The following is a 72,089-nucleotide window of genomic DNA, read 5'->3' on the forward strand; positions in this document are numbered from 1 at the left end:
TTTCTGGCTCACTTCACTCTGTATAATCGCCTCCAGTTTCATCCATCTCATCAGAACTGATTCAAATGTATTCTTTTTAATGGCTGTATCTTTTTTAATTTCATGGCTTCAGTCACCATCTGCAGTGATTTTGGAGGCCAAAAAAAAAAAAAAGTCTGTCACTATTGCCATTGTTTCCCCATCTATTAGCTTTGAAGTGATGGCACTGGATGCTATGACATTTGTGCTTTAAGTGTTGAGTTTTAAGCCAATTTTTCCACTCTCTTCTTTTACCTTCATCAAGAGGCTCTTTAGTTCTTCGCTTTCTGCCATAAGGGTGGTGTCATCTGCATATATGAGGTTATTGATATTTCTACCAGCAATCTTGATTCCGGCTTGTGTTTCATCCAGCCTGGCATTTTGCATGATGTACTCTGCATATAAGTTAAATCAGCAGGGTGACAATATGTAGCCTTGATGTATTCCTTTCCCAATTTGAAACCAATCCGTTGTTCCAAGTCTGGTTCTAACAGTTGCTTCTTGACCTGCATACAGGTTTCTTAGGAGGCACGTCAAGTGGTCCGGTATTCCCATCTCTTTCAAAATTTTCCACAGTTTGTTGTAATCCACACAGTCAAAGGCTTTAGCTTAGTCAGTGAAGCAGGAGTAAATGTTTTTCTGGAACTCTCTAGCTTTTTTGATGATCCAGTGGATATTGGCAATTTGATCTCTGGCTCCTCTGCCTTTGCTAAATCCAGCTTGAACATTGGGTAGTTTTCGGTTCACGTACTGTTGAAGCTTGGCTTGGAGAATTTTGAGCATTACTTTACTAGCATATGAAATGGGTGCAATTTTGCAGTAGTTTGAACATTCTTTGGAATTGCCCTTCTTTGAGATTGGAATGAAAATGGACTTTTCCAGTCCTGTGACCACTGCTGAGTTTTCCAAATTTGCTGGCATATTGAGTGTAGCACTTTCACAGCATCATCTTTTAGGATCTGAAATAGCTCAATTGGAATTCCATCACCTCCATTAGCTTTGTTTATAGTGATGCTTCCTAAGGCCCACTTGACTTCATACTCCAGGATGTTTGACTCTAGGTGAATGATCACACCATTGTGGCTATCTGGGTCATTAAGATCTTTTTTGTACAGTTCTTCTGTGTATTCTTGCCACCTCTTAATATCTTCTGCTTCTGTCAGGTCCATACCGTTTCTGTCCTTTATGGTGCCCATCTTTGCATGAATTGCATGGTCTTGTATTAACAGTGTGGAAGGATCCTAATAACAAAGGAAAGATACGTTTCTTGGAGACCATGTTTAATTTTACTCAAATAGACACACACAGTCAAGAAGGTAAACTCTGATCTTACCCATTCTGGTCATCTTTTCCTGTTTGAGGAGGATTATTGGGCTTCCCTGGTGGCTCAGATGGTAAAGAATCTGCCTGCAATGTGAGAGACCTGGGTCCAATCCCTGGGTAGGGACGATTCCCTGGAGAAAGGAATGGCTACTCACTCCAGTATTCTTGCCTGAAGAATTCCATGCACAAGAGAAGCCTGGTGGGCTACTGCCTGTGGGGTCACAAGAGTAAGACATGACTGAGGGACCTACACTTTCACTTTCACTTTTGATTGTAGGAGAAGAGCTATCAAATCAAGAATGATACCCTAAAAAAAGAGAGAGAGAGCTTGAGACTTCCCTGAAGGTCCAGTGGTTAAGACTCCACGTTGTCAATGCAGGGAGTGAGGGTTCAACTCTTGGTTGGTGAATTAAGATCCCACATTTCATGTGGTGTGACCAAAAGGTTAAAAAAAAAAAGTCAAGAAAAGCTTGAAACAATAATCTTCAAAGCAGGGTGTATAGACTTTCCCAGGGCTACATGGCTATAAATAATTTTAAGTGAATCAATTTCAGTTAATAATATCTATATATGCTATCTTACCCCGTAGGGCCTGGATTGTTTCCCCTTGCCCACTTCTCTCTTTTCCCATACTTCCAAAAAGAAAAGCTTACTACCTATCTGAAATTTCACAAGGTTCACTGCCTTAAATTTATACCTGCAAATACCAAACATGTCTCTACTGGACAATTCCTTAAACCAAGTCTTCACAAGCAACCCACTTTCATTTATTAAAAGACAAACTTACAATAAAATTTTACTTCTTAGAATTACTGTTGATTAACAATTTATAATATATTTTTGAAGTTTTGATTAATTGTTTATCAATAACAAAAATAAAAGCAATTAAACCTAGGAGAAATATTTTAACTGTATGCATTACATATGATAGAATTATCAGTATAATCATATAAGCATATTATTTTAACTTGAGTGCAATGGTCACAAGAAAATGTTTTAAAACTAAATTGCACAATGCATGCATGCATGCTAAGTCACTTCAGTAGTATCCGACTCTATGCAACCCTATGTTCAACAGCCCACCAGGCTCCTCTATCTACAGGATTCTCTAGGCAAGAATAGTGGAGTGGGTTGCCATTTCATATATATATATACACACACACATATTTATATATATATGAAATTGCAGAGAATTATGATAAGGCAATCAATAAAAGACTTTAAAGCATAAAATGTATGTTTATTATAACATTATATAGGAGAAGTGGGATGAAAATACTATTTCAAGAGAAAAAGTTATAACAAAATTTTCAACCTTTTTAAATGGGTAATTATGGGTCTAAAATTGTTATGGTATTTATATTTCATTAAAATATATAAGTAATGGAATATTTTTAAAATGTCAATATTTATATATGCCAGAAGTGACATGTTTTGCAATTAATTAATCATATGAAAAATATTGTATATCAAAAATGTTCTAGGGTGTGCATAATTAAACAAAAATCATTTGGCAACATTGGAATAAAATATTTGCGAGACTCTCTTCTAAACGATAGTCTCTGATTGGTAGTGAATTCATTTCTTCTAATATTTAAAAAAAAACTGGCTCTAGTAATATACAGTGGTAATCTCAGAATAAAATAAAGTTCCTATCGTGAAATATTTGAGCAGGTCCACAACTGGTCTATGCCTGTATTCAATGATTTGAGAAAATAATTCATCATGGGTTTGGAGGATACAGATTTGGTTTTTTTAGTTTTCTATTTGCTTTCCATCCTGTAATTTTAGCAGGAATTTATAAACTATTTACTTTCTAAATGCAGATCTATCTTGCTAGTTCTTGCTAGTTATGGATTGCTAGTTGCTAGTTTCCAATCGCCACTTTTAGAGTGATAATCTTGCTCAGTTTATCAATGGCAACAATATCCCTTTTGGGATTTAAATGGCAGGCACTGTGCACAAGCCTGAAAGCGAGGTGGTTTTGGAGTCAGGCCATGAGCTAGAAAAAGTAATTTTCCAAATCTTTATACAGAAAACAAAAGTCATTATCAACCTGCTGTCGAACATCTGATTATGGCAATTTGTAGAAACAAATGAAACATCATGGAAACTTGCTAAGAGGAAAATCGACAATAAATAACACCTAAAAAACAATTGGTATATGTGTTTACACATACATATATACTTCCTTCTTAGCCATCTTGGACAAGAATAATTTTAAAGCTTCAGAAGATGAATTAAAATTCATGATGTTATGCAAAATGTTATGAAATAAATGGATAATCTTTGAAGATTAACAACACTCTTTAAAGTTCAAGGGGAAAAAATTCTACCTCAGCATTAACGGTAGAGATTGGATTGCCTGAGTTAACATTTCCCATAGAATGGGCTTCTGTAATCACTCAGCTGGATAGAATCTGCCTGCAATGCAGGAAACCCAAGTTCATTTCCTGGGTCAGGACGATCCCCTGGGGAAGGGAATGGCTACCCACTCCAGAACAGAGGGTAGGAGAATTCCATGGACAGAGGAGCGTGGCAGGTTACAGTCCATGGGGTGGCAAAGAGTTGGACACAACACTTTCACTTTTTTCATAGAATGCAACATCCAGATATACTGCTGAAAAGAAAAGTTTCTGGAGCAGAGAATGATATGATGTACTTTTTCTGAATCTTGATTTACCTACAACTAAAAACATTCAGAATTTTGTTTGGAAATGTGAAGGTGACACCAGGTGAAAAACTGAAAATTGTTAAATACTTTAAAAGAAATGAAGAGGTCTTATTGTTGACAGAATACAATAAGTTGATTATGCTGCAAAAAACTGGGCTAACTGTAAGATAGAGAGTGGGCTGGAAGGGGCAACAGAAGAAACAAGAAGACCATCTGGGAGGCACTGCTATAGTCCAGGAAAAAGGGGACCATATGGTGGTGATAGTGGAAAATGAGAAGAATTGAAAAGTTCCGGAGTTACTTGGGAGATAAAATTGAAGGAATTTGATGAAAAGGTAAAAGGGTATGGGAGGAAGGATGCACCAGAAGTCATTCCTATAATTTTGACTTGAGTATCTCTAAAACATTTGATGATGTTTAAAAAAATTATTTTCCTATAGGTAGGTAGCCAAAACATTCTTGAAGACATGGGTAAATAACTAGGTGTATTTTTTTGGCTTTGGGGCATGTGGGAGCTTGGTTCTCTGAATAGGGGTCAAATATGTACCCCTTGTAGAGGAAGCATAGAGTCCTGAACACTGCACCAGCAGGGGAGTCTATTAGGTGTTAGGAATGTTCTTTTTGAATAAAGATAACTTCAGGGAGCATGCATCTAAATTTTTGCAAATTATGTCACATTCCCTTAATAGGTGGTTTTGCAGTATAGAGCTCTAAAAGGCAATAATAATAAAATAGAAAAGTGATGTAATTGTGAAATTTAAAACTGCAAGTTGCAGACTAGTTTCTATGGTATACCACCTTTAAATTAAACCCTAAAGCTCTATATTTGTGTATAAACATTGATAATGCCTATTACTGAATAGAGAAGTTCTTATAGGAGACTCCAAGTGTTAAGGGTGATTATATTAGGGAGGAGAGAGGGATGGGAGTTAATGACCAATTTTTATCTTTGTAGCTCTATATTGTTTGAATTTTTAATAATGAAAACAAGTATATCTGTAGTCAAGAAAAGAAGATGGATGATAAAATGGATGTTAATTGAATGTACTGTGGTCATCATTTCACAATATATGTAAATCAAACCATCATACTGCACATGTTAATCTTATAGAGTGATGTGGGCCAATTATTTCTCAATAAAACTGGAAAAATAGTTAGGTAAAGCTGTCATTACTTTTGATGAAAGACATTATGCTAAAGGTCTTGGGTAACTAGTAGAACTAAGTACCCATGTACATTGGTAATGTCAGAGGAGGTGTGCAGTCATCTCATTCCTTGTTATCAGTGACCTTGGGTAGTGGGAAAAGATCTGTACTCAGATGGCAGACATGGATGCTTAATATCACAGGATTTGGGGCAGTCAGCTTATCCCCCCAGTCCTCAGTTTCTCATCTGTATCAATCAGGGCTTAGGCTAAATCAGAGATGGCAAGGAATTAACTTGTAGCTCTTATTCTCCAAACTCTCCATTTTGGTTGGTGTTTTTTTAGTTCACCATGGATTGTTTTTTTTTTTTTTTTTGCTGTTGTTGTGTATGTTGTTGTTTGTTTGTTTGGTATTATTTTTGCTGAGACCAGATCTATTACCAATAAGAGCTAGCACCGAAGAAGAAAGGTATCATCACAAATTACCTGGAGAGACATTCAGTTCACTTCAGTTTAGTTCACTCAGTCATGTTAGAATCTTTGCGATCGCATGGACTGCAGCATGCCAGGCCTCCCTGTCCATTACCAACTCCCAGAGTTCACCCAAACCCGTGTCCATTGAGTCAGTGATGCCATCCAACCATATCATCCTCTGTCGTACCTTCTCCTCCTGCCCTCAATCTTTCCCAGCAACAGGGTCTTTTCAAATGAGTCAGTTCTTTGCATCAGGTGGCCAAAGTATTGGAGTTTCAGTTTTAGCATCAGTCCTTCCAGTGAATATTCAGGACTGATTTCCTTTAGGATGGATTGGTTGGATCTCCTTGCATTCCAAGGGACTCTCAAGAGTCTTCTCCAACACCACAGTTCAAAAGCATCAATTCTTTGGTGCTCAGCTTTCTTTATAGTCCAACATACATGACTACTGGAAAAACCATAGCTTTGACTACACAGACATTTGTTGGCAGAGTAATGTCTCTGCTTCTTAATATGCTGTCTAGGTTGGTCATAAGTTTTCTTCCAAGAAGCAATCATCTTTTAATTTCATGGCTGCAGCCACCATCTGCAGTGATTTTGGAGCCCCCCAAAATAAAGTCTGTCACTGTTTCCACTGTTTCCCCATCTATTTGCCAGGAAGTGATGGAACCAGATGCCATGAGCCTTGTTTTCTGATTGCTGAGTTTTAAGCCAACTTTTTCACTCTCCTCTTTTACTTTCAGCAAGAGGCTCTTTAGTTCTTCTTCACTTTCTGCCATAAGGGTGGTGTCATCTGCATATCTGGGGTTATTGATATTTCTTCAGGCAGTCTTGATTCCAGCTTCTGCTTCATCTCATGATGTACTCTCCTGCTGCTAAGTTGCTTCAGTCGTGTCTGACTCTGTGCGACCCCATAGACGGCAGCCCACCAGGCTCCCCTGACCCTGGGATTCTCCAGGCAAGAACACTGGAATGGGTTGCCATTTCCTTCTCCAATGCATGAAAATGAAAAGTGAAAGTGAAGTCGCTTAGTCGTGTCCGACTCTTCGTGACCCCATGGACTGCAGCTTACCAGGCTCTTTTGTCCATGGGATTTTCCAGGACATTTTCCAGATGTACTCTACGTATAAGTTAAATCAGCAGGGTGACAAGATACAGCCATGATGTATTCCTTTCCTGATTTGGTACCAATCTGTTGTTCCATATCCAGTTCTAACTGTTGCTTCTTGACCTGCATACAGATTACTTAGGAGGCAGTTCAGGTTGTCTGTTATTCCCATCTCTTTCAGAATTTTCCACAGTTTGTTGTGATCCATACAGTCAAAGGCTTTGGCATAGTTAATAAAGCAGAAGTGGATGCTTTCCTGGAACTCTCTTGCTTTTTTGATGATCTAGCAGATGTTGGCAATTTGATCTCTGGTTCCTCTGTCTTTTCTAAATCCAGCTAGAACATCTGGAAGTTCATGGTTCACATACTGTTGAAGCCTGGCTTGGAGAATTTTGAGCATTACTTTACTAGCATATGAGATGAGTCCAATTGTGTGGTAGTTTGAGCATTCTTTGGCATTGCCTTTCTTTGAGATTGGGATGAAACTCTATTTTCCAGTCCTGTGGCCACTGCTGAGTTTTCCAAATGAAATTGAAGAAAGTGGAGAAAACCACTAGGCCATGCAGGTCTGACCTAAATCAAATCCCTTATGATTATACAGTGGAAGTGACAAATAGATTTAAGGAACTAGATCTCATAGACATAGTGCCTGATGAACTATGGATGGAGGTTTGTGACGTTGTACAGTAGGCAGGAATCAAGACCATCTTCAAGAAAAAGAAATACAAAAAAAGCAAAATGGCTGTCTCTGGAGGACTTACAAATAGCTGTGAAAAGAAGGGACGCGAAAAGCAAAGGAGAAAAGGAAAAATATACCCATTTGAATGCAAAGTTTAAAGAATAACAAGGAGAGATAAGAAGGCCTTTCTCAGTGATCAATGCAAAAAATATAGAGGAAAACAATAGAATGGGAAAGACTAGAGATCTCTTCAAGAAGATTAGAGATATTAAGGGAACATTTCATGCAAAAATGGGCACAATAAAGGACAGAAATGGTAGGGACCTAACAGAAGCCGAAGATATTAAGAAGAGGTGGCAAGAAAACACAGAAGAACTGTACAAAAAAGATCTTCATGACCCAGATAATCACGATGGTCTGATCACTCACCAAGAGCCAGACATCCTGGAATGTGAAGTCAAGTGAGTCTTAGGAAGTATCATTATGAACAAAGCTTGTAGAGTGATGGAATTCCAGTTGAGCTATTTCAAATCCTGAAAGATGATGCTGAGAAAGTGCTACACTCAATATGCCAGCAAATTTGGAAAACTCAGCAGTGGCCACAGGACTGGAAAAGGTCAGTTTTCATTCCAATCCCAAAGAAAGGCAATGCCAAAGAATGCTCAAACTACCGCACAATTGCACTCATCTCACATGCTAGTAAAGTAATGGTCAAAATTCTCCAAGCCAGGCTTCAGCAATACGTGAACCGTGAACTTCCAGATGTTCAAGCTGGTTTTAGAAAAAGCAGAGGAACCAGAGATCAAATTGCCAACATCTGATGGATCATGGAAAAAGCAAGAGAGTTCCAGAAAATCATCTATTTTTGCTTTATTGACTATGCCAAAGCCTTTGACTGTGTGGATCACAACAAACTGTGGAAAACTCTAAAAAAGATGAGAATACCAGACTACCTGACCTGCCTCTTGAGAAACCTGTATGCAGGTCAGAAAGCAACAGTTAGAACTGGACATGGATCAACAGACTGGTTCCAAATAGGAGAAAGAGTACGTCAAGGCTGTACATTGTCACCCTGCTTATTTAACTTATATGCAGAATACATCATGAGAAATGCTGGGCTGGAGGAAGCATAAGCTGGAATCAAGACTGCCTGAAGAAATATCAATAACACCAGATACACAGATGACACCACCCTTATGCAGAAAGTGAAGAAGAACTAAAGAGCCTCTTGCTGAAAGTAAAAGAGGAGAGTGAAAAAGTCAGTTTAATGCTCAACATTCAGAAAACTAAGATCATGGCATCCGGGCCCATCACTTCATGGCAAATAGATGGGGAGAAAACGGAAACAGTGGCTGACTTTATTTTTCTGGGCTCCAGAATCACTGCAGATGGTGATTGCAGCCATGAAATTAAAAGATCAGAGAAGGCAATGGCACCCCACTCCAGTACTCCTGCCTGGAAAATCCCATGGATGGTGGAGCTGGGTAGGCTGCAGTCCATGTGCTCGCTGAGGGTCGGACACAACTGAGCAACTTCACTTTCACGCATTGGAGAAGGAAGTGGCAACCTACTCCAGTGTTCTTGCCTCGAGAATCCCAGGGATGGGAGAGCCTGGTGGGCTGCTATCTATGGGGTCACACAGAGTCGGACACAACTGAAGTGACTCAGCAGCAGCAGCTCCTTAGCAGGAAAGTTATGACCAACCTAGACAGCATATTGAAAAGCAGAGACATTTCTTTTTCAACAAAGATCCTTCTAGTCAAGGCTATGGTTTTTCCAGTGGTCATGTATGGATGTGAGAATTGGACTGTGAAGAAAGCTGAACACCAATTGATGCTTTTTAAACTGTGGTGTTGGAGAAGACTCTTGAGAGTCCCTTGGACTACAAGGAGATCCAAACAATCCATCCTAAAGGAGATCAGTCCTGAATATTCATTGGAAGGACTGATGCTGAAGCTGAAACTCCAATACTTTGGCCACCTGATACGAAGAACTGACTCATTTGAAAAGACCCTGTTGTTGGGAAAGATTGAGGGCAGGAGGAGAAGGGACGACAGAGGATGATATGGTTGGATGGCATCACTGACTCAATGGACATGGGTTTGGGTGAACTCCAGGTGTTGGTGATAGACAGGGAGGCCTGGGTACTGTGGTTCACGAGGTTGTAAAGAGTCAGACATGACTGAGTGGCTGAACTGGAACTGGAACTGGCATATTGAGTGCAGCACTTTCGCAGCATCATCTTTTAGGATTTGAAATAGCTCAACTGGAATTCCATCACTCCACTAACTTTGTTTGCAGTAATGCTTCCTAAGGCCCACTTGACTTCACATTCCAGGATGTTTGGCTCTAGATGAGTGATTACATCATCGTGATTATCTGGGTCGTGAAGATCTTTTTTGTATAGTTCTTCTGTGTATTCTTGCCACCTCTTCTTAATATCTTCTGCTTCTCTTAGGTCCATACCATTTCTGTCTTTTATTGTGCCCATCTTTGCATGAAATATTCCCTTGGTATCTCTAATTTTCTTGAAGATATCTCTAGTCCTCCCTATTCTATTGTTTTCCTCTATTTCTTTGCATTGATCACTGAGGAAGGCTTTCTTATCTCTCCTTGCTTTCTTTGGAACTCTGCATTCAAATGGGTATATCTTTCCTTTTCTTCTTTGCTTTTCACATCTCTTCTTTTCTCAGCTATATGTAAGGCCTCCTCAGACAACTCTTTTGCCTTTTTACATTTCTTTTTCTTGGGGATGGTCTTGATCCTTGCCTCCTGTACAATGTCACGAACCATAGATCTTTAGGCACTCTGTGAGCTGGAGAAGGGATCACATCTAATCCCTTGAATATATTTGTCACTTCCACTGTATAATCATAAGGGATTTGATTTAGGTCATACTTGAATGGTCTTGGTTTTCCCTACTTTCTTCAATTTAAGCCTGAATTCGACAATAAGGAGTTCATGATCTGAGCCATAGTCAGCTCCCAGTTTTGTTTTTGTTGACCGTATAGAGTTTCTCCATCTTTGGCTGCAAAAAATATAATCAATCTGATTTCAGTGTTGACCATCTGGTGATGTCCAAGTGTAGAGTCTTCTCTTGTGTTGTTGGAAGAGGGTGTTTGCTATGAGCAGTACATTCTCTTGGCTAAACTCTAATTAGCTTTTTCCCTGTTTCATTCTGTACTCCAAGGCCAAATTTGCCTCTTACGCCAGATATTTCTTGACTGCCTACTTTTGCATTCCAGTACCCTATAATGAAAAGAACATCTTTTTTTTTTTTGGTGTCAGTTCTAGAAGGTCTTGTAGGTCTTCATAGAACTGTTCAACTTCAGCTTCTTCAGCATTACTGATTGGGGCATAGACTTATGATATTGAATGGTTTGCCTTGGAAATGAACAGAGACCATTCTGTCATTTTTGAGATTGCATCCAAGTACATTACATACTGTTAGAAAGATCCCTGGACATTCCTTGGAGCCATGGGCCTGGAAGACAGATGAAATGGGGTTAAATCTCAGCATTATCATTAAGCTGAGTCAAGTGAGGCAAACAAGTTAATCTCTCTGAGCTTCAGTTCCTTCCTCTGTAAAATGAGGACAACTCCTACACCACACCCCTTGCCAGCCCAGAGTCAGCATGCAATCTTAGTCATTCCTCTAATGTTACACCTTCAGAATTATGCTTTTAACTTCAGAATCATAGCACCAAATAACTGTTGCTTTTGAACTGTAGTGTTGGAGAAGAGTCTTAAGAGTCCCTTAGACTGAAAGATCAAACCAGTCGATCCTAAAGGAAATCAGTCCTGAACATTCATTGGAAAGACTGATGCTGGAGCTGAAGCTCCAATATTTTGGCCACCTGATGCAAAGAGCTGACTTATTAGAAAAGACCCTAATGCTGAGAAAGATTGAAGGCAGGAGGAGAAGGGGACGACAGAGGATGAGGTGGTTGGATGGCATCATTGACTCGATGGAGGAGTTTGAGCAAGCTCAGGGAGCTGTTGATGAAAGGGAGTCCTGGCATGCTGCAGTCCATAGGGTCGCAAAGAGTCAGACATGACTGAGCCACTGAACTCAACTGGACTGAGCCACTGAACTGAACTGAACTGAACTCGAGAATAAATGATGAGAAACCTCACCCTGATATGCATATAGCTGTTTATCTCTCCATTGTTGTTGTCTTCCATGTTAGTAGCTACCTCTTGTCAACTCTCTATACGTTCAGCTGCAGCAGAGCCTAGAGTATTCTATGGATGGAGGAGCCTGGCAGGTTACAGTCCATGGGGTTGCAAAGAATGAGACTTGGACTGCAGCGATTTACCTCGCACGCATCAGCATATCAAGGTCATACGCAAAGCCTGTGCACAGACTTTATAAATACTTCATCTCAGTTCGAAGTCAGCCCCCCACAAAATTTAACTACTCCAAGTCAATCTTCAGCCATGAATGGGCGTGGCCTTTTGCAGAAATCCAGAACCTGATGGAGAGGCTGAGTCTGGTCCCCACACCTCTCCAATAACCCTGCAAGCATGACTATGTGGCTTGTATGATGTAATTTGATTTGTTAGAGTGTGAGTGGTTTATAACCATCATTTGCGAGTAAATTACTTAGCTGTATTCTTCTTTATGACCAACTGAAGAAACTTACTTGATGGTATAATATAATTTATTCCTGTTAAGAAGTGAGTGACCTTCACATCTCAGTCTGTCTCCTTTGACTTACGAGCCTCTTTACACGCAGGGAAATGGACTGTGTTTTACCACTGCCCACCATTTTTTGCCTTCTGTTCCACTAATTATGTATATAAATAAGCCAGCCTTCTGAGATGCTGATGAAAATTATATTAACATACTAAATATCGAAATAATGCTGCTTGGTGTGTAACAAAACATCTTTCTTCTAAAGGTCTGCAAGTGACATTCAAACTTTTCCTCCCAGTATTGACAGCCCTCTTAGGTAGATTGAATCAAATAATACTAGTCCTGTCTTACAGAAAAAACAAAACAAAACAAGAGATGACCAGCAGTTGTGCAGAAGCAGGTCACGGATCATGTACCAAGAAAGAAAATGGTTAGAGATGTGTGGAATATTTGGCATATTGGGATTTAAATGAGTTTATGCAACTTGCAGGCCTTCCCAGGTGGCGCTAGTGGTAAAGCACTCTCCTGCCAATGCAGAAGATGTAAGAGATGCCGGTTTGATGGTTGGATCGGGAAGATCCCCTGCAAGAGGATATGGCAACCCACTTCAGTATTCTTTCTTAGAGAATCCCATGAACAGAGAAGCCTGGCAGGCCACAGTCCATAGGGTCTCAAAGAATCAGACATGACTGAAGCGACTTATCATGCATGCAGCTTGCATCATGCCTCACTTAGTGAGCAATAAGGACTTATATCTGTTGAGTTTCAAACATGTTCTAGGCATTGGTCTAAGCATTGGACATACAGTAGATCACTTAGTCCTGGCGACAGTGTTTTGAGGTGGGCATTATTATAAATGTCCTCATTTTACAAATGAGAAGAAAAAGTTAAGTGACATGCCCAGCGTCACAGAGGGCCGGCATAAGGTGTAGAATTCGGGTGTGCACTGTATTTTCTTGACTTTTTACTGAAGGGAGCTGAAGAGACTTCAGATTCACTAAATTTAGTATTTCTCAGGATGTTATCATTGTACCATTCTGCATCTGTAATCCTTAATAAAAATGGTAATTTCCTAGGCATTGTCCTTTTTGGTGTGGGACTTATATAGTAATTTGGTATTTTAGCAAGTCCCCAGGTGACTCCTGCACACACCCAATTTTGAAAACCTCTGATTTGTTTCCCAGCTGTTCTGTGTGCAGCCACAGAGGCTCTTTGGTGGCAGAGATACGGTGGAGTGGGGTGGGATAGGGTAGGGAGATTAGAATCTGGCACATGAGGCTCAGCCCGATTTCAACCTCAATCTCTGATTTTCTCTTTTATACTTTGAGATTTTTCAATGAGATTTCATGCAAAGGGTCCAAAAGATTAAAAAAAAAAAAAAAGGAAAATCTAGCCTAGTCCAGTCTCCCTCCCACCTCCCCATTTCACAGACACAGACTAAGGCTCAGAGATATTGGAATGGCTTTCTCAAGGTAATCCAGTTTAATGGAAAGAGTGGAACTTTACTCCTCAGCTTCCTGAACCCTGGGCTACTACTCTGTCATCATTCTATAGGCACTGATTTGTACTAATTGCTAACCCCCTGAAGAGCAGATCTTAAAAATCAATATGAGGAACATGTGTGGATATACCTAGTAAATTTCCCAGAAAGACCTGAGGTACCAGAAGATAAAAGGCTGCAGGGAGTCAATGCATAGATGGTGAGCAGGGCGCAGTTGGCCTGGAAACCACAGATGTTCTTCTGGAGCTCTGATGGATTTGTACTCCAAGGGAATTATTCTGTGTTTTCTGAATTTTACAGAAAAGAAGGACTTGGGGACAGGAAGGGAATCAAGTCAGTATGGAAGAAGATTTTGAGCACACAAATGTGCATCAAGACTGGAATCTCAAAACTGACAAACAGAAATATGAGAAAGAAAAAGAAAATGCTGGCACAATGTTAAACACCTAATTAGACAATCTTTCCAGGAGGAAAGTCTGACCTTCAGAAGGAAGAAGCAGTCACCTAAATCTAACTAAATAGTCAGGGTGATAGGGAGTCAATCCCATGGAAAGAATCTCCTCACTAGTTTGAGAATCTCACTGCATTGGTAACTCTAGTATCATAGTATTGATGCCTTAGCCAGAAGTACGTTGCTTTCCTACTTGGAAGAAAATCTGCTTAGATTCATCTAAGCAATCAGTCATACCTCACTTCTGCTCCTTCACAGGGAAATCAGTAGGAAAGTTATGATGAGTACCAATGGTAGGTTTAAAAGACTCTGCCACCTTTTACTTTGCTGGATGTGGAAGGATTTTTGGTCCTTTGCTCTTGCATTTGGACTGTCATGGTTTTGAAGAGAAAAACTGCCTATGTAAATGATGCCAAGAAGAGGATGGTGTTTTCTGGACTATAGCTTACATTTCCAGACTGATGATGGTCTGAGAAAGAGTTTTTCTCAGAATGATGTGCATAAGAGAGCGAAATAAGGGATTGAACATGAAATTCCAGGGGAAGCAGAATATTGTCCAGATGGACCTGCAAAATCAAATGCAGAAGGAATTGCATACCTGAGTGGACTTTATAAATTCCAAGCTGTTATATAGAGCCTTCCAATAGAACAAGCGGTACCCAGCAATTTGTAAAAAGAAAATGCAGTAAAGGGAATTAGAAATTATATTTGTAGAGTAGGATGTTGATGTGACAATGCTAGACAACAGACACACAATGAACTTAGATTTGTAAATCAAAGGATTTACAAGGAGGAAAAGATGATGCCAGACTTGCCCCTGAAACATGTTCAGTGACTGAACTATAGCAAAGAAATTGCTTGCTGAGTATGGAGTTTATAAAACCAGAGGTGGAAGCATGACAAAGAGCAACTGGGTGAGGTTAAAATAAAAAAGAAGAATAAGTCTTATGATTAAAAAAAGTTTGTTGGAATTGTTTTATTTAGCAGAGATTTGACAGTGATGCTAACAACTGTTTTATGTTTTCAACCAAAGGACCTGGAAAACATATATCATCATTTAGGCTTAGATTAGTAAGTGATGAAAGGAAGTAAAACTGCTTAATTCAGATTTTTCTTTTGTCTTCTGAATTATGGAGAGGGATTTTCAATGGGAAAATGAGGAACAGAGACTGAAGTTTATGAATAAAGAATGGATGGTAAAGGAACCAAGCAAACGTTTAAAATGACCGGTTCTCAACTCTGGCTGCGTATTAGAATGGCCAGAGAAGCCGTTAAAAACACCTGCAAAGATTCTGATTTAATCAATATAAGATGAGGACCCAGGCACAGCATTTTTTATAAACCTCCCTGGGGCATCTATTATGTAGCCATCTTGGAGAACCACTGACCTGGATATATTAGTTATACTCTAGAATTCACGAAAACTTACAGGTGTTATAGGTGGAGAACAGAAGAGGTGTCAGAGACTGGAGTTGTTATTTTTAAAAATTCAGAAAATGTGGACTCCAGAAACTATAGAACAACAAACCTGACAGTCTTCCTTAATATACTATGGAATAAATGTTCTTTAAGCACTTATGAAAAAAGGAAAAGTAATGACTGCTTGGAATCAGCACAGGTTTCCCAAGGACAAATTATGAAAAACTCATCATGTGTGTATGTATGTATTATTATATTGGTAAGTAAGTGCCTTAGCAAGGCATTTGACAAAATGCTTTACAATATTTTTGCACAGTGGTTTTTTTTTGGGGGGTGCAAACTGCAAAGCTATGGGTTCTCACTGAGACACTGCAGGAGTCTCTCAACAGCAGCTTCTACACTAAGGCAAATCAGTTAGTACAGAGAGGCTGGACCTCTCACCCCACCACCACTTGAATCAGAGCAATTCTGCTTTTATATATATTTATTTATTTGAACACATTTTATTTGAGTAAAGTTTTATCATTAAGGAACAATTTGGAAACAACTATTTCACATGACAAGATGCAGAGTGAAGTCATGTGTTATAACGTAATAATCATTCATTAAACACTGTTCTTCAAACATTTATTGACACTGAGTTGCTCTCAAACTAAAGGAGGATCTTCATAACCTGCTGTCCTTTTATTAAAAACTCTGATGAAAACACTGAACATGGGCTTACAAAGCATGCAGCTAGGAACAGTGAATAATCGTCTAGAGATAAGAATCAAGAATAAAATAATCTCATCAGATGAAAATGTAGACCAAAACTAAGATGACAAATTTTAAAAGCAGTGTTAGGCTGCTCAGGCTTTTCTAACAAAATAATATAGATTGGGTGACTTAGTTCTTACAGTTCTGGAAGTTGTGAAATTCAAGATCAAGGTGCTAGTAGATTGGGTTCCAGGTGTGGGTTGTCTTCCTGGCTTGCAGTCATCTGCCTTCTTGCTGCATTCTGATATGGCTAAGAAATAGCTTTGGTGTCTCTTCTTTTAAAGGCACTAATTCCATCATGAGGGCCTCACCCTGTGACCTCATCTAAAACTCATTATCTTCCAGTGGCCCCACCTATCATTACATTGGGATTTAGGGCTTCAACATGTGAGTTTCTGGTGGGCACACAAACTTCTGGTTCATAACAAAGGATATATACACACTCATACACACACAGTCTGCTGGTAGATTATAGAAAAAATATGATTTTCATAAACACAGAACTTCATAGCAACTCATATGTAAAAGTCCTGGACTTTAAATAATCATAATTTAAAATGAGAGGAGAAAAGTGAGGAGACTATTTTTTGAATTCATATATTTTAATTGGAGGATAATGACAATGATTGCTTTGCCACACATCAATATTAATTAGCCATAGGCACATGTGTCCCCTCCATCCTGAGCCCTCCCCACCCTATCCCTCCAGGTTGTCACACCGCACTGTCTTTGGATGCTCTGTGTCATACATTGGACTCAGTGGGAGAAGGAGAAGGTAGCATGACTTGAGAGAATAGCATTGAAACATATTATTATCATATGTAAAACAGATAACCAGTGGGAGTTTGCTATACGACAGAGGAGGCTAATTTTTTTTTAAAAAAAGAGCACATTATTGTAATCTAGATTTCCCAAGTCACAACAGACTGAGGGCAATAACGATCACAATAATAGTAATTACTGACAAGTTACCTTTAGCATGCCCAAGACATAATTATGTTCCACATCCTTGGACTTTCAAATTCCTTTCATAAGTTTTGGGAGCCCCTCTGGGACACCTTCCATATACTCGTAAAAGTCACCTGTCAGCTTATATTTAGGGGTGATAATAATTCACATCTCACAGGATTATTCTCTGGATTACAGGAGTTAGGTTGTGTGAAGGCATAGGGAACAATAAAATTCAACACACAAAAAACGTTGGGTGGTACAGAATGGGCTAACTCTTGTACACGAGATGCCACTCTGCCCACATATACCCTGCCCCGTGTGTGAGTGTGTGTCTATGCCAAGTCGCTTCAGTCGTGTCTGACTCTTTGCAACCCGATGGACTGTAGCCCGCCAGGCTCCTCTGTCCATGGGATTCTCCAGGCAAGAATACTGGCGTGGGTTGCCATGCCCTCCTCCAAGAGATCTTCCCAACCCAGGGAGCGAGGTTTGTTTTGTTTTGTTTTGTTTTTTAACCACTAGCACCATCTGGGGAGTTCCACCCTGCCCCGCAGTACTCACTAAGTTGCTCCTTCCATCAGCAGCTGACCCTCAGCTCTCTTCCCTAGCTGGAAGTCGCCCTTGGAGAGCCTCACCCAAGGTGTAACAGTGACAGGTCTGTATAGGACTTTGAGCGGGAGGGTATAAATGCCTGAACTCCTCATCCCCACTCGGGAGAACCTTTAAGGCATCACCCCAGTTCTAGGCCTTAGCCCTGAATTTGGCTGAATCTTGTGACTGTAAGAGCCCATTTTCTTTTTCCCTCTTCTCATCCAACTTTCTTCCTTCCATCCAAGGGTATTAGTTCTAACAGCACGTACTAACATGCTTTCTTCATCTTTGTCTCAGAATCTGCTTTCAGGGGAACCCAGTGACATTTCCCAATCAGCCAAAGGTGGAGCAAAGTTTTTAATTTTCCCTTTCCTTGATCTTTAAGTATAATATTTAGTGCATGTGGGGATGTAAGAGAATGGTATAATTCATTTATTCATTTCTCAAGTGTGCATTCATTCACCAAGCACTATTACATTCTCTAGACAAAGAGATCACATGACCCCAAGGATAAGTTTCTGACCAATGGAAGAAAAGACAAAGGAAAACATTCAGATGTTAGAGAAAATCAGCCTCATGATAAGTTGCAAGCTGATGATAGTAAGTGCTCTGAGCATTTAAGAGGAGGCAGCAATAGTATGACCTGGAATGGTTTGTGAAAATTTTGAATTAGAGACTCAGAATTTTGGAGCTGGACATGATCTTAGAAATTTTCCAGCATCAGACCTGTGTTTGAAGGTGAGGTAATTGAGTCCCAGAAAGACCAAATGACTTTCTCCAAAATCACAAAGCTAAAGTAATAGCTGAACCTTGAAGGAAGGAATAAGATTAAGACAGTAGATAAATCACCCCAGGTTTTCATGGACTCCCCAGTCTTCTTCAGAATAAATGTTGACCGTGGAGCTGTCCACACTCTGCAGAAGTCTTCTCTTCATCTTGTCTGCAGGTGTCAGCTCTTGGGGACCATTTCTAATATATGCTCAGCACTCTGGGGTCTGCACAGTACCCCAGGAATGGGTCTGAGGGTCCTGCTTGCTTTTCCATCCACGTTCATGCTTGCCATGGCTGGGGCATCCTGCCTGTGAACCTGCCACTTGATCCTCAGTTTCCAGGTCCTGGGCCCAGCTGAAGCTGCTCTGATGCAAAAACCACAAATCACCTCTTAACATGATCCTGATATTATTTGAAACTTTACATAATAGCTCCCCTCTTCTGCACTCTTTCCTTGCTTTGGTGTGGTATGATTTCAGTATCTGTAACAGCTCCATGATATGGTTTACAATGGTAGTATTTCAGACTGACTTTTCATCAGAAGCTTAGAAGGTGATTCACAATTATAGTGACCATTCCCTTCTGGCTGAGATTCAAAGATATCAGACAAAGGCCACAGAGGAGGATCTGTGTGTCTCTCTATTGACCAAGAGCCCTGACCAATCTTGCAGAATGAAGTGCAATGGGAAAAGCTGAGAAATTCAGTAGGGTACTTGAAAGACACTCAGCCAGATTTCAGTGGTGCTACACTGGAAACAATTAGAATTTTTTCAACAGTTGGTGATTTGCCAGTAGTTGGTAAATGCTCCAGCTTCAGCTACCAAGACTAAATCTTAGTGTAGAAAGGCATGCGATATTTTTTAAATTAAAAAAATCATCTAAGTAGTCATTTATTAATTTACCCTGCACCTTATTTTCAGGTCCTAATTTACAAAGTAAAACAGCAATTCCACAAAGCTGAAATTAGAGAAAAAAACTATTCCTACAACCCTATCATTATAACAAATACAATTTTTGTCTAATCCCTTCTAAGCTTTTTACATTTTCATGTGGACAATAATAAAGACATGATATTTATTTCCTTCAGTCATTTTGTGCATTTTCTATCTTTATCTTCCATTGGGTGACTATGCTGTAATTAACTTAATCTTTCACTCAGAACTGACACACTCATTCTCCTGTTTTTGAGGATTTATTGTATTTTTACTTTTCATAATTATAAATAATATTGCAATGAACATCCTCATTATACAGCCTTTCCCACACATTGCATTATTTCTTCAGGGGTAATTCCTCAAAGTGGAATTTCTGGTTTAAAAAGTACAAATCTCCTAAAACATACATGGACTCCAAAAGGGATGTACCAATTTACAATTCCTTTGAGTATTACTATAGTAGGTAATTATTAATAATCCTATTACCAAAAATATGTTCCATATTTATTTTATAATCCCAAACCAGTTCTGTTTAAGGAAATGTTGATTAAAGAAGAAATATTTCCAGAAAATTTTCCATTGGATAAGATGACAATTTTTGCTTCAAGGCATATTTTAAATATTACAGGACAATCATCCTAGCTCCAATTTAACACTTAAAGAAAATAAGGAATGTATATTTTTCAAGGGATTTTACAGCATGTTCTGAAAAATCATATGATATTTTTTGTTTAGTCTGTGGTATACACAGATTTTCCTCAACTGCATTAGAGTAATAAACATATCAATTTAAAATATTTACTGAAGATTTGTTCTGTATAAGGCATTAGGTGGGTTAGGGAGTAGTAAAGAACAGTGCGTTTCTACTATCTGACAATAGAAAATTATCATATTGCTATTACAATTAGGGAGGTCATTTCTTTCACTTAAGTGGTTTGAATAAAATTCTTAATTTTCTAGCATGCTTATATGGAAACAATTGTGGCATCCTTAAAGAATTTCTGTGTGAGTTGATTCTGTTCAAGTTGCTTGAGTTGCACTTCTCAAAAATATTCATCAGGGAACTTCTAATTTTCATGGTGTACTGATAAAGCTGTGCTGGCCATTGATCTCTCCTTGTTTCCATAACTGCCTTTCTTGTTAAAATTGCTAGATGGAATCTAGTGACTAGAAGACAGATATCAAAGCAATTACACCAAGGGAGTCATGATATAAACCAGACTCGGTTTGTTTTTTTTTTTTTAAGATTTGTTTTCATTGTCTGACACGTGCGCTTAAGTTTAAAATTAAACTTTTTATTTTGTATTGGAGTATCGCTGATTAACAATGCAGTGATAGTTTTAGGCGGATAGTTTTAGTTCAGCCATACTTATACATGTATTCATTCTTCTCCAAACTCCCCTTCCATCCAGGCTGTCACATAACATTGAGCAGAGTTTCCTTTGCTATACAATAGGTCCTGATTGGTTATGAATATTTCTTTTCTTGATGTGGACCATTTTTAAAGTCTTTATTGGGTTTGTTACAATATTGCTTCTGTTTCACGTTTTGGGTTTTTTGGCTCTGAGGCGTGTGGGATCCTTAGCTCCCTGACCAGGAATCGAAAGTGCACCCCCTCCGTTGGAAGGGGAATTCTTATCCAATGGACCACCAGGGAAGTTTCCAGACTCAATTTTAACCAATTAATTTTCTACTCTCTTTTAACTCATTTTTCTGTATTCCAGATAATAAACTAGGAAAAGAGTCTTTCCAGGAAAGAGAGTTTTGAAGTACCCTCCAAACTTCTGGTGTCAAGGATTAGGAACAGTTAATTAAATTACTTAGATCTCATGTCTAGGTTTTCCCCCAAATAAAAATCACAGAGGGCCCCCTAAACCAGATGCTGAAATATACTCACCTGTTGAAGCTCAGAATTGTCTTTAACAGGATCTGGAAAACATCCACATGTCCCTTTACCTATATTATGTGGTATTAACATCCCCCAGAGCAAATTCACCTTAGTGTTTTAATTTAGATCATGTAACATTGTGCATGAATATTACTTCTTATGAATTAGTAATTAAAATTTTCTTCTAAAATGTATACTATTGTGACTTTAATATTCTTCTTTCTGAAGAGAGAAAAATGTAAATCAGATGAGGAGCAGTTACAATGCAACATTCAGCTACTGGCTGGGAGAGGATTGAAGAGGGAAATGAAAAAAAATGTACCAAGACTTCTAGCCCTTAGATTTAATTAAAAGCTCCTCTTTTTGTTTGCCTTTTTGGCGTGGCTGCAGATTAATATTTTTTTTTCATTTTTGTATAAAATTAAAAATGTCCATTGTTGCTTTTCAGTAGATAGAAAAAATTTTAAATTGGTTTCTGAAATAATCCTTCAAACCAATAACCAATCATTTTGAAAAAAGAAAAAAGGGTAAAACAAACCTAAAGCAACTTGACTTAAAAATTCCTAAAAAGTTTTCATTTGACTTCTCCTAATTATTGAGAATATCTCTAGTGATTTACTCTTAGCTTTTTACAAAGAGCCAGTTTATTTACTAGTAGGAAAGTTTTGGATTGTCTCAATGTAGCATTTTCTTATTCACACTTATAGTTAAAATGCCAGTTTTCTTAATCTTGTTTTCATGACCATCTATTTCCACCTAAAGTGAAGCTCACTGTACTCTGATTCAGTCAATTATTGTGCTTGTTGTTGAACTCCTTCCTGTTGGCACAAGTTTGATCCCCAGTCAGGGAACTAGATCTTGCTTGCTGCAACTAAGATCCCACACACAGCAACTAAGACCTGGAACAGTCAAATAAATAAAAAGCAAACAAATAAAAAACAAATAAGGACACTGAAGCTCAGACCTCACAGACAGGGAGAGCTGAACTGGTAGAGGATCCAAATTTTCATACCTTCTAATCTCTTGTTAAAACATCACAAAGGGGCTAATTTGACCATCATCTATGGATGCAGACTTAGCTTTCTATTATCTGTAGAAATTCTAAATTGGAAATTAAACAACACATGGATGTAAAGTTTCTGTTTTTAAGTGTAGATTTTTATTATTAATCAGGTATGGTGAGACCAACAGTTCAGGAGATGATTGGCACTGAAAAGATCGTTTGTTGCAGTTTCTCTAAAGAGAGAGCACAGCACAGCACACAAGGCCACATGAAGAAGCACCAGGGTTGAGCAGGAGGCTGAGGAAGCAAGAGGAAAGCTTGGGCAAGAGCCTTTACTGTGGTCTCCAGGGGAAAAAATGAGCAAGGCAGGGTAAGAAGGCTTAAGATTGGCTATTTGGAATCATTTCATCATCCCTGGGTGTAGGGACTCTTTTGAATTGTCTGATACCTGGCCCTGAGATGATTAAGACAGAGGAAATATTGATCTGCAGTGTAAAAGCCTGACAGAGGAGGTGTGTATGTCAGGGGGTGGGGTGGGGAGGTGGGATTGGTTGGTTTGTGTATGTAAGTTGTGTTTATAGGAGGTTCATTTGCTTTTGAAAGTAATTAACTGGCCCTGGGAAGGGCAGTCTTCCCCTGGTTAGCAAGGCCCCAGATGCCAGAGAATCAGGAATACAGAAAATATAGTTAACACAATCTTTCTACCAAGAAACATGCATTTTGTTCTTTTGGGAGATGGGGCTGCTCTTTAAGACAGACAGTTCTGATTGTCAAGACTACAACTGCCTATGATGAAGTTCTTAGTTTGGTTTGTTTTTGCTTACGCCAGAGCATCGTTATATAATCTTGTCTCTCTTTAGTCAAGATGCTAAATATTCCTGGAGCTGTATATCATTTGAACTTTGGCAATAACTAGAGCTCTCCAAATAAAAGTGATAATATAAACCTCCAAAATACATATATTTCTATGACTAGTAATTACATCCCCACACTTAGAAGGATGGGTTTGTTAATCTAGTTTAGGAAAAATAGCATACTGAGTGGGAAAAAACCTTTAAGTAGACTACATATTACAACAGGTTATACTTATGAAGTACACCAATAAGTTCATATTTTGAAATTTGGAAAAATTTTTGCTATAAAACCAGTTCTAGGACTCCCCTGGCAATCCAGCAGTTAAGACTTCACCTTCCAATGCAGGGGGTACAGACCTGACCCTTGGTCAGAGAGCTAAGATCCCAACATGACTCATGGCTAAAAAACCAAAACAGAAAACAGAATCAATATTATAATTCAATAAAGACTTTAAGAGTGGTCCACGTAAAAAAAAAAGCAAACAAACAACTAACAGTTCAACAAATGAATGGTGGGGCCTCAGTTAGCCACTTTTTTCATATTTAACCCAAATATAGTTAAACTTTGAATTCTGGGGCCCCAGAATTTAACTAGCTAAAATTTTGAGAGGAGGAATGTTTGTTGTATGGGATAAGAGAAAGATGGATGTATTTGTGGAAAGCATCCCTAGCTATGAAACAGACATCATTAGGTTTTATACTGACTCTAGTAATACTTCTCCCACAAACTCCAGCGCAACCTAATCCAACCTAATGTAAATAAAACCATGTATATAGTTCTCCTCCCATTCTCAGTTATCCAGTCCCCCTTGCTACTTCTTACACCCAGAAATGTACCCATTCAATTGCACCTGCTTTGAAAGCATTATTTCTCCTTTCCTTCCGAATTAACCTTCATCCATCAAGCATCATGTGCTCAGTCGTGTCTGGCTCTGTGATCCCATGGACTGTAGCCCGCCAGCCTCCTCTGGTCATGGGATTTTTCAGGCAAGCATATTGGAATGGGTTGCTATTTCCTCTTCCAGGGGATCGTCCTGACCCAGGGATCAAACTCTTATCTTCTGCATCCCAGCATTGTAGGCGATTCTTTACCACTTGACCATAGGGAAGTCCAATCAACATTGTAATGGAGCATAATTAGATGTTAGGGGAAAAGCAACCTTCTCAAACTAAACCACACAAAAATATAAAATTTTACTAATCTCCTTACCCTTCCAAAGTATTTGAGTTTAAGAAGAGGATACTTGTGTGCTAAATAAAACATCAGTGGAGGGAAGAGGTGAAGTGTTTATCTTCAACAATGGAATATGTAAGGTACCTATGTCATTATATAACTCCTGACAGGGAACTATCAGGTAAGCATGTAACAACTTACTAATAACAGACCCTCCCCTGAGGCTCCTTTGCATATTAATTGTTAAAGGCTCTGAGAAATTCTGTAGTGTGAAAACCAGTTTAACCATGATCAGGTCAGCTTCCTAATACTAGTTCTATTTTCCACAGTGTCTTCTCTTTTTCTAAGTCTAAATAAACATATTTTCTAAGAAAGCCTAACTTTCCCATAATAGTTTCCATGGTGCATGTGTGCTAATTTGCTTCAGTCGTGTCTGACTCTTTGCAACCCCATGGACTCTACCCCACCAGGCTCCTCCGTCCATGGGATTCTCCAGGCAAGAATACTGGAGTGAGTTGACATTTTCTTCTCCAGGGGAACTTCCCAACCCGGGGATAGAACCCAGGTCTCCAACACTGCAGATTGTTTACAATCTGAGCCACCAGGGAAGTTTCCATGGTAGAGTCAAAGGATTTTCAAGGAGGGGCTAAGAGCAGAGGGAGAGCTGCTGTTTTTAAAGGAGGATGGTTATGGTAAAAGGAATACCTTAGAGCTGTGGGAATAATAAACTTAATGTGTCTTAACAATTATGTAATATGAGGACTATGTTAACCAGTGGCAGCCTGTATACAGGGAGAAGGAGAAGACAACTCAGTGCGGAAACTGAAGTACAGATTGGGTTGTTTAGGCAGCAACACAATATCAAATCCATCTCCCAAGTTTGCTAGAGATAATCCATTCTCAGCGGCTCTCTGGAGTCATTAGTCTGAAATTCAGAACTCTTTATTTGGCAAGGAGGGGATCTTAGTTCCCTACCAGGCTAAACTCACATCCCCTGCATTGGAAACATGGATTCTTAACCACTGGACCACTAGAGAAGTCACCAGCACTGAAGAAATTCTGCTTAGAAAGACCCGTATGCCAATGTTCTGTTTTTATCCTTCACCATGAGGGTACTAGTCATTTGCGGCTTGTTATTGTGAACTAGATGGCCTCATCTATTTTTTTCTCTCAAAAAGGCAGGCTTGGAAACTAGTTTACAGATCATTTATGTGTGGGCTACCATTTGTTACAGAAGCAAGAAAGTCACTGAAAAAAGTCATGCTTTTTTGTAATTTTCATTTTCTGATTTCATATGAGGTCAAGTAGTTAAAAAGCTAATAAAACAGTGTAAAGAGTGAGAGAGCTCTTGGCTTACACTTGCTCCTTAAAATGAAAAAACATTGTATACAAGTTCATTAAATGACTCATTAACCTGACAGTTATTAGTCTTCCTCTGTTCTCAATAGTTACTTACACTTTTCCTTTTACCTACATCCTTATAAACTTCTTGTAATGAAGACACAAAGAACAAATATAACAACAACAACAAAACCCACAATAAAACCAAGGGGAAAAAAACACCTTTGCATTCTGAAACATAAGAATTCTACCTAATTTAAAATTTCTGCCAATAATTTCACCAGAAGAATGTGCCAAATAAGTGAATATTTTTAGTTCCATGAGCTAAACAGCAGATACAGATCTGTGATTGGAGCTAAACAATCTGTTAGCTAAATATTTTAAAATCATGAATACCATTTCCTCCTAATATACAGCATTAAATCCTTTTCTGAACTGAGGTTAATTTTATCAGTAAATTCTGTTTTTTTTTCCCCCCTCTGGTGGATAGTTCACTAGTTTGTTGAAAAGGATGCTAACCTTTTCAACTAGCCAATGGATACTGTGGTGGGTAATTCCTGTTTCTGTAGACATTCAGTTGACAGCTAGTTTACAATAGCCTGTCATTTTGACCTGAGTCTTGAATTTTATCATCTGTATAATGGTTCTTGTCAAAGAATTGCATTTTGAAAGGAAGCCATTTATAACTTCAAAACAATATTAATTCCTTCTCATTATTGTCATTCTCTATCTGATGAGAACAGATCTGAGAGATGCTTCCTTAATTTGGCATGGTATCATTCTAAAATCTTAAATAATGTTGTCATACAAATTGATATTGTATTCTATTGAGTAACTCAATACTTTTTTTTGTATTTGTTTGACAAAATGAGTCATTGATTAAATACTGTGATTCAGTTATTTCTGAAAAATAATAAAACTGACTTTCTTCTCTAGGTTTGTTTAATAAGAATAATTTAAATTGCAAAAGAGTTACCCTCAAGAGACTCCTGCCAGTTCTTTCTATTTTAATGAGAGCATGAAATAATATTAAAGAAAACTAGGACAAATTGTGGGAAATTTTCTACCAAATCATAAAATTATCAAATGCTATCTTAGTCTGCTTGGTCTGCTATAACAAAATGTAATAGACTGGGTGTTTTATAAACAATAGAAATGTATTTCTCACAGTTCTGGTTACCAGGAAGTCCAAGATCAAGGCACAAGCGGATGTGGTGTCTGGTACCTGCTTCCTGGTTCATGATGGGAGAGGATGAGGGAACTCTCTGGAGTCTTTTATAAGGGCACTAATCCTTACATAAGAGCTCTACCTTTATGACCTAATCACCTTTCAAAATTGCCATCTTCAAATACCATCACACTGAGGATTAGGTTTAAACATATGGGTTCTGGGAGGAGTGGGGACACAAACTTCCAGTCCATAGCAAATACAAAATAAGACATTATGTAGATTGTATTGTCAATCAATCTTTTCTTCAAGCTATCTACAGACTTTCAATTCATTTAAAATTACTTTTTAAGCTCTCAGTCATGGAGACAAAGGTATATTTTACTGGGATCTTTGGCCTCAAGAAGTCTGTAATTCGGTGTTTGGTTTTACTGAGGGGTGTGTGTATGTGTAGCTCCACAGATTCCTGCTCTGAAGTTGATTCTGTTATCTATTAATGGCCTGGTGGCTTGATCTGATTTTTGTGATTTGTAGTACAGATCTGTGGTCTTAGGGTTGGAGACCATGCTATAATATGGGTGTTCCTGTTCACCTTCTGTACCATGCATTTATTTCCTACTCAATTCATATAAAACACTGTAAATGCAACCATTTTTAGACTCACTCTTTTTTGTATTTCTGCCTCTCAGATTCCACACGCGCTTACAACTGCCTTGTCCAAAGAATGCAAGTGGCTGAGGTTAAGAATTCAGGTGGCAGAAATAAACCCACATACTTATGGTCAATCTATGACAAAGAAGTGAAAAATATACAATGGAGAAAGATAGTCTCTTCAATAAGTGGTACTGTGAAAACTGGATAGCCACATATAAAATAACAAAATTGAAAGATTTTCTCACACCATAAACAGAAATGAACTCAAAATGGATTAAAGACCTAATGTAATACTGAGGAGTACTATAAAACTCCTAGAAGAAAATATAGCCCGAACACTCTGATGTATATCACAGCAATATCTTTTTGGATCCATCTCCTAGACTAATGGGGCTACCCTGGTGGTTCAGTGATAAAGAAACAGCCTGCCAATGCAGCAGATGTGAGTTTGACCCCTGGGTCAGGAAGATCCCCTGGAGAAAGAAATGGCAACTCACTTCAGTATTCTTGCCTGGAAAATCCCATGGACAGAGGGGCCTGGAGGGCTACAGTCCCTGGAGTCCAAAAAAATCAGATATTACTTAGTGACTAAACAACAGCAACAACCACCTAGACTAATGGAAAGAAAAACAAAAATAAGCATGCTGGACCTAATTAAACTTAAAAGCTTTCACACAGGAAGGGAAACTGTAAACAAAACAAAAAGACAACCTATATAATGGAAGAAAATATTTGTGGATGATGTGATAGACAAGGAATTAATATCTAAATAATACAAACAGCTTATACAGCGTAATATTTTAAAAAAAACCCAACCACTCAATCAAAAAATGAGCAGAAGGTCAAAACAGACATTTCTCCAAAGATGGGCAGAAGGCCCGAAAAGATGCTCAACACTGCTAATTATTAGAGAAATATGCATCAATACTACCTCACAACAGTCACAGTGGCCACCATCAAGAAGTTTACGGATAACAGCCTTGGAGAGGGTGTAGAGAAAAAGTACTCCTCCTACACTGTACATGGGGATATAAATTGATAGATGGAGAACAGTACGGAAGTTTCTTTAAAAACTGAAAATAGATCTGTTGCATGACCCTGCAAGCCCACTCCTGGGCGTATATCCAGAGACCATAATTTGAAAAGATACATGCACCACAGTGTTCACTGCAGCACTAATTACAATAGCCGGGATGTGAAAGCAGCCTAAGTGCCCACCGACACTGAATGGGTGAAATAAGGTGTGGTACATGTACACAATAGAATATTAGCCATGACAAGAATAAGATAATGCCATTTGCAGCAACATGCATGGATTTACAGATTATCTTACTAACTGAAGTAAGCCAGACAAAGACAAAGCCAGATTTCTATGTGGAATCTGAAAAAAAATAAAATGATACAAATGAACTTATATACAAAAAAGAAATAGATCCACAGATAGGAAACAAAATTATGGTTACCAAAAAGAAAAGGAGAGGACAGATAAATTAGGAGTTTGGGATTAATGGGGCTTCCACGATGGCTCAGACAGAAAGAATCCACCTGTAATGCAGAAGATTTGGGTTCAGTCTCTAGGTTGGGAAGATCCTCTGGGCAATGGAATGGCAACCCACTCCAATATTCTTGCCTGGAGAATTCCATGGACAGAGGAAACTGGTAGGATACAGTCCCTGGCATCACATAGAGTTGGACATGACTGAGCAACTAATACATTCAGGATTAACATATACACACGGCTGCTGCTGCTGCTAAGTCGCTTCAGTCATGTCCGACTCTGTGCGACCCCATAGACAGCAGCCAAACAGGTTCTGCTGTCTTTGGGATTCTCCAGGCAAGAACACTGGAGTGGGCTGCCATTTCCTTCTCCAATGCAGGAAAGTGAAAAGTGAAAGTGAAGTCGCTCAGTCGTATCCGACTCTTTGCGACCCCTCGGACTGTAGCCTACCAGGCTCCTCCGTCCATGGGATTTTCCAGGCAAGAGTACTGGAGTGGGTTGCCATTGCCTTCTCCAACATGTACACACTACTATATATATAATATATAACCAGCCAGGATTTACTGTGTAGCACAAGTTAGTTCAGTTCAGTTCAGTCATTCAGTCGTGTCTGATTCTTTTCGACCCCATGAATCGCAGCACGCCAGGCTTCTGTGTCCATCACCAACTTCTGGAGTTTACTCAAAGTCATGTCCATTGAGTTAGTGATGCCATCCAACCATCTCATCCTCTGCCCTCCCCTTCTCCTCCCATCTTCAATCTTTCCCAGCATCAGGGTCTTTTCAAGTGAGTCAGTTCTTCACATCAGGTGGCCAGAATATTGGAGTTTCAGCTTCAACAGTCCTTCCAATGAATATTCAGGACTGATTTTCTTTTAGGATGGACTGGTTGGATCTCCTTGCAGTCCAAGGGACTCTCAGGAGTCTTCTCCAACACCACAGTTCAAAAGCATCAATTCTTCGGTGCTCAGCTTTCTTTATGACTATTGGAAAAACCATAGCTTTGACTAGATGGACCTTTGTTGGCAAAGTAATGTCTCTGCTTTTTAATATGCTACCTAGGTTGGTAATAACTTTTCTTCCAAGGAGTAAGCGTCTTTTAATTTCATGGCTGCAGTCACCACCTGCAGTGATTTTGGAGCCCCCCAAAATTAAGTCTGTCATGGTTTCCACTGTTTCCCCATCTATTTCCCATAAAGTGATGGGACCAGATGCCATGATCTTCGTTTTCTGAATGTTGAGCTTTAAGCCAACTTTTTCACTCTCCTCTTTCACTTTCATCAAGAGGCTCTTTAGTTCCTCTTCACTTTCTGCCATAAGGGTGGTGTCATCTGCATATCTGAAGTTATTGATATTTCTCCCAGCAATCTTGATTCCAGCTTGTGTTTCTTCCAGTCCAGTGTTTCTCATGATGTATTCTGCATATAAGTTAAATAAGCAGGGTGACAATATACAGCCTTGATGTACTCCTTTTCCTATTTGGAACCAGTCTGTTGTTCCATGTCCAGTGAGTTAAAGTCCCCCATTCCAGTCCATTTCAGTTCACTGATTCCTAAAATGTCAACATTCACTCTTGGCGTCACCTGTTTGACCATTTCAATTTGCCTTGACTCGTGGACCTAACATTCCAGGGTCCTATGCAATATTGCTCTTTACAGCATCATTCACATCCACAGCTGGGTGTTGTTTTTGCTTTGGCTCCGTCTCTTCATTCTTTCTGGAGTTATTTCTCCACTGATCTCCAGTAGCATATTGGGCACCCTCCAACCTGGGGAGTTCATCTTTCAGTGTCCTATCTTCTTGCCTTTTCATACTGTTCATGAGGTTCTCAAGGCAGGAATACTGAAGTGGTTTGCCATTCCTTTCCCCAGTGGACCACATTTTGTTAGAACTCTCCACCATGACCCATCCATCTTGGGTGGCCCTACACTGTATGGCTCATAGTTTCATTGAGTTAGACAAGGCTGGTCCATGTGATCAGATTGCTTAGTTTTCTGTGACTGTGATTTTCAGTCGGCCTGCCCTCTGATGGAGAAGGATAAGAGGTTTATGGAAGCTTCCTGATAGGGGAGACTTCCTGAGGGGGAAACTGGTTCTTGTTCTGATGGATGGGGCCATGCTCAGTAAATCTTTAACCCAATTTTATGTTGATGGGTGGAACTGTGTTCAGTCCCTGCTATTTCCCTGGGGCCAAACTGTGGTGCAGGTGACGAAGGTCGTGCTGACCTCCTTCTAAAGGCCCCAGCATGCACTGCTACACTCAGCGCCCCAGCCCTGCAGCAGGCCACCCCCGACCCACGCCCCCACTGGAGGCTCCCGGACACTCCCAGGCAAGTCTCGGTCAATCACTTGTGGGGTCACTGCTCATTTATCCTGGGTCCTGGTGCACACAGGGTTCTGTTCGCGCCTACCAAGAGTCTATTTTCCAGTCCTTTGTAAGTTCTGGCAGCTCTATGGTGGGGTTAATGGTGACCTCTTCCAAGAGGGCTTATGCCATACCCGTCTGCTGCACCCAGCCATACCCAAGTCTGCTGTACCCAGAGCCCCTGCCCCTGTGGCAGTCCACTGCTGACCCGTACCTTCACGGGAGATGCTCAAACACAGTTCTGTCTCAGTCTCTGTGGGGTCTCTGGGTCCTGGTGTGCACAAGGTTTGTTTGAGCTCTCTGAGAGTCTCTGGCAGGGATGCAGTTTGATTCTGAATGCTAATTCACCCCTCCTACCATCTTGCGGAGGCTCTTTGTCCCTGGACGTGGGGTACCTCCTCACAGCCGCTCCAATGTGGCACAGCTGCTGCTCTTGCTGGGGCTTCTGAGCTATGCTCAATATTTTGTAATAACCTATAAGGAAAAAGAATCTGAAAAATCACATATATTAAATAATACTATAAAGTTATATGACGTAATATATGTACACCACTCAATCACTTTGCTAAACCCTTGAAACTAATATAACATTGTAAGGAAGTGAAGTCGCTCAGTCGTGTCCGACTCTTTGCGACCCCATGGAATGTAGCCTACCAGGCTCCATCCATGAGATTTTCCAGGCAAGAATACTGGAGTGGGTTGTCATTTCCTTCTCCAGAGGATCTTCCCGACCCAGGGATCGAACCCGGGTCTCCCGCATTGCAGGCAGATGCTTTACTGTAAATTAACTGCAATTCAATTAAAATAAAAAAAAAAGAGGAATTCAGGCTCTGCAGTCTGTGTACATGGGCTCAAGCCCCAAACCATCAGCAGTCCAGGTGTGTACCTATGCAGGGCATTTAACCTCTCTGTGTCTAAGATGCCTCATATGCAAAATGTTAAGTAATAATATGGCAAAGCCCCCCTCCATTACACTCTAAGTTTCCTAAAAATTGAATCAAGTGAAATGCAAGGGGCCTTCTTTTATGAGATTAATGAAATGAGAGCAAGGGCTCGTACAGGAAGATTTCCTAGGATGGGCAGGATGGGCCTCTTTTTTCCTTTGGGCTCATTACCACTCTCAGTCTCTGAGTGCCTGTCCTCTCACTGGCCCATGTGTAGAACACAATCAGAAGTGTATAGTTGTTCTCCCAGGACTTGGGAGGCTGTTCACAGCTTGATAAGTTAACAGCTTCTCAGAGGAGCAGAAACATATTTACCACCAGCCTTCAGGCCACCTTTTATGCCTTTAAGCAGGGTTGCATGAAATAGACTGAATAAGGGGTAACCAAGAGTAGAGATTTTTTTTTTTTAATACATCATTGACTATTTCTTTCTCTTCTCAGTCTGTATTTTCAGGGAGAAATGAGAGGCTTTGGTACTTTATTATGTCTATTAGAATAATCTAGCTGTCTTCAATGCACAGCAGTTTTAAAACTTCTTATTCACCATATTTGGATTTATTCCTGATGTTATTTTTCTCAAAGATGTTAGTTTTCTCAAGTCATTGCAGCAGGAGGTCTGTACTAGAAGCATTCCAAAGTTAAACTAAATCCTTAAAATGCTAGTACCAATAATAACCATAATAATGTGAAAACTATAATTTGTTTAATACTGGTTAATACTTAACATATTCATCATTTCATTTGATATTCCCATCAGTCCTCACAGATAATGATATGTTTTAGAGAAAAAACTGAGTTTCAGAATATCCTATCAAAATTTCCCTTTTCACAAGTATATTTGGCCTTAAAGTCACATTCTTCTATTATAAACACTGTATGATGACCCAGTCACAAATTTTAAATTTCCTTGTGTGAGGCTATATGAAGATATCCTATCACCTATTTCTAAAACTAGAAAAAAAAATTATTTATCTGCTTATCTGGTCTCAGAGCTTCCGACTTGGGTGACATCATCTCATGCTCAGATATTAATACAATGACTTTCCAAATGTGATTTTAGAAACACATTTATAGGCTACTTAAGATTTTGTTAGTTTGCTTTGGTTAGATGCAAGATTATATCTTGATGACTATAATGCTGCTAAACTGTCCCTTAAGCCAAAGGAAGAGCAGAGATTTGCTGTGACTACTTGTATATGATTCTGTCAAACCAGAATTTTTTTTGCCTTTTGCTTGATAGAAAACTGATACAATTTCAGAATCATCAGAGATAATGAATCAAAAATACTTTTTCTTTTGCAATGAAAATGAAATAGTTTCTTAGGAGACATTGTGAGGTCGTTCCCAGTTGGTCTAGAGCCTTCTCCCCACACCCTATTTCCTGCCTTTACAGCTCTGTGAAAGATTAGCACAAATGAAAGGACACAGAGACATCTGCCTTCCTGTTCTCAGTTCCATAAGTGACACTTCTGTGGGATGCAGTTGTCCTGATATTGGTGGTAGGAAGGGGAATCCATTCTTCATTATTGAAAATAGCTTTTCATTTTCATTGAAAATGACGATTGTGCGTCACAGAAAAGTGGGAGCTTGGAATGAAGAATGTGTCAGGATAAATTTAGCTTTTGTCTTTCCTGCAATTTCAATTTGGATATTGTTTGCAGGATGAACACTGTTCAACTTCAGGACCAAGGAGATTTTGCAAGGGGTGGGAATCGGCACAGGTGCACTGGATAGTGAACAATCAGATACAATTCAATCAATGGCTGGTTTTGTCTGTCCTTGCAGGAGGGCCTTTTATTCTCTTCCTCACATGCCCCTATTTTTTGGGTCTTGCTGTGTGATAAATAATAAGATCAAGGGACTGGACACCAAGATTCTGGCCTTGGTTCAACCTGATAAATATCACTCTAACTGTATACTTTCTTGCCCTCTTGCTGTGGTTTTCAAAAGCACCATTTTCATTTTAGCAGTTAAATACATAGGAAACAAAAGTGTAATACATTTTGAGTTTAAAAGAGTATTTAAAAATATTTAATATATATGTATACACACATATACACAAACTTGAATTATTGACATTTGTGCAGGAGATCTGAATATTTAGGAACAAATTCTTAGATAGATAGACAAATTCGAAAGATAGATCAAGGTCAAACAATCATCAGAAAGCCACTGAGTTTATGGAAAGTTGAGTATAGTTAAGATAATCTCAATATAGGTGTTCCAATACTCCAAGTTTCTTTGTACATTTTCAGTCTTTTATTAGGAAGATGAAAAATAATGGTAATACTGATTGTAGAGAATGATATCTTTTTGCATAAGTAAAATTAGCGGTGAAGATGGACATGTGATTGAATGATGGATTGATGGCTAGTGGTTACCAACTATTAACCTTTACAAAACTTGGTGTCATAAAATTTGCAGACTTGTCACAGAGTTGAACAAAATATGGGAATGTTATAGTTTTGGACCTTTATCACATCAGTGGCAACTCTAGAGATAAGGCTACTATTAAATAGTTTAGCAATAGTATTTGTCTATATATTCTATAGAAATCATTGCAATATAAGACATATAAATTGCTCTAAAAAGAGCAGATTTGGTCAATAACCATCAACTCACAGGTTTCAACCAGAATCCCTTTCAGTAAATACAATCTTCACTTTTAAAAAATGTCTAATTTTTATTGATAATGTCTTTATGTCTACTTTCAATATAGCATGCTATTTGTACATTGGAAATGGATAGAAATGAATTATTTAAATAAAAATAATTATAGTTTCTTGAATAAGAATATTTCAGAGATTTAATAATGATTTCCATTTGGAAAGTAATTTCAATTTATGTGCGTAATCAACAATCTGCTAAGGTAGACAAGATGTTTAGTTTTCCAGTAGGAAGTCAACAGTTTAGGGAAGTTAAGTGACTAAGGTCTTAGGGTGAGTCAAAATCAGGACACAGTTGAGGATTCCACCAATGCCCTCTAGTCTCAGCTCCACCCCTGAAAATGAACAAATGGAAATTCACCCTTGAATAATGACTTTCTAGTTAACTTCAAATACAACAGGTCATTTAAAATTCATAGCTACTCAGTGAAAGAACTATTATCTTCATTTTGCAGATAAAGAAACACAAGTTCAGGAATCAAACTTTCAGTTTCCCTGGTTTGGACAGTGTTGACAGGCAATTTTAAAAACAGTTTTTCAGGACTTCCCTGGTGGTCCAGTGGCTAAGACTTCGTGCTCCCAGTGCAGAAAGCCTGGGTTCAATCCTGGGTCAGAGAACTAGATCCCACATCCTGTAACTAATACCTTGCACAGTCATGTAAATAAACAAGTATTTTTTAAAAAGAACAGTTTTTCTTCTTTTTTGATTCCTAGATTCTGGAACAGCGTAGGGTATTAACTGTAGTGTTGGAGAAGACTCTTGAGAGTCCCTTGGACTGCAAGGAGATCCAACAGTCCATTCTAAAGGAGAGCAGTCTTGAGTTTTCTTTGGAAGGACTGATGCTAAAGCTGAAACTCCAGTGCTTTGGCCACCTCATGCGAAGAGCTGACTCATTGGAAAAGACCCTGACGCTGGGAGGGATTGGGGGCAGGAGGAGAAGGGGACAACAGAGGATGAGATGGCTGGATGGCATCACTGACTCGATGGACATGAGTTTGTGTGAATTCTGGGAGCTGGTGATGGACAGGGAAGCCTGGCATGCTGCAGTTCATGGGGTCGAAAAGAGTCGGACATGACTGAGCGACTGAACTGAACTGATTAGAAGTTTACAACCTTTCCAAGAAGACTGCTTTCCCCTCTTTTCCTCCTTGTGATGTTCATGAATCGCAGCATGCCAGGACTGCTTTTCCATCACCAACTCCAAGGGACTCTCAAGAGTCTTCTCCAACACTGCAGTTCAAAAACATCAATTCTTCTGTGCTCAGCTTTCTTCACAGTCCAACTCTCACATCCATACATGACCACTGGAAAAACCATAGCCTTGACTAGATGGACCTTTGTTGGCAAAGTAATGTCTATGCTTTTTAATATGCTGTATAGGTTGGTCATAACTTTCCTTCCAAGAAGTAAGTGTCTTTTAATTAAAAGCGTCTTTTAATTCCTTGTGATGGGAATACTACAAATACATGTTTTTGTCCAAGGTGTGTAAAAATAAGGTTAAATTCTGGTCAGGTAATTAAGTTTTCCTACTAAGGTGAAGATTAAAAAGAAGATAAACTTACAATTGCTAAGAAGATAATATAATTGAAGCTGGAGTTTGGCACAGGATTTTTGTAGAGGGATGTAAGAAACTGATACGGTAACAATATCAGAATATTTCTGAGAAAGTCCAGTAGTGTGAATGTAACTGCTATTAACAATGCAATAAAAGCTACACATGACTATGTTTGAAGATTTGGAAAGGAAGGATATTTTCTCCTGAATTACTGACTTGGAGTCCTGTGCACACATATATAGATGGTAGCTAAATTTGTTTCCATTTTGAATAACTTTAGAGTTAGTAGTTCCTAATTTCTTTGCATTTAAAAAAGAAATATCTGTTAAAGCTGGTTCATTGGATTTATTTATTCCCTCCCCTTTTCCAGATGGCACTTGAGTAAATAAATAAGACCAAGAAAAATTGTACAATATAAATATGCAGACTCAAGGAATAACCTAGCTTTATTGCACAGTGAATCTTTGGCTTTGAGCTTCTTTACAGATGGGCCAAAAAGTGGCAAGTTCACTGAACTTTAATAGAAATATTTTCTAAAGCTTTACAGCAGGCACTCTCAGTGATCTCATGGAAATAATATTCAAAAGCACTTTTCAGTGATATAATCATATCCCTTATCCACCTAGTTATTTTTAATAAAATCAGAAGGCTTGCTGTTAAAATGCAACACAGCAAAAGCAAATCTGAGGACCTAAGCTAAACTATCCACAGATCTGGTCGTCTTCTATAATCCAAGGACAGAACTGGAGTAACCAACTCAGAGAATATAGGTTAGCCATGTCCCCATGCGATCTCATTAATACCTCAATTTCAAATGTCTCAGACAAGTTTTTGTTACTAAGAAGCTAGACAGTAGATGTGGAGGTGATACCCTCTAACTGTTGTGAGCAGAGAGATACCACTAAGATTTGTAGAGAAAGAGCCAGGACACAAATCTCTTGGCTCCATGACAGCAGCTCTTGGGCAGAGAGGTTATCCAGCAGAATTAAGCCAGCTTACCCTGTGGCCTATAGCCACAGCCACAGTTATTACACCAGCTTTCCAAGTCACCAATCCTTGGCTCTAGCTTGCCTGTGTCTCTGGCATATCTACTTCACAGCTCCTCTGGTTTTTTGGCCCTTGCTGCCCTTCACAGCACTGTCTTTTGGATCACAGACTGAACCAAGAGCCAATTCCTGTTTCTCCAATACCAACTCTCACTTGAACTTGGCTTATTCTATCTTGCCAAGATTTGTGAGAGCCAGGCAGGACAAAAGTCAGGCTGGGTGATGGTCTAATCTAATCTATCACATTGGCCATGGATTTGAACTTGTATGCTGTAGAAATAAACTGAATTTTTTAGCACTGAGGGGCTCTCTTGAAAGGTGAGAAGGTCATTTTGGGATAGCAGTGACTAGACAGTGCTGAGCACAGACGGTGGCAGGGCTGGCTGACTCTGTCTATACATGGCTGATCCAGATCACAAAGCCATGTCCACTATTCCAGAGCTCAGAGCTTTTTCTGACTAAGCCAAACCAGCCTTTTAGCCTTTTGCCCTTTGAAATTCACACTGTCATAAATCCACAGACTTTTAGTGCATCTTCATATAATCCGGACTAAAGGTATTAACATGTACAGATAGCCTGTGAATCAAATATGCACCAATGCACCACAGATGTGCACAGTTTTTTGTTTAACAAAACAAAACAAAGCAGAGCTTGAATTGATGATCAATTTGGGCCATGATTTCATGTTTAAATCTGCATTTATAGGATTTCTTTAAACTTAGGTACGCCACATTGAGCCTCATATTTCCACGTGACACAAGCAATTGTAGCTGGGTGGCTTTGGCCCCTTTTAAATCAGACATACACGCTCTAGTTCCCCATCCCCACCACCTACTCTTTCCCTGACATGGGATTCAAGAATCAGTTGCCATTTTTGATGCTGCCTTCAATATCACAGTCTTTCACTTGCTTAGATCACCTTCCAAGTCTGAAACCATTGAAAGTGAGCCACTGGAAGGCATCCATCCTGCAAGTTTTACTGTGGAGGGTCTGAAAGGCCACATATGTGGTCCCAACCTTGGTAGTCAGAATTAGATTTGGCTGCCCAGCTTCACATTCAGGACTATTTATTTCTCTCCTGATATATTTGACTTTCCACATATCTATAGATTCATGTTTTAAAAATAATTAAGTATAATAATGAATGCTGCTGCTGCTGCTAAGTCGCTTCAGTCGTGTCCGACTCCGTGCAACCCCATAGATGGCAGCCCACCAGGCTCCCCCATCCCTGGGATTCTCTAGGCAAGAATACTGGAGTGGGTTGCCATCTCCTTCTCCAATGCATGAAACTGAAAATTCAAAGTGAAGTCGCTCAGTAGTGTCCGACTCTTAGCGACCCCATGGACTGCAGCCTACCAGGCTTCTCCATCCATGGGATTTTCCAGGCAAAAGTACTGGAGTCGGGTGCCATTGCCATATATTAAATATCTACCTGCTACCTATATCAAATCAAATATATTCATATGCTCGATTTTTTTCACTGGTAATTGGTCTGTACGAAGTATCAGGAATCTTGATATGTGTATTGCTTTATGATGCCATTCTTCAAATTGTCTTTTCTTTTTAAAAAAGTCCACTGCCTATCTTGAACCTGGTTTTGATGAGATAAAGTCTTATCTATCAAGTTCATACATATGATTTAAAACAAATCTGACATTTCATGTAAACATGTAATTTCATTACAAAGTTGGGAAAAGGAATTGCTTAATCATTTACACAAAATATGCAGTGTGCTACATTTATGGATCACTATGCCAGTATTGTGGGCTCCCCTGATAGCTCAGTTGGTAAAGAATCTGCCTGAAATGCAGGAGACCCCAGTTCGATTCCTGGGTAGGGAAGATCCTCTGGAGAACGGAAAGGTTACTCACTCCAGTATTCTGGCCTGGAGAATTCCATGGACTGAATAGTCCATGGGGTCCAAAGAGTTGGACATGACTGAGCAACTTTTCACTTTCTTTCTTCTTTGACAGTATTGCTCCATTGTCTATTTGTCTATGATGCTGTGCTTAGTTACTCAGTCATGTCCAATTCTCTGTGACCCCATGGACTGTAGCCCGCCCGGCCACTCTATCCATGGGATTCTCCAGGCAAGAATGCTGGAGTGGGCTGCCATGTCCTCCTCCAGAGGATCTTCCCAACCCATGGATCGAACCCAGGTTTCCTGCATTACAGGCAGATTTTTTACCGGCTGAACCACCAGGGAAGCCCTATTTGTCTATGCTGACCTGAATAGTAACCTTGAAGTTGTATTATGCAAAAGAAAAAGAAAGAAAGTGAAGTCGCTCAGTCGTGTCCAACTCTTTGTGACCCCAATGGACTATATCCTATCAGGGTCCTCCGTCCATGGGATTTTCCAGGCAAGAGTGCTGGAGTGGATTGCCATTTCTTTCTCCAGGGGATCTTCCCGACCCAGGAATCGAACCCAGGACTCCCGCATTACAGGCAGATGCTTTACTGTCTGAGCCACCAAGGAAGCATATGCAAAGATATGCCTAAAGGGAAGAATCATAAAATTTACGATATTAAGTTGGGGCTGGGCATTGAAATGAGATTTTTAAGACATGCACGACATTAGGGACAGGAACTTGCGTGCCTAAGCAGAGGAAGACTGTGGACTTGGGGACCTAGAATGACTCTTGGTCAAGCTTTTCTTCCCCTCCCTCACTTCCCCTGTTCATTCTCTTCTCTCTCTCTCTCTCATACAAACAGGAAATAAGAAATAAAGTGCAGACTCTTTCAAACATATAAGGAAGGAAGGCTCATTCATGAAACATACCCCGTCACCATTTCTGTATTTTTCTCTCCTATTTTTGTTGTCAAGTAGAGGCAGTTCCCAGCGCCTCTCAAAATGGCCCCAAGCAAAGGAGAGAATGTATTTTAAGGCCTCACTCATTATGCATTAACTTTTATATATTTTTCCTTTTTGGAAATAGTATTTTTAAATAGAATACTTAGGAAAGAAGAAGTGGTAAAGAAAATTATTATAGAAAAAAGTCTGCAAAAATATCTAAATTGTATATTATCTGCTGGTGAAATCTGAGTCCTACTGCAGACTTCCCAAAGCATATTGGCTTCGGGTTTCTGGGGGAAGGTGCTCTGGATCTCTTTAAAAAAGCACACATGCTGCTCCATGTGGTGTGGCAGCTGCTAAGGTAATGATGCATTTTTAGTGAAAAAAAAAAATACCATAAATAAACATACAAAAAATCATACGAAACTCTCTCCAACTAAGCATGAAATTTGGCAGCAAGTTAGGAATCTAAAAAAAATTCATAACTGATAAGATAATGTACCAGTCCAGCCATTTCCAAATCTTATAGCTACCTACATATTTATGCACATATTTATATAACACATAGCACCATTATATTTACCTTTGCGATATGCCCAAGAATTTAGTCCATGATTTCCCATGTTAATGTATTCCAAGGATGTGGAGGACTCAAGATTAAATGCCTCTGCCACTACATAAAATGAGTTAGTAATACATTAAGTAATTATACAATTAACAACATTTTTTTGTTTCACTAAATTGAAAGAAGACGTCACTTTTCTAAGTGATGGCTACATGACACTAGTAGAAAATAAAGATATTTTTCTATTTTCTAGTAACAATGAGCTCTTCCTAGGTACACGGTGAAAGGAAGTGGTTTGTATGTAGGGAAGAGTAAATCTCTGTGCTGATTCCTCTCTATCTGAAATTGCTTAGCTAAAGTTGGTGATTCATTCACAAGGAGTTCAGGGTCATATTAACTGCTTATAAGCTGAGAGAAGAAGAAAAATGAATTAACTCTTCAATATAAGTACTAAAAAGATCTTGCAAAAGATCAGATTCACAAAACGTCATATCATACAGTATCTTCTAACATCTAGACTGAAAGAACCAACATACTAAATTTAATAGGTGGCACTCTCAAGGTGAAACGACTCCTTTAAATAATAAAGTGAATACATTCAAAAACTGTATATCAATAGTTACTTTAACAGATGGAGAAGGAAACGGCAACCCACTCCAGTATTCTTGCCTGGGGAATCCCATGGAAGAGGAGCCTGTCAGGCCATGGTCCATGGGGTCGCAGAGATCAGATGTAACTGAAGCCACTAAAGCATGCACAGGCAGAGTTGCAGGCAGTAGGGGAACGGGGTGGACTTCAAAACTGGACCACCTATGCAATGTCTAGGAGGGTTACTCAGAACTAAAACCAGAAATTATTTATTCCTGAATGTAGTTTGCCATCTCTGTGACACTGTTTTACTAAGTATGATGGCAATTCACCAGCTTTGGGATGTTGTTTGGAATACATGTCAGAAGAAGGGGTGGAAGGATGAATGGAAGAGGGGAAAGCAAGTAAATAATAGAAATGGGTTGAAGGATTAAGGGTGAAAAAGAACAGCAAATTTTGTTTGGTTTCATCTCTATCACTTCTTCCTTCCTCTCATCCTCCTTCCCTCTCTCCCTTTCTTTCATATTGTGTTTATTTTGAATTACTTTTGGAGCCATATCATATTCTTTCAAAGTTTAGAGCTTGTAAACTTTTGAATGTAATCTTATGTTTTATTTCTGATGCTTCCTGAAATATCTCATTCTAGACAATACTGGCCTACAACAGTTAAGTCTTTTCAGCATTTCTGATAACAAATCTGTTGTTCTGAAACAGAATGGCCCCTAAATCAGACTTACTGAATAGGGAGTCCCACTATAGTAGATGTGTAAATTTACATACATGTACACACCCACAGGTCAAAGCTTTGTGCAAGTAGTTCTAAAAATGTTCTCTCTAACTTTGTAGATTTCTACTTTCTCATATTTGGCTGTGATTATGCTGGATTAATTAAAGTGAAATAAAACTGTGTTTCATAGAATAAAGTGATACTTCCACTGGTGAGATAAATAACTAGACATTAACACCAAAAATGTTTCTCTTTAGCTCTGGATTAACTAGTATGTCACAGTAACATAATTTTCATCCTATCAGTGTAATACAGAAAACCCAAACCAAAAACTTTTTATTATAACATGCTTAAATATAGATATCCTGGTTTCCTATTATTTTTCTTTTCCTGACTCCAAATTCATTTCTTAAATGTAGATATTATGGCATTTATTCTTTGAAAACCTCATAGTACCCAGATTTCACCTCCAAAATATTTAATTAGTCTTAGGTGGGACCCAAACACTGGGACTTTTAAAAAGCTCCGAATTTTGTCTGTGTCTGGTGTTGAAAACCACTGCCTTGGAATTTGAGCATCAGTCTCAAAGGCAATTGCACTATGAGCTGAATTCATTGTTGAACGATGACAAGTATGACTCAAGTCTTAAAGTTCATCTTTTCGACATTTCTCTATCCCTCCCCTGATTTTCATTTATAATCTATTTGTTGTGATTCAAACCTTAAACTTGAGAAGATCATTAATCATAGGTATAATTTAGTGACAGCAAGGTCATGTCCCACTAACTAGGTACACCTTGTTTGCCTCAAAATGCTAATCGCTTCTTTGCAACATAAATGAGGGACAATTGATATTGAGCCTAACAATCATGTATGATCTCATTGCTATTTTATTGAAATAAAGAATTTTATTCGGTTATGGAAATATAAGGCAAGGTAAAATATGTAAATTATGCAAATTCCACCATACTTATGAAAGCTTGGTCCTAAGAAAAAAGGGTATTTTAACGATCTTCAAGATTTTCTGGAAAAGAGATTACAATGATAGAAGTTGCTGCCTTGCATCTTTTCAGCAACAAGATATCTCATTCTCAGAGGGCATCTAATACTTCAGTTTCCTCTGCTTTCAGTTGCAAGACTGTCAGAGAAGGGGATTCTTATTTTTCTTCTGCTGCTATTTCCATTCACTTACATTCATTTGACATTGCCTATTTTAAAGAAAAGGCCTCAAATTCTCAGATATATGTATAGTAAATTTGTGTTTAATGTCATTGTGTTTAAAGATGGTTTCTCTGAATCATCATTAGAATAACTTACAAAAGGTACTAGTACTGTTTTTTATGCACAGCCATGAAACATGTTCTGCCCACAGGTTCTTGCATTATATGAGATACTGGAGTACTCTCCCCTGCTTGCCCCCCACCATTGTTTCTTTGGCATCTATTTCAATCTGATAGAAATGGTCTCTGATTTTTCTAATATTTATTAATATTGTTTAAGGATAACAATGATGAGTCCCTTAGAACATTTCAATTCTAAGAAATATAATTGCCTTCAATAATACAGCAAAAATATATTGATTTAGTTTGGCTTCAAAGATCAATTGATAAATAATAGATGATAAAAATCCATTTGAGAGTAGGTAAAAGGGTCAGGTCATAATTTATTAAGAAATTTCACGTTCCCCAACTGAGATGAACTCAAATCATCTTAATTGTAGAAAGAGCTTTCAATTGGTATTGGTATTCATTGGTTCGGATTCATTAGTTGGTGGGTGTGTATTGGGGGTGTGTGTGTGTGTGAAATTGGCTGGGTAAGTAGATTATGAACTGGTTTGTAGGTGGGGACTGCATTGTATTGATCTATGTATCTCCAGTGCCAAGTACTGAACTTGGTACATGATAGTAGATGTTCAGTAGAAGCTTAAAAATTATTTAAACTGAGTGAATGAAAACATGGACAACTGAAGCAGTCTTAGAGTAGCAAAATAGGATATTTGCTTTCTAAAATATGTCTTGCCTCAAGTGAGAAAGGACAATTATAGGTTTTTAATCTTCTCAACATTTCTAATAAAATTCAAGATATCTGAAAGAGAAATCTATTGTAAAAAATATGACGCTATACTCTTTGGTGGTTTGGGGAATCTAGGAAGGAGATAGGTGTATGTTTTTAGTTTAATCAGAATAAATGGGCTTCCCAGGTGGCTCAGTGGTAAAGAATCCACCTGCAAGGCAGGAGATATAGGTTTGATCCTCTGGAGTAGAAAATGGTAACACACTGCAGTAGTCTTGCCTAGAAAATTCCAAGGACAGAGGAGCATGGCAGGCTACAGTCCATGGGGTCCCAAAGAGTCAGACATGACTGAGCACGTACACACATATATCTCTCAAAGTTTTCCCTCCTTTTTTCTTAGGTGATCAATTCTGTAGGAAAATTTGCAAGGAGAAGAGAAAGGGATGGAGTCAAATACACAGGGATAAGGGCTTTCAAAACTGTTCCGAATGATGGCTATGTTTGAAAAGCCCACTTTCAAATAAAACAAGACCATCTTTCGAGCTCCACGGGATTCCACCGTCAGTTGCTATTGAAAACCCGTTTGAAACCAATAGATCAATCTGGTGTTTTTAAGCTCCAGTTTGAATGAAGCTATTTATTTCTGAGTGTGTTTCATCATCTTCACTAAAGACTAGAACTTGTGGGGGCAGATTCCACCGTATTTTTTGATAGGCTTTAAAGTGGCTGAAATGTTTTACAGGAAAATGCAAGAGTGTGTGTTTTGACCTCACTGACTCAACCTTCACACAAATGCACACAGTGCATCAGAAAAAAAAAATCTAGCCAGAGAAACAACAAGCTCAAGATGTTCAGATAAGAGCAAGCATTATGACTTATGCAAGACTTAAGGGCTGTAAGATATTTCATGCTTTAAGGAGGCTGAGAGTCTGTGGCCATTTGTCTTTTATGTTGATGTGGAATTAAGAAAAAAGATGGTCATGAAATAAGTCTGCCTTCTATTCTACGGTAGATTTGACAATAACAAATCAGGCAACCAAACCTAGGACAGTTTGTGGGAACTATGGAATCTGTCCTCTATACCTATAACCCTGCAAATCTCTGAAACTCCTTACAGTAGTATGAAATTATGGTATCTTTTTATTTCATTTCTTTCTTGATCTTAACTAGTTAAGACCAATTTTTTTTCTTTTTTTCTTTTTAATGTTTGGGCCTCCCTGGTAGCTCAGCTGGTAAAGAATCCTCCTGCAATGCAGAGACCCCAGTTTGATTCCTGACTCAGAAAGATCCTGTGGAGAAGGGATAGGCTACTCACTCCAGTATTCTTGGGCTTCCCTGGTGGCACAGCTGGTAAAGAATCCACCTGCAGTGTAAGAGACCTGGGGTCGATCCTTGGGTTGGGAAGAGCCCCTGGAGAAGGGAAAGGCTATCCATTCCAGTATTCTGGCCTGGAGAATTCCATGGACTATCTGTGGGATCACAAACAGTCAACACAACTGAGTGACTTTCACTTTCACTATCAATGTACACCTATCAGTGGTAAAGAATCTTCCTGCCCAGATAGGAGACGCAAGAGATGTGGGTTTAATCCCTGGGTCGGGAAGATCTCCTGGAGAGGGAAATGGCAACCCACTCTATTATTCTTGCCTGGAGAATTCCATGGACTGAGGAACCTCTGGCAGGCTACCGTCCATGGGGTTGCAAATAGTTGGACATGACTGAGCACACACACTACTACTACTATGAAAAAAAGAATATTCCAAATACCTTATTTATTTATTTGGTCCCCAGCCCCTGATGTATTTTAACTCTCCTTAATGCATTCTAGGCTTTCTGAACTGACTAGAACAGAGATTATTTAGAAAATGATAAAATAACCCAGATTCCCAAAGTAAAGCATATTGATCTTTGTCCACTGAAGCAACACATGATCTTTCTCCAGTTCATTAATTCACCTCTAATACTGGGTCATGTCTGAATCAGGAAGTTCACATACAGAAGAGTAAAGAGAATTAACGTAGATGAACAAGGCGCTGACTTTGTTCTTAATGAAATGTTATACTGATAGAATATTGAGCTGGTTTATTCTTTATCCTTTACAGGTGTTTTAGTTTTCTCTTGTTGTTGTAATAAAGTACCACAAAGTGAGAAGCTTAAAATAACAACCATTTATTAATTCACATTTTTTTGGTTCAGAAGTCTGGACAGACTAATGTTCAGTTGGCTCTCTTTTCCAGGTTTCACAGGCTAAAATCAAAGTGGTAAGGCTCCCTGTACCCCTTTCCAAAGCCTATGGGAAAGAACTCACTTCCAAGTTCATTCAGCTTATTGGCAGACATCAGTTTGGTGTGGTGACAGGTATGAACCAAGAACGAAGGTACCTGCTTCTTAAATGGCTGTTGGCCTTGGACTGCCCTCAGCTTTTAGATCTTGTCAACATTCCTTATTTTGTAGCTTCTTTTTCATTTTCAAAGTCAGCAATGGCAGGAGGAGTCCTTGCTTTGAATCGCTCTTATCTCAGTTGAGTTCAGTTCAGTCGCTCACTCCTGTCTGACTCTTTGCCACCCCATGGACTGCAGCACGCCAGGCCTCCCTGTTCATCACCAACTCCCAGAGTTTACTCAGACTCATGTCCATTGAGTCGGTGATGCCATCCAACCATTTCATCCTCTGTCATCCCCTTTTCCTCTCGCCTTCAATCTTTCCCAGCATCAGGGTCTCTTCAAATGAGTCAGCTCTTCGCATCAGGTGGCCAAATATTGGAGTTTCAGCTTTAACATCACAATGAATATTCAGGACTGATTTCCTTTAGGATGGACTGGTTGGATCTCCTTGCAGTCCAAGTGATTCTCAAGAGTCTTCTCCAGCACCACAGTTCAAAAGCATCAATTCTTCGGTGCTCAGCTTTCTTTATAGTCCAACTCTCACATCCATACATGACTACTGGAAAAACCATAGCTTTGACTAGACAGACCTTGGTCGGCAGACTAATGTCTCTGCTTTTTAATATGCTGTCTAGGTTGGTCATAACTTTTCTTCCAAGGTGTAAGCATCTTTTTATTTCATGGCTCCAGTCACCATCTGCAATGATTTTGGAGTGCCCAAAAATAAAGTCTGACACTGTTTCCACTGTTTCTCCATCTATTTGCCATGAAGTGATGGGAACAGATGCCATGAGCTTTGCTTTCTGAATGTTGAGCTTTATGCCAAAGTTTTCACTCTCCTCTTTTAATTTCATCAAGAGGCTCTTTAATTCTTCTTCACTTTCTGCCATAAGGGTGATGTCATCTGCATACCTGAAGTTATTGATATTTTTCTAGGGAGTCTTGATTCCAGCTTGTGTTTCTTCCAGCCCACATTTCTCTTGATGTACTCCTCATGCAAGTTAAATAAACAGGGTGACAATATACAGCCTTGACGTACTCCTTTTCCTTTTTGGAACCAGTTTGTTGTTCCATGTCCAGTTCTAGCTGTTGCTTCCTGACCTGCATACAGATTTCTAAAGAGGAAGGTCAGATGGTCTGGTATGCCCATCTCTTTCAAAATTTTCCATAGTTTATTATGATCCACACAGTCAAAGGCTTTGGCATAGTCAATAAAGCAGAATTAGATACATTTCTGGAACTCTCTTGCTTTTCTGATGATCCAGCAGATGTTGGCAATTTGGTCTCTGGTTCCTCTGCCTTTTCTAAAACCAGCTTCAACATCAGGAAGTTCACAGTACACGTATTGCTGAAGCCTGACTTGGAGAATTTTGAGCATTACTTTACTAGCATGTGGAAGGAGTACAATTGTGCAGTAGTTTGAGCATTCTTTGGCATTGCCTTTCTTAAGGATTGGAATGAAAACTGACCTCTTCCAGTCCTGTGGCCACTGCTGACTTTTCCAAATTTGCTGGCATATTGAGTGCAGCACTTTCACAGCATCATCTTCCAGGATTTGAAATAGCTCAACTGGAAGTCCATCACCTCCACAAGCTTTGTTCATAGTGATGCTTCCTAAGGACACTTGACTTCATATTCCAGGATGTCTGGCTCTAGGTAAGTGATCAGACCATCATGATTATCTGGGTTGTGAAGATCTTTTTTGTACAGTTCTTCTGTGTGTTCTTGCCACCTCTTCTTAATATTTGCTGCTTCTGTTAGGTCCATACCATTTCTGTCCTTTATTGTGACCATCTTTGCATGAAATTTTTCCATGGTATCTCTAATTTTCTTGAAGAGATCTCTAGTCTTTCCCATTCTATTTTCCTCTATTTCTTTGCACTGATTGCTGAGGAAGGCTTTCTTATCTCTCCTTGCTATTCTTTGGAACTCTGCATTCAGATACTTATATCTTTCCTTTTTTCTTTTGGTTTTGCTTCTCTTTTTTTCACAACTATTTGTAAGGCCTCCTCAGACAGCCATTTTGCTTTTTGCATTTCTTTTTCTTGGGAATGGTCTTGCTCCTTGTCTCCTGTACAATGTCACAAACCTCTGTCCATAGTTCATCAGGCACTCTATCAGATCTAGTCCTAGGTCATTCCTGAATGGTCTAGTCATTTCCCTATTTTCTTCAACTTAAGTCTGAATTTGCCAATAAGGGGTTCATGGTCTGAGCCACAGTCAGCTCTCGGTCTTGTTTTTGCTGACTGTATAGAGCTTTTCCATCTTTGGCTGCAAAGAATATAATCAATCTGATTTCGGTGTTGACCATCTAGTGATGTCCATGTGTAGTCTTCCCTTTGTTGTTGGAAGAGGGTGTTTGCTATGACCAGTGAGTTCTCTCGGCAGAACTCTATTAGCCTTTGCCCTGCTTCATTTTGTACTCCAAGGCCAGATTTGCCTGTTACTCCAGGTATTTCTTGACTTCCTACTTTTCCATTCCAGTCCCGTAAAATGAAAAGTACATCTTTTTTGGGTGTTAGTTCTAGAAGGTCTTCTTAGAACCATTCAGTGTCAGCTTCTTCAGCATTACTGGTTGGGGCATAGACTTGCATTGCCATGATATTGAATGGTTTGCCTTGGAAACAAACAGAGATCATTCTGTCTTTTTTAAGACTGCATCCAAGTACTACATTTCGGACTCTTTTGTTGACTATGATGGCTACTCCATTCTTCTATGGGATTCTTGCACACAATATTAGATATAATGGTCATCTGAGTTAAATTTACTGATTCCAGTCCATTTTAGTTCACTGATTCCTAAAATGTCAGTGTTCACTCTTGCCATCTCTTGTTTGATCACTTCAATTTGTCTTGATTCATGAACCTAACATTTCAAGTTCCTATGCAATATTGCTCTTTACAGCATCAGACCTTGCTTCCATCACCAGTCATGTCCACAACTGGGTGTTGTTTTTTGCTTTGGCTCTGTCTCTTCATTTTCTCTGGAGTTATTTCTCCACTGATCTCCAGGAGCAATGTTGGGCACCTACTGGCCTGGGGAGTTCATCTTTCAGTGTCCTATATTTTTGCCTTTTCATACTGTTCATGAGGTTCTCAAGGCAGGAATACTGAAGTGGTTTGCCATTCCCTTCTCCAGTGGACCACATTTTGTCAGAACTCTCCACCATGACTTATCCATCTTGGACTCTCCACCATGACTCATCCGTCTTGGGCAGCCCTACATGGCATGGCTCATAGTTTCATTGATTTAGACAAGGCTGTGGTCCATATGATCAGATTGGTTAGTTTTCTGTGACTGTGATTTTCAGTCTGTCTGCCCTCTGATGGAGAAGGATAAGAGGCTTATGAAAGCTTCCTGATGGGATAGACTGACTGAGGGGGAAACTGGTTCTTGTTCTGATGGGTGGGGCCATGCTCAGTAAATCTTTAATCCAGTTTTCTGTTGATGGGTGGGACTGTGTTCCTTCCCTGCTATTTCAGTTCAGTTCACTTACTTAGTCCTGTCTGACTCTTTTCGACCCCATGAACTGCAGCACATCAGACCTCCCTGTCCATCACTAACTCCCAGAGTTCACTCAAACTCATGTCCTTCAAGTCAGTCATGCCATCCAGCCATCTCATCCTCTGTCGTCCCCTGCTCCTCCTGCCCCCAATCCCTCCCAGCATCAGGGTCTTTTCCAATGAGTCAACTCTTCACATCAGGGGGCCAAAAGTATTGGAGTTTCAGCTTCAGCATCAGTCCCTCCAATGAACACCCAGGACTGATCTCCTTTTAGAATGGACTGGTTGGATCTCCTTGCAGTCCAAGGGACTCTCAAGAGTCTTCTCCAACACCACAGTTCAGAAGCATCAGTTCTTCGGTGCTCAGCTTTGTTCACAGTCCAACTCTCACATGCGTACATGACTACTGGAAAAACCATAGCCTTGAGTAGACGGACCTTAGTCGGCAAAGTAATGTCTCTGCTTTTGAATATGCCATCTAAGTTGGTCATAACTTTCCTTCCAAGGAGTAAGCGTCTTTTAATTTCATGGCTGCAGTTCACCATCTGCAGTGATTTTGGAGCCCCCAAAAATAAACTCTGACACTGTTTCCACTGTTTCCCCATCTATTTCCCATGAAGTGATGAGACCGGATGCCATGATCTTCGTTTTCTGAATGTTGAGCTTTAAGCCAACTTTTTCACTCTCCTCTTTCACTTTCATCAAGAGGCTCTTTAGTTCCTCTTCACTTTCTGCCATAAGGGTGGTGTCATCTGCATATCTGAGGTGATTGATATTTCTCCCTGCAATCTTGATTCCAGCTTGTGCTTCTTCCAGCCCAGTGTTTCTCACGATGTACTCTGCATATACGTTAAATAAGCGGGGTGACAATATACAGCCTTGACGCACTCCTTTTCCTTTTTGGAACCAGTCTGTTGTTCCATGTCCAGTTCTAACTGTTGCTTCCTGACCTGCATACAGGCTTCTCCCTGCTATTTACCTGGGGCCAATCTATGGTGGAGTAATGAAGACAACAGCAGCCTCCCTCAAAAGATCCCATGCATTTACTGCTACAGTCCGTGCCCGCAACCCTGCAGCAGGCCACCACCTATCCACGCCTCCACTGGAGACTCCGAAACACCCACAGGCAAGTCTGGGGCAGTCTCCTGTGGAGTCACTCTTCCTTTCTCCTGGGTCCTGGTGTACAAGGTTCTGTTGTGCCCTTCAAGAGTCTGTTTCCCTGTCCTGTGTAAGTTCTGGCAGCTCTATGGTGGGGTTAATGGCGATCCTCCAAGAGGACTTATGCCATACCCACACCCAAAGCCCCCGTCCCGGCGGCAGACCACTGCAGACCACTGCAGACCAGTACCTTCACCAGAGATGCTCACACACAGTTCTCTCTCAGTCCTTGTCGGGTCCCTGGGTCCTGGTGCGGACAAGGTTTGTTTTGAGTCCTCTGAGCATCACTGGTGGGAATGGGGTTTGATTCTAAGTGTGAATTTGCCCCTCCTACTGTCTTGCTGGGGCTTCTCCTTTGCCCTTGGATGTGGAGTATTTCCACACAGCCGCTCCAATGCCTACTGTTTTACTGGGGTTTCTCTGACCTTGGACGTGGGGTATCTCCACACAGCTGGTCTAGCAAAGTGCAGCCGCTGCTCCTGACATTGGAAGTGGCGTATCTCCTCACGGTCACTGCTCCTGACCTTGAATGTGGGGACTGTGCAGTGCTGGAATGGTGTGCAGTGGCTGCCTGGTGCTGGAGAGGCAAATGGCGAAGAGGAGATACCCCAAGTCCGAGGTATCTTATCTCACCCTCTGCTTAACTTACCTGTCTTTTTTCTCTGCTTTTAAGAGCTCACATTTTTACATTGGACTACTCAGATAATCCTAGGCAATCTTGTTATTTTAAAGTCAGCTGATAACAGCCTGAATACCATCTCCTAAATCCTTTCATACTAGTATCCAAATTAGTACTGAGCAACCAAAGAAGGTCCGTCTAGTCAAGGCTATGGTTTTTCCAGTGGTCATGTATGGATGTGAGAGTTGGACTGTGAACAAAGCCGAATGCCGAAGAATTGATGCTTTTGAACTATGTGTTGGAGAAGACTCTTGAGAGTCTTCTTGGATGCAGGGAGATCCAACCAGTCCATTCTAAAGGAGATCAGTCCTGGGTGTTCATTGGAAGAACTGATGCTGAAGCTGAAACTCCAATACTTTGGCCACCTGATGCGAAGAGTTGACTCATTGGAAAAGACCTTGATGCTGGGAGGGATTGGGAGCAGGCGGAGAAGGGGACAACAGAGGATGAGATGGCTGGATGGCATCACCGACTTGATGGACATGAATTTGGGTAAACTCCAGGAGTTGGTGATGGACAGGGAGGTCTGATGTGCTGCAATTCATGGGGTCGCAAAGAGTCAGACACAACTGAGCCTGAGCTGAACTGAAGTGAACCAGAGAAGGGGAATCTTGATGGACATCCTTAGAATTCTGCCTAACACAATATGCTATGCTATGCTTAGTCGCTCAGTCATGTCCAACTCTATGTGACCCCATAGACTGTAGCCCGCCAGGCTCCTCTGTCCATGGGGATTCTCCAAGAAGAATACTGGAGTGGGTTTGCATGCCTTCCTCCATGGGATCCTCACAACTCAGGGATTGAACCCAGGTCTTCCACATCACAGGCGGATTCTTTACGGGCTGAGGCACCAGAGAAGCCTGGGCTAACACAATATATACATACAAAAAAAAAAAAAGGAGAAATTTATTTACTGTAAGAAAGCTGCCCAAAACTAATTCCACAGTTACATAAAACTGTTAACTCTGCTTGAAAACCTCCTTTGGCATCTCACTCAGAAAAAAAGGTAAAGTTCTCAGGATGGCCGAGACTGCCTTTCACCTCTGCCCTGCCTCAGGGATTCTCTAGTTCAGGTTCTCAGGACTCCTGTCTGTTCTCCCGACACAGCAAGTATCTGCCTACTCTTGTCTTTGAATTTGCTACGACCGCTGCCTGGAACCATTCCTCCCTCCAATTCCTCCATGGTTTTAGCTCAAATATTACCTTCTCCGTGATGTTTCTCCTGATCATTCTTCTTGCAGTTTCAACCACTGCTGTCCCCATATACACCCTATCCCTTTCCCCTGATTTCCCTTTACTCTAATTACCAGTGATTAACTGTTAGTTATTTATTTGACAGGACTTCCCTCGTGACACAGTGGTGAGGATCCCGCTTGCCAATGCAGGAGACACTGGAGATGCAAGATCGATCCCTAGGTGGAGAAGATCCCCTGGAGTAGGAAATAGCAACCCAATTCAGTATTCTTGGCTGGGAAATCCCATGACAGAGGAGCCTGGTGGGCTGAAGCCCATGGGGTTGCCAAGAGTCAGACATGACCTAGCAACTGAACAATGAAAACCATTTATTCGATAAGCTTTACAAAGGCAGGAATTTTCATCTATCTTGTTCACTGGTTTATCCCAGCACCTAGAATAGTATCTAGCATATGGTAAGCACTCAATAAAAATTTGTTAAAATCCTACTGAATTAATTAAAATAATGAGCCAGATTCTCATTCTCTAAATTGCTAAATTCTTTATCTAATGGGAAAGTGTCTATTATTATGAATTAAATTCATTCTCTTCTCCTCACTCTATCAATTTTAGCAATAAAATCATAAGCTAAGAAAGACTTTGAGAGAAAATTAAAACATAACTTGTTCACTTCCTTTTATTTCTGGGTATTTCCCTCTTCATATAATTTTTCCTTTCAATTTCTCACAAATAATTCTTAACAAGTTGTAGAAAACTTATAAAAGACTTAATTAGTGGTCCACATAAAGTAATGGCATACCTATTTTTGCAGCAAACAAGCTGTTAGCTTCTCTTTCTTTTAATCTAATAATATTGGTGCCCTTCATTAAATACATTTAACATAATTATTTTAAAACCTTTCTTATGAACATGCTATATATATGGTGTGATCCTATCTTGAAGAAAGAAATATTATAGTCAATTGCTACTTTAAGCATTGCCAATTTAGCAGTTCTATGCCTTTCTTTAACTTTTTTTTGTATAACTTTCTTCTTCATGTTAACTAGATGCTCATGCTTGCTGTCACATTCTATTTAGTGTTAGTGTTAGTCACTTAGTAGTGTCTGACTCTGTGACCCCATGTACAGTAGCCCGCCAGGCTTCTCTGTAGATGGAATTCTCCAGGCAAGAATACTGGAGGGGGGTTGGCATTCCCTTTTCCAGGGGATCTTCCTGACCCAGGGGTTGAACCCAGGTGTCCCACGTTGCAGGCGGATTCTTTACTATCTGAGCCACCAGGGAAGCCCATCTCATTCTGTTACAGGTGATTTACTGTGATGTCTGCCAGTATACAACAGGAATTAAAAGTAGAGGTACTCCAGTTTCTTTATTTCTTTCTTGTATTTATTTATTTATTTATTTGGCTGCACCGGTCTCAGTTGCAGCATATAGGGTATGTTAGTTGTGGCATTCCAGATCTAGTCCCATGAACAGGGATCAAACCCAGGCCCCCTGCATTGGGAGCTCAGAGTCTTAGCCACTGGGCCACCAGAGAAGTCCCAGTATACTTCAATTTCAAACCTTAACTCTTTTATACTGTCATTCTAACTTCTTTTCTTAGCAGCCTATATGCTCCAGGGATATCAGCTATGAACTTTATGCTGATGTCGTCTAATTCGCCATGCCCAGGCCCACATTTTCATGAGCTCCAAATCCCAAGTACTTCAAAAATGTAAAAAATCAAGCTCATCCTCCTATGTTACCCCTATTTCTCGATTGATCTATCTTTATTAATTGTTTCTCCATCTTCTCAATCACCAAAATCCAGAAACCACAGAAACATCTCTGACATTTCATCTAGGTCCTTTCCACATATCTAATCTGCTACGTTTTGCTCCTGAAATAATTCTCCAATCTAGTCCTTTTTTTTTCATTGCTTTTGCTTCTTTACTAATTCAGGGGCTCCTCTAGACCTGTACTGTACGTCTCCTAACTGGCCTATTCGCTACCGATTATTCGCTACTTTTCGTATTTGTTCTAGAGAACATTTTTAAAGCATAGATCACAGCAAGCCTTTGCACTGAATTAAAAATTATTGTAAGTTTTAGCATGGTATTCAAGACCTTCCCAACTTGATCCTATATTTATTTTGCAAACTTATATACTATCTTTCTCCACTAAACCAAGAATAAAATATCATTTCTTAAATAGATGGAACCATTTAGAATTTTTATGCCTTTGCTTAGGCTTCTCTTCTTACTCACATTTATTCTGACCTTTTTTGCCCATCTTTCCTCTCTAGCATAACAGTCTCTAAGATCCAGATCCAGTATCAGCTCTTTGGTAAAACTGACCTTGACTTCTCTGAATGAGAGCAAGTTGCTTCCTTTTCTATGGTGTTAAATCATTTTATTCATATAAATACTTCCATAATAATATGGTTGGGGCTTCGCTGGTGGCTCATTGGTAAAGAATCCGCCTGCCAATGTAGGAGACATGGGTTCAATCCCTGGGTCAGGAAGATCCCTTGGAGAAGGCAATGGCAACCCACTCCAGTATTCTTGCCTGGGAAATCCCATGGACAGAGGAGCCTGGATGGCTATAGTCCATGGGTTCCCAAAAGAGTCAGACATGACTTACTGACTAAACAACAACAATAATATGGTAGTGTATATTGCTTCTTTACCTCAATACATGTGAGTTCTTTGAAGTGTCTTTTTGAATCTTAGTATCCCATGCATGAAACAAAACTCCTGGCATTTAGAAGACGTAGCAAATATTTGATGAAAGAAAAAGACTAGAAAGCAAATTTAAAGACACTGAACTAGAATCAACACAGTGAAATATTGCAGATGAGTGCAGAAAGCAGTAAATAAAGGAAGCTAATCCTGGTATTTCCTATGAAAACTCTTACCGTCCCTTTCTAAATAACGTTTCTAAATATCCTATTTTGATCCACTGTATGGAATTAAATGATAATGCTTCTGAATGTGAGAACTATCTATTCTATTTCTTCATCAGTGTCATCAACAGAAATTTCCAGAGAGAGCTGTTTTTTTTACTAAGAACACTTTTTATTCAAAGAACATATTATACCTTGCATTTTGGAAAACTACACCAAAATCTTAAGAAAATAGATTAATTTTCTTACAGGATGCAGAAAATGTCATACAATCTGGACATGGTCAAATGGAATCTTGTTCAGTCATCAAAGATTTGGAGGTAGTATTTAAAATCTGGTATGCACACTATTATATATAAAGTAGAAAACCAATGAGGACCTACTGTAAAGCACAAGGAACTATATGAAATATATTTTTTTAACTTTTTGTTTTATATTGAACAATGTTGTGATAGTTTCAGGTGGACAGCTATACTCAACATTTTGTAATAACTTCTAAGGGAAAAGAATCTAATATATCTATATTTGGGCTTCCCTGGTGACTCAGATAGTAAAGAATCTGCCTGCAATGCAGGAGACCCAGGTTGGATCCCTGTGTTGGGAAGATCCCCTGGATAAGGGAATGGCATCCCACTCCAGTATTCTTGTCTGGAGAATTCCATGGACAGAGGAGCCTGGCGGGCTATAGTCCATAGGGTTGTAAAGAGTTGGACACGACTGAGCAACTAACACTAACTGAATATATATGTATATAAACTGAATCACTGCTATACACCTAAATTAACATAACACTGTAAATCAACTATACTAAAATTTAAAAAAATAAAAGAAGGGTGTTGGACATGCACTTAAAAAAAAAATCTGGTATACTCAGTACTGGATCTCAAATGGTATACACAAACTCACGGTGTTGTTCAAATGTATCTTATTGGCCTGGCCGGTGCATGCTAATGATGCGGATCTGTGGTGTGCTCCAGGAATCTGCATTTGTCCTGGGGACCTCTACTTGATTCTGACACAGATGTCCTCAGGAATACATTTGAGAAACATTGATCTAGCCCCAGACCCTCATTATATGATGCCTCGACTTCACAGAAATGGTAATTTATGTCAGGTCTAAGTCTCAAGCTCAGTTTTTAGATTCTCATCACTTCCAGGGGGCCTTCCTACGTGATCGTCATGTTGGTCAATTTGAAAATCTGCTATTGCCATCCATTTTTTGTTATCCTTATTTTTTGATTCAATTTGGTCTCCAACAACTGAAATAAGGAAAGAAAGATGTTTTCAAATTCTAAAAAATGTTTTCAAATTCTCATATTTAGCTGTATTCTCTTACATTGTTTCATTTACCTTTAGACATGAATGGGTTACCTCTTTGGAGAAAAACCAAACCCACCTGTATGTCCCAGAAAGATTCACAATCTCCACCTCCTCATCTCCGCTGAGTACTTTTTTATTTGGTTTTGCAGTTAATCTGTATGCATATAAACTTTTCACATCACACAACCTCCACACTCCCCCTTATAATTACAGACAGTGCCATCAACTCACTTTCATATCAGCACAGTGCAGCTGTGCAACATAACAGTTTATTTAAAACTGAATAGGTTTGTCAGACAATGTTTGAGGGGTGGGCAAAGAGAGAAACAAAGCTTCCACTCTCCTTTTGGGCTTTGTTAAAAATGACAGCTCAGCTGATAGTGTTTTCTGAAAACAAGGCAAGTCCTGATAGGGGGACAACTCCCATTCCCATCAGACCATCACAAGTGGTGATTTGGGACAGCTTTCCTTGCTGGGAATAGTTAGGGGATAAGGGCTTCTGACCCTGTCACTGCTGCTAATTTTAGACGTCGTTCTCTTTGCTCTGTGTTCATGACAACGTAAGTCTAATCACTGTCTCCTGAGCTGAGCCCACTGAACTCGTCACATCATGATGGAGGTAATTCTTAAGAGGTCATTATCTCAACCAACATTTTCCCCTGTTTCTCTTTCTCATCTTCAAGATAAACATTATGGAGCTTGTTTATTAGATAAATATGTTGTTTTATTAATTAAAGTACTTCAGATTATAGAAGAAAGACAACAAAGAGAGCAGTCACATACCGCCCCCCCCAACCCAATCTTAAATAAACTCTTGATGTTTTCCCAGTATTGGCTTCAAAATTATTTTTTAAAAAGTAAAACATTACAAATATAGTAAAGCTCCTTGTTTCTCCAATCCTTTTTTTCCCTTTCTTCCCAGAGATAATCATTTTTGCTAAATTTGATATTTACCATTTCAATCTTCATATTTCTATTATTATATGTGTATATATTCCAGATAAAAAGTTTGCAAGCTTTCAAACATCACTGTCTATATATAATTCTGCATTTTTCATTCAGTATTGTTCTGGAGATTTATTTCTACTGATGCATATTGTTGTTTAGTCGCCAAGTCATGTCTGACTCTTTTGCTACCTCATGGACTGTAGCTTGCCAGTTCTTCTGTCCATGGGATTTTCCAGGCAAGAATACTGGAGTGGGTTGTCAGTTCCTTCTCCAGGGGATCTTCCCAACCCAGGGATCAAACCTGTGTCTCCTGCATTGGCAAGCAGATTCTTTACCATTAAATCACCTGGGAGGCTCACTGATGCATATAGCTCAAGGTTATTTGTGTTAAATACTACATACTATTTCATTATATGTATTTCATTATCAATTTAAAAAAATTATTTATATAGTTTGAAAAGTGTGAAAATGAAAGTGTTGGTTGTTCAGCCATGTCTGACTCTTTGTGACCCCACGGATCGTAGCCCACCAGGCTCCTCTGTCCATGGAATTCTACAGGCAAGAATACTGGAGTGGGTTGCCATTCCCTTCTCCAGGTGGTCTTCCTGAATGAGGGACTGAACCTGGGTCTCCTCCATTGCAGGCAGATTCTTTACCATCTGAGCCATTAGGAAATAATATTACCAACTCTGTTGTGTTGCTGTCTCTTTTTGTGCATGTGTTAGTTTCTCTTAGATGTCTTCAGTGGGTGTAGTTGCTCTGCTGAATAATATGCACAAATTCTAAATGACTAGATCTTTCCAGAGCAAATGTTCTGAGTTCTCTTCATGCTGTACAGGTTTTCCACCCCTAGGTTCATGATATACTCCTTTCTGCTCCACTATGAAGCAGCTACTAAATTTCCCCTTGAAAATCAAAATCAGTCTTCCCATTGGTGGTAGTTTCTAAAAGTCTGTGAATTCTTCCTCTAAATGGTAAAGTCTAATTCTATCTAATGGGCTGGCTTTAGTGACCCACTCTCATGAATAGAATGTTGCAAAAATGACACATAGATCATGAAAGGTGATAATAAGGCTTCCACCTGAACGCCAGCTCTCAGTCTTTGAGCCATACTAGCTGAAGGTGAGTAGGGCAGAGACAGACCTCCCAGCTTAAATCCTGCTCAGATTTCAGATTTGTGAGCAAAATAAATGTTATCTCTATAGTACTACATTTTGGGATGGTTTATTTCTCAGTAACAGAGGACACATTTAGAGGACACATTTTGGTACTTGAAAGTAGGCTGCTGCCATAATACAAATTAAAAATATGTGGCAGTGGTGCTGGAATTGGATTATGAGTGGGTTCTGGAAGGACCAGGAGGGCAATGTTAGTGAAAGCTTAAGAACCTTGAAAACTGTTAGCAGAAGACTGATGGCCCACGAACGGGCCACTGGTGAAGGCTTAACAGAAAGTGAGGAAAACATTATTGCAAGCTGGAAAAAAGGGAGGCCCTTGCTCTGTGATGGTGGAAAGTTTAGCAATACTGTCACCTGCAGTAATACGGAAAATAGAAAATATACTCAATGAAATGGCTGACCAAACTAAGGATAATTTTAGGCACGGTATTTAGGGTATTTCCTGGCTTCTTCTAGCTGCCTATAGTAAAATGCTGGAAGAAGGAAAGATAAGCTGAAAAAAGAAATGTTAAGGAGCCAAAATTTGCTTCATTTGAAAATCAAAAACAAACTGTTCTTTATCGCCAGTCTTTCCAGATGGCAAACAATGCTAAACTTAAAAAATAACTTCTGGGTAGATATGAAATCCAGGTTCCTGTCAGGAATACAGCCTAAAGATTAAGACTAGGCCATGAGCTTAAAACCTTTGATATAAACCGAAAAAGATTTAATTTGGCACCTTAAACAAAGTTTCCTCTAATAATATTACAGGTATATCTCACAGGTTTTTTTCCAATATTAAATAGAACTTCTAAGAATCTTAAAGGTGTTGTCTGATAGAGTCTTAAAGCAACCTCAATTTAAAGAAAGATTCAAGAGATTTAAAAGTATGACTTTTACTAATGGAATGAAGTCAGTAAGTCACAAGGAATTTAAGGAAATGGTTTTGGTAGAAACATTACCAACTTGAACTGAGACAGGACAAAATTAAAAGAAGCTTTTGATCCCTGAATGTCAGGAAAAGGCTGGAGAATCTGCTTAGCTATAAACACTGGCAATTTCTTATGGAAAAGAAACAATGACTCAGAGAGTGGACTAAGAGTTCAGAGGGCAGAGTCAAAAGCCATGGGGAATCATTTCCAGTCATCAGAACAGAACTCTAACCAAAATTATGGGAATTTGCTCTTGGCTGCATTCCAGAATTACTGTGGACTAGAAACTCTTGAGTATCTCTAAAATCCCTCATTTTTGAACAGGAAGGTTTATGGAAGCTATCTTATCCATGTCCAGCCATTGCACATTGGATGTGTGAATGGCAGATAACTTGTCTCTAGTTTACAAGTCTTCATATCAAGAACTGTTTTGAAGGAACTATACTTGAATCACAAGCACGAAGCCTTATCTGTATCTGTATCTGTTTGGATAATGAAGTTCTAGACCTAAGATCAGAAACTTTATGTCATAATAGATGAAAATTTGGGAGACGACTGAGGAAGGATGGATTTATTTAGCATGTGTGATTGGGTCAGTTGCTCAATTGTGTCTGACTCTGTGACCCCATGGACTATAGCTTGCCAGACCCTTCTGCCCATGGAATTCTCCGGGCAAGAATATTGGAGTGGATTGTCATTCCCTTCTCAAGGGGATCTTCCGGACCCAGGGATCAAACCCGAGTCTCCTGCATTGCAGGCAGATTCTTTACCATCTGAGCCACAAGGGAAGCACTTCTGCATGTAGCAGGAATGTAAATAATTTATGGAAAGAGGATAGAGTGATCCTTTAAAAATGCCCTTGGGACATCCCTGGTGGTCCAGTGGCTGACTCCTCTCATCACATGCAGGGGGTTTCACTGGGATTGGGGGACTAAGATCCCACAAGATGCAATGATAAAAAAAGAAAAATGCTCTCCAGTTCTTTAAGAGTCTTCTCATTAAATGGTAGACTCTAAATTTTCTCTTGAACTTGGGCCACTTGAGTGACCTAAATTTAACGAATTGGATGTGGTAGAAATGAACTTAACATATTTTCCAAAGCAAGGTTGCTGTTGTTCAGTTGCTAAGTCATGTTCAACTCTTTGCAACCCCATGAACTGCAGCATGCTAGGGTTCCCTGTCCTTCACCATCTCCTGGAGCTTGCTCAAATTCATGTCCATCAAGTCGGTGATGCCATACAACCATGTTATCCTCTGTTGTCCCCTTCTCGTCCTGCCTTAAATCTTTCCCAGCATCAGGGTCTTTTCCAGTGAGTCAGTTCTTTGTATCAGGTGGCCAAGGTATTGAAGTTTCAGCCTCAACATCAGTCTTTCCAATGAATATTCAGGACTGATTTCCTTTAGGATGGACTGGTTGGATCTCCTTGCAGTCCAAGGGACTCTCAAGAGTCTTCTCCAACACCACAGTTCAAAAGCATCAATTTTTTGGCGCTCAGCTTTCTTGTTAGTACAACTCTCACATCCATACATGACTACTGGAAAAACCATAACTTTGACTAGATGGACCTTTGTCAGGATGAAATGGTAAAGGCCCCGAATAAAATCTTATAATTTATCAGTGGAAGGACCTTCAAATCACCTAGCTCATTGGCTTTCAAGTTTTTTTTTTTAACTGTCAGCCATAGACAGGAAATGTTTTACATACACACATAATTACAAAACAAACAAAAATGTTTAACAGAACGATGTTTATTCTTAGTACTTATGATGACATTTGACATTATTTTGCTCTGCTCTTTTTAAATTTTAGAGAGGCTGATGGAAACATATTTATTTTAAAATTTTCTAGTAAGTTGTGACTTGCTGTTTGTAAAACATGGATCAGGTGTAACCCCTGTACAGTCTGGAAGAGAAACTAACTATAGAAACCAAGAAACTTGCTCAGAGTCCCACTACTCATAACTAGGGTCCAGGTCTATGAACATCCATTGTACACACTAAATTAGGATGGAACCATGATAGTTAGACCTGAGAGTGATTTTAGAGGAGAAATAAGACAAAGTGATTGGGGAAAATCAAATTCAACTGCAGTTTTATTCTTGGTTAATTGGGTAAACTAATTTTCCATTAAATATAGGTATCTGAAGAAGGAATTATCTTGGGATAAAGTTATGAGTTCACATTGAGGTTAAGAAGGGAGTGTGTATGTGTGTGTGCGTGTGTCCTGAATTTCCAGCTAATGAAAGGTATCACTTTTTGCAACAAGCTTCTTTAATTATTTGGATGGGAAATTTTCCAAAATACATCACACTTTTCTTAATCTCTGAAAATAGGGTACACTGAACATAATTCAGTTCAGTTCAGTTCAATTGCTCAGTTGTGTCTGACTCTTTGTGACCCCATGTACCGTAGCATGCCAGGCCTCTCTGTCCATCACCAACTCCTGGAGTTCACCCAAACTCATGTCCATCGAGTTGGTGATGCTATCCAACCATCTCATTCTCTGTAAACCCCTCTTCTGCCCTCAATCTTTCCCAGCATCAGGGTCTTTTCAAATGAGTCAGCTCTTCACATCAGATGACCAAATTATTGGAGTTTCAGCTTCAGCATCAGTCCTTCCAATGAATATTCAGGACTAATTTCCTTCAGGATTGACTGGTTTGATCTCTTTGCTATCCAAGGGTCTCTCAAGAGTCTTCCCCAGCACCACAATTCGAAAGCATCAGTTCTTTGCTTCTCAGCCTTCTTTAGGGCCCAACTCTCATATCTGTACATGACTACCAGAAAAATGATAGTGTTGATTATATAGACCTTTCTTGGTAAAGTGATAGTTTGAAAAGAAAAAAGCAAGGTTAGAAAAGGCAATACAGTTTTCACCTGATGTTCTCTCTTAGGGTATCCGACCTCTTGAAATCCTTCCATCTGTGAGAAATCCATGCTGTGAGAAAGCCAAGAAAAAATATGGAAAGGTCACATCGAGATATTCTGATTTCAGACCCAGCTGAGATACCAGGCTACAGCCAGCATCAACCACCAGACATATGAGTGACTGAGCTTTCAGTTGATTCCACACAAGCCCTCCCCACCCACAGACTTGGAACATCTCTGAGTGGAACAGAGATAAAATGCCTTCACTGAGCTTGACGAGTTGAAAACTTTTGAGCAAATGGGATGTCATTGTTTCTTCCAGTCACTGATTTGGGGCTGACTTATTACACAGTAATATATAACTCAAACACCAGGAAATATAGCACCCCTATTCTTGGCATGGAGAGTTGCAGCTTTCAGCTCAGTGTAACCATTATTATGCATTCTGGTGGAAACACTCCTTTCTTAGTAACAACTGTTAAATTAGCAGCAACAAAGCTTAGAGATGGAAAATCAACTGTTTTCGAGTGTACTATTTGGGGTAATCAGTGCTGCTCCTACCTATACCCTTTGGTTATTGGGCTCATGTACTCTTGTAATGTGAGAAATGGCATCATCTATTTGTTGATGGCACAAAATATGTAGCACATCTTATGGAAATAGAGTTGCCAGACTTAGCAATTAAAAGTATAAGAGGCCCAGTTAAATTTGAATTTCACATAAACAAAGAGTTCTTCTTAACATAAGCATGTCCCATGCAAAATTTAGTGTATACCTATACTAAAAATTTGTCATTGATATTCATATTTAACTGGGTGTTCTATTTTTTATCTGAGAACTCCATGTAGAATAAATGCCCAACTTCAGAAAATGTTACCCCCAGCTGGCTGTTCTACAGGTAACATTTTACAAAGCCAGCTTCTCTGGACAATGAAGTATATTTTATATGTGCAGGCTAAGTCAATTCAGTCGTGTCCAATTCTTTGTGACCCTATGGACTATAGCCCACAGGCTCCTCTGTCCATGGGATTCTCCAGGCTAGAATACTTTAGTGAGTTGCCATGCCCTCCTCCAGGGGATTTTTCTGACCCAGGGATCAAACCCACATCTCTTATGCCTCCTGCATTGGTAGGCGGGGGTTCTTTACCGCTAGTGTCACCTGGGAAGCCCATAGGTTATATGCAGTGAAATCTATTAATACATGACCACTACCTCACTTCTTTTACTAGTCATTTTGCTAAATGATTAGTCAAAATAATACCATAAAATATATTTTGCAGAGAATAAGGCATTCAGTAAATAGGTTGATGGAGATGAACTCAGAAGAACTGAGTAGTTAAAGAAAAATCTTATTTTGGAATATTTATTCAAGGAAACGTAAATACTTTCCTTTGGATGATGGTTCAGGTCCAGTTTAATAAAACTGCCTTTATGAGGGCTGATACTCCTGGGCTATGGCTCCATTTCAGCACCTGAAGAAAGACCCCAAAGCACAAGGAAATTGAGAGAATAGATCCCTCAGATGCATTGCACATACTCATGCTGCACTGCGATCTCTCCCTTAAATAAATCCTAGTCCCTCAAAAAGTTCACTGAAAAAGAGAAAAAAAAAAGTTAGCCTAGTTTAAGGATGGTACTGTCCAGAGTGGACTATGATAGCATTACAGTCCCACACAGGATTGCCTTGAAGGGCAATGGGGCAGGGAAAGCCTCTCAAGTCTAGACTTCAGGCAAGTTCTTGTCGTTTTTTTTGAAAAATACATGGATAAGGGGTATGGATTATATGGATGAGCAGACAGACAGTGGCTAACCCTTTGTTTAGGGTGTCAGGGACTTCAAATGAATCAGGCTGTAGATGAGGAGGTTATTTTTACATAAGTGTGAAGAAGTATGTGGATGTTTCTATGAAAAAGGCTCTTAAGTGTCAGGTAGAGAAGAAACTATTTTGCAAATATTATTTAGCCTCTTTCTTCTGACCCCTTAGTGGTTGGTTGGTTGCTTGCTTGGTGGAGCAAAGATTAATAAAATGACAAATTGCAGGGGTTAGGGGTTATATTGTTGTATTAGTTAGAGATGTTTAGGCAGTGGTAAAAAGAAAAAAAAAAAAAAACCCAAATGTATAATGGTCCAAACATAATTAAATTGTATTTATCATGGTCATCACCATCCAGGGTGCATTATTTTGGTAGGTAGGTGGCTCAGTCCCACGAAAAGACTTCCATGTTTACTGGAATGTATGCTAACTTTTTCTAGTGAATATGTAAGAGAATATGGTCAGGGCAGTCTATTTAAACAGCAACAGAATGCTATAGTTACCAAGCAAATAGAGAATCAAATAATGCCGAGAGTCCTGCGTGGGTGGGTGCTAAGTCGCTTTAGTGAATCCAACTCTTAGTGACGCTATGGACCGTAGCCTGCCAGGCTCCTCTGTCCACAAGATTCTCTAGGCAAGAATACTGGAGTGGGTTGCCGTGCCCCCCTCCCCAGAGAGCATCAAGGCTCCCGTCCACTTGCCCCAGCGGCCTGTGGATGTCGAGAGGCCTGTCATTCGGCCCCTTGAGCAGAAAGCACCCCCACCGGGGGCCCCAGACAAGGACAAACAGAAACAGGAGCCGAAGACGCCAGTTGCACCCAAAAAAGGACTTAAAAATCAAGAACATGGGCCAGCCTGCTGCAGAAACATCGGACCACCCCGTCCTACACAGGCAAGTCCGCGAGTGACGGCTTTGAGGAGCTCCGCTGGGCGGCGGGGAGAAGGGGGAGCGCGAGAAGGCCTTGAAGGCACAGGCTGAGCAGGCAGAGGACAAGCAGCGGCTGCGGCAGGAGCGCATGAGGAGCCAGGAAGACGAGGATGCGCTGGAGCAGGCCCGACGAGCCCACGAGGAGGCACGTCGGCGCCAGGAAGAGAAGTAGCAGCTGTTCCTGCTGTTCCTGGCAAACAGCAGCAGCAGCAGCAGCCACAGGCAGCTGTCGTAGCCGCCGCCGCCCCCCAGGCCTGGAGCTGCCAGCCCCAGTCCATGCTGGACCAGCAGAGAGAGTTGGCCCAGAAGCAGGAGCAGAAGCAAAGGCGCTGGGAAGCGACGGCGTCTACAGTTCACGTGAGTTTTTTGTCAATATTTGAAAAAAAGCTTTTCTGAGAGCACCTGGGTGACCTCTGACTTCGATTTCCTGGCAAAACATTGACTCTCCATAGTGTTAGGGGCAGCAGCGGAGGCAGCGGCAGCGGCGAAGGGGTATCTCCAGGCCTGGCTCTCCTGCATGCTATGCCTGGGACAGGCCTGATAGGCAGCTGAGGATCGCAGAGCCTGGCTGCCTTATACCGCCGGACGTCCTGTTACCTCCCACAGGACATCGGCACGGGGCGTGCCTCCCCTGAGCGAGTGCCGGCTAGACCCAAGCCCCGAGTGCCCGGGTGTGGAGCAGAGGCCCCTCTCTCCGCCAAATGGCTACACAGTATGCACAGGACATCGTTGCTGCCGCCACCGTGACTGGTTTACCTTCCCCAAGAGTGTGACATTCGTGACGTCCTGCCCGCCGGGAGCCCTTCTCCACACCCCAGCTGCTGCTGCCCACACCCAGGAGACCAGGGCAGGCCTGCAAGAGCTGGAAGAGGCAAGGGCGCTGGCCCACCCCCTTGCTGGCACTGACTTCGCCTTGAATAGACCCGGCTCCTCCCTTCCCCTCCCCCCACGAGCCTTTAATCGAGAGCCACTCTCTGTAAGTGTTCGCTTGTGCAAAAGGGAATGTGCTGTGGAAGTGTGTTTGTGTCCATGGCAATCTGGAGTGAAGTGACTGTCACGCGTGTGTGTGGGCTGGTCCCACTTGGAGAGTGAGGCCACCAACCAGTTCCTTCCCACCTGTGTTTCTGTTGTTGTTGGATCTTATTTTTAATTCTTTCTTCCCTTCCAGACACAATGGTACTGCTCGTCTCTGAAATGGTGTGATCATCTCCTCATTGAGCAGCAGCTGCCACCAGGCAGTGGGTAGTGTGTGACTGTGGCTGTGCTGTGAAGGTGGCCGTACTGTGTAGGGAAACATAGTTGGCATATCTTTGTTTGAAGTTTGTTGATGACTCCACCAAATTGGTATAAAAAAAACTAAAAAAAGAAAAAAAAACACACACACACACACAAAACAAAACATGCAAAACACACAAAAAACTGCCTATATTTTACTGTTTCAACTTTACTATTTTTAATTATAAAACTGGTAAACTGTGTTTTCTTATCCTTGTTTCCTCTCCATATTCGTTAGTTTCTTCTTTTTATTTTCAAGCTAAAATCTGCTTTGAGTTGTTTTCTTTTTTAAACCAGAAAAGGAAGGGCCATGGGGTGAGGGGGGCACAAGGGCCATAGGCCACAGACTAAGGCAGAGACTCCCTGCCTGGCACTTGGCCCAACCAACCAGCTGCCCCTTCCCTAACTTTTTTTTTTTTTTTAATTTTGTAATTGGAGCCCTTGGGGAGGTTACACGTGCCATGAGAACTCACTCTACACCATGACGCTGGCACCTCAGTGTTGGCCAAACTCTGGAGTCATTGGTTTGACTTTCATACCGTGAATAGGCATTTGGTCTGCACTGATCATGGAATAAACATATCTCTCTTTAAAGAAAAATAAAAATCTCCCCTATCCAGGGATTCAACCTGAGTCTCCTGTGTCTCCTGTATTGCAGTTGGATTCTTTACCCTTAAGCCACTGGGGAAGCCTGCCTAGAGTCCTACAAAATTGTTATTCAGTAGCAATGGCACTTTGAAAATTATTTTTGACATATTTTGAGTCTTTTAATCTTTTCAAATATTCCATCAATGACTCTAGTATTTGAAATTATTCCTAGAACACTGAGCGGTTGATAACCATTGGCATAAATACGAGTGATCTGTCAACATGCCCATCTTATTTGCTAACCTGTTCATTCCCCTAGAAGAGTAAAAATTTTGTCCTTGATTCCTAGTTTTTTCAGATAGTGCGTAATAGAGTGAAGGTTCAATGAAATTAACCTTCAGTTCATTGACCTCAGTGACTCCCACACTGAGGGGATTATGTATTCCTTTTAAACAATGTAAATGGAAGCAACAGCAAATCATCTGTCTGAGAAGATTGGGAACAACATTGAAAACAGAATCCTGATGCCTTGGTATCTGTGCTCTCAACAAATGCCACAAAACCGGTTCTGCATTTGTTTCTCAGTTGAATTAAATCTGATCAGGGCATAGGAGACTTTGCTTTCAGATGAATATTCAGTTCATAAAAGAAAATCACACTAGTGTGTATGGAAAGTAACATGAAAAACAAAGAAAATAAACTCTGCTACATTATCTTTTTATAAGATGCAGAAAGAGTGCTTTAAACCACACTGTATAGAAACTGCTTAAAAAATAGAAAAAGAGTTTACTATATGCATTAGGCAAATTCAATTTGCACATAAATTAGAAACTTGAGTAGCAACAATTCAAAGAGTGATGAAGAAAAGCTACTGTATCAGCAGGTTTACAATCTACCCAGTTTGGTATCTTGACTAAGTTATAAATAATGAAACCTCAATCTGTTCTTCAAAGATATTTTGTGAATAGCTTAGAATTTTTAGAGCACGCGTCATAGGTTCAGAAATAAAGCCTAATTAACTAAAGGGGAATGTACTAGCACAACAGCATTCTGACTTCATAAAATTTCTTCTGTGTGCTGATTAAAATGGGTCATGCTCACACCTAGAAAACACTGCTTTTTTAAAAGTGTATTTAGTTTCAGGTTAAAAGTTTGTCAGGAACAGTGTATGTCATTTGGAGAAAAGGCTTTTGTTTTATGGCTTTCATATGACTTGACCACTATTTTCTCAGTCCTTGTTTATTTGTCAGAAGTAGAGACAGATGAGTCTTGTATTTTTCAAAAACAGATTCCAATTTCTTCTGTGATGTTATTTCTGAACTAAATCCTGTATAAAGTGAGATTTTTTAAAGTCACTGAAAATATAGTACTTAAAATTCTTTTAGAGAGAAGGTTGTGTGGAGATCAAACCACAGAAGGGCAGAATGACTTGCAATGGTTCTACTAGACTAGTAAATTGCATGAGTCACATTTAATTTTTCCATCGCGTGTCTTCCACTGAGAAAGTGTAACTTCCTATGCTGGAGAACAGGCTGGAAGAGAACTGTGATAATTTACTCCAGGCAGGATTTAGAGAATTCTGATATGGTAGATATTGCTAGCTCTTCACCAAAATCTGTTTCCTCTTCTTCCTGGATACACACCTAGTACATTTCCCAGCCTGACCTGCAATTACATGGGGGCCTTTGATTTTCATCTAACCCATAGAATGTGAATGGTATCTCCAAGTAAGGCCCATAAAATCTTCCCTGAGGGCTCCTCCAGGTTGTTTCGCCTTCTGCCTACTGGATGTAGATGGTGATAAGACTCTAGAAGAGGCACCAGAAGATGGAAAGTGTAAGGCCGACCCCGGGGGCCATGATGAGCCGCCCCTCCTCTCCCTCCCGCTGGCGGGGGAGGTCCCTAAGGGAAGGAGCCTCCCAGATCCCGGGGACCAATGACAGCACACTTCACCAGCTAAAGCCGCCCCACCCCAGCCACGTAGAAGGACCTGTCAGCCCGCGACGCCTCGGCCTGGCGACCTATCGGAACCCATGTCCATCTAGCCTGACCATCCCTCACAACGAACATATAAAAACCACCCCCAACACGGTCCGGCCGCGGACTTCCTCGGCCAGCCTCGTTTGGGTCCGGGAACCCTGCCCGGGAGCACTTTGCCATTAAAAAGCCTGTTAGACACTCTTTTGGTGTCCTGGTCTTTTACCTAACAGAAAGATTATGGTTAAGTGAATTACCATATAGAAGACAACTCCCTGTTGACAAAGAACATTTTAATCTTTTGTCTATTTGGGAATAAGAAACATATATATGTATTTATGTATAATAGTATATAAATGCCTTTATTTTATATATTTAATATTATTATATTTGTTTATATATGTTTCTAATACTTTTAGTATTAACCTATCTTACCATATCAGGTTAAAATAATTTTCTGGAATCTTAATGTGAAAGTAGAAAAAAATCTTAATAGTTTGCTTATATAACAAACTTTGCAGGTTTCACTGGGGATTCCTTGTTAGATGCTTTAAGAAGTGTTAACTGTGGGCAGATAGATGATGAATTTTGGAGCATTGCGAGATTAGGATATGCTTTGGAAAACAGCAGAGACTTAGTGGGGTGGTATCTCAGAGTTTCCTATTTTATTTCCTAAAATTTTCAGGTTTTCAAAGCTTTGGATCTGCATACTATAATGTAAAGACTCATTCCAAAAGTAACAAGAAAACAGTTTTTCTTTTGTAGAAAACTCTTACACATCTTCATTTGTATGCAATGTTTTGTTGTCGTGTATTTTTTGTTGCTGTCACTGATATGCTAATGATATGCTATTGCTATCTGCAATGCATTCAGCTACACACTACTGATTTCATTTTTGTGCAGAGAAGCAAAAACCTGAGACTTTAGCAATAATTACAATCTTCTGCTTAGTGAAGAAAGGCTGGGAGGCACAGATTTAGATATACATACAAAAAGAGAGAGAGAGAGAGAATGGTGATAATCTTATTAACCTTGAGTGTTTCATCTCCTTTGAGTCTTCCTGTTGCAGAGTGAAAATTTTGGTAGGTACTGGTCAGATTTTAATTTGGTTGTGGATTTACTACCAACCCAATACTTCTTTAGGAATTTTTTTTTAAAAAGGAAACTGCTGATGTGGAAACAAATCAGAAATTGAAACTTAAAAAAAAATTTTATATTAGTATACTGTTAACTAAAATGAAAATTTTTCTGTTTCTCTCCATACTTGTTAAAGAATTAAAATGCATGACCTTATGATGGAAATATATGTGTGTGTGTGCATGTGTGTTTTTATGTATGTGTATATACATACATATATATTCTTCATTATTTAACATTTAATTTTTTAAACAATCCTCAGAGAAAATTCCATATTTTAGAATAAGACACTACATATATCCTTGTGTTTCAGTCATCTTCACAGCAGAATGATGCAAAACATTTTTATGTCAGCTACAGAGACATTTAAGGCTTTCCTGTGGCTCAGTGGTAAAGAATCTGCCTGCCAGTGTAAGACATGTGGGTTCAATCCCTGGGTTGGGAAGATCCAGGGATAGCAATCCACTCCAGTATTCTTGCCTGGAAAATCCCACGGATGGAGGAGCCTAGTGGGCTACAATACATGGGGTTGTAAAGAGTCAGGCATGACTTAGAGACAAAACAACAGAGACGTTTAATGAGAGCCAACTGTGGTACAATGTGCTAACTGGTGAAAAAATAGGTATGAATAAGACATACTCACTGCCTTCACTCTCTAGTGAAGCTTCCTTTGACTCACCGGAAGAGAATGTTGTCAACATACTTTCTACCTTATTGAAGACAAGTGAACACTTTCCTGAGACTTTTATTACACATTGGCTAAACTAAATACTATATTTCCATCTATTGTGAAGTTGCATAAACTGTGGCTTGGGAACTAGAAAGTTGGGTTCACATTCCGAGTTTCAACATATGAAACTCTGTTTCGTGTTAATTCTGTGCAGGCGTATTACTGAGTCTTACTCTGCCTCAGTTTCCTCATCTAAAAATATGTATAATAAATAAACTTAATATATGTAAATGACTTAGCAAGCACTGAATACATGGTGATGAGTGATTAAAAATAGTAGTGCTTGAAAGAAAGAGGAAGAATATTATCTATCATTTTGAAGTACTGAGCAAATAACTAAAAA

This window comes from Oryx dammah, unplaced genomic scaffold (assembly GCF_014754425.2).
Source record: "Oryx dammah isolate SB20612 unplaced genomic scaffold, SCBI_Odam_1.1 HiC_scaffold_27, whole genome shotgun sequence".
Taxonomy (NCBI): domain Eukaryota; kingdom Metazoa; phylum Chordata; class Mammalia; order Artiodactyla; family Bovidae; genus Oryx; species Oryx dammah.